This window comes from Sciurus carolinensis, chromosome 5 (genome assembly GCF_902686445.1).
Source record: "Sciurus carolinensis chromosome 5, mSciCar1.2, whole genome shotgun sequence".
Lineage (NCBI taxonomy): Eukaryota > Metazoa > Chordata > Mammalia > Rodentia > Sciuridae > Sciurus > Sciurus carolinensis.
Genome location: NC_062217.1, coordinates 113,764,871 through 113,836,959, shown reverse-complemented (window position 1 = coordinate 113,836,959; position 72,089 = coordinate 113,764,871). Strand labels below are relative to the sequence as shown.

The following is a 72,089-nucleotide window of genomic DNA, read 5'->3' as shown; positions in this document are numbered from 1 at the left end:
ATCCTTGGCAATTTCCCGTCTCCCTTCAGTCCTTGTCTTATCTAAACCCACACCCTTCCTTCTTCCCTGCAATCTCAGAGGACGCAATTCCTTTCTCTCTTCCTCTTCCTCTACATGTGGCTAACTCCCCACTCATCATTTGAGGCATCTCAAGCAGTTGATATTTCAAGAAGAGTTTCTTAAGACCTGTCCCATAGTTGGATTGGGTGATTCTCTTTGTAGAGATCTCTATCCCAGCATAAGATCTCTATCCCTGTGCTATGACATTCTCCATGAAGATGACTAGGTGTTTGCTTCCTACACCAGGATACAAGGTCCTCAGGTAAGGGAAGAGATCCCACTTTCCTGTAAATCACCAGTGTCTACTGCAGATCTATCACATACAAAAGACACAGTTTTACTAATTTGTTTTCGTTGTCAAGTTTTCTTTTTCAAATGAGCCTAAATGTATTTCCTTAATACTCTAGACTGAAAACAAAAATAAAACCAGACTAGCTGTGGGGGCATTGCTTGGTGGTAGATTGATTACCTTGCATGTATGGACCTCTGAGTTCAATCCCCAATACTACAAGACAATACCACCACCAAAACAGAAAACACACAAAAAAGCTAGATTACAGATCCACAAAAGAAAGTGTCTCAAGCTTTTGCATCTTAATTCTACTAAAAATATGTGTGTATATTCATATAGACATGTACACACATGCCTATTCATATCTTTTCTAGTACTGGACAATAAAAAGTATCTTTTGCTCTTCATTCTTAAAGCTACAAAAGTCAAACAGACCATGCACACATACCACTTGCCTTTCCTGGGCCTCAGTTTGGAGAGTCAGATGGTTAGATTAAATAAATTCTCAGCCCTGCATCACCAAAACAACCTTTTTTTTTCAATGACATTAAGAATAAAATGTATTACTTGCATGAAAGACAGCAGAAATACAATTGACTCTGTCATTCTCAAACTATTCTTAACATATCACGTGATAATTCCTTTATCTGACATTTCTAAAGTCATTTTTTTAAATTTGTAAGCTGCTACCAAATAAAAATGAAATAACCAAATACAATATTTTATGGTTGCCTCTTCACGTCCATGCATTCCTCATCTTTGGATTTAACTAACTGTAGATCAAACATGTTTGGAACAAAATTTCCAGAAAGTTCCACAAAGCAAAAGGAATTTTCCAATTACCAAGCAGTGCACTGTATCCATATAAATGAAGTGGTGTATAGGCATAGGCTGATATGGCTTCCCAACATTTCACAGATCCTGTTTCCCTCCAGCATTTGTCAGTCAGACTTACTCACATCTCATTCCCGTACTATATAATTAGACTTAGGATAGTTGCTTCTGCACTGAACATGCTCAGACTTTTTATTCTTGACATCCCCTTAACAATACAGTATATAACCATTTACATAGCCTTTACATTGTATTAGGTATTATAAACAATCTAGAGATGATTTAAAAGTGTTTGTGGGGATATGTGATTAAGTTATACACAAATACTATAGTAGTTTTTTGAAGGAACTTGAGCATCCATGAATATTACTATCCTGGTCATGGAACCAATCTCTATGGATACCAAGGGACTGTGGTTTTTATATATCAATTTATGTTTCAAAATATAATTTAAAATTTCATAATAGTTTTAGATTTATATAAACTTTGTAACATAATACAGAGTTCCTATATACCCCTCCCTCATTTTCCCTTTTACTAACATCTTACATTATCATGCTACAATTGTCACAATGTGGAGCAAACATTGGATTATTATTGTTAATGTACCAATCAAACTCCAGGCCATATTCGGATTTCACTTGTGTCTCCACTAATGTCCTTTTGTGTTCTAGGATTCCATCCTAATGACCACATTACACTCGCTCACCATGTCTCCTAGATTTCCACCGGTCCTTGAGACTTTCTCAATCTTTGATTGGTTTTTATAACCTTGACAGTTATGAGAAGTACGAGCAGGTTATCTTGATAAATATCCCTCAATTTGAGTTTGATGTTTTTCTCTTGGTTAGACTGTTACAGATTGGATCTGGAATGTTGTCCCAAAGGGAAAGTGATTTGATCATGAAGGTTTTGACCTCATCAATGGATTAATTCAAAATTGGTTGCATTACTGGGAAGTGGTGGAACCTGTAAGAGATGGGGTGTAGTTGGAGGAACTATGTCACTGAGAGTCTGTCCTGTAAAAGTGTGTCTTATTCTTGCCCCTTTCCTCTCTCTCTCTCTCTCTCTCTCTCTCTCTCTCTCTCTCTCTCTCTCTCTGTCTCTCTCTCTCTCTCTCTCTCTCTCTCTCTCTCTCTCTCTCTCTCTCTCTCTGTCTTTCTCTGATTTCTGGCTGCCACAAGATCAGTAACTATATCCCACCATACCCTTTTACCATAGTATTCTTTCTCACTATAGTCTCAGAAATGATAGAGTCAGCTGAATGAGAATTGAGGACTGAAATAAATCTTTCCTCCTGTAAGTTTATTTTCTCAGATGTTTTGTCACAGCACTGAAAAACTAACCAAAACACTGAGGTTGTATGTTTGAGGGAGGAAGTTCACATAGTTAGAGTGCCAGTCTCATTGTATCATATCATAGGTATATATTATCAGTATGATTTATCACTGGTGATATTAATCTTGACTTCAATGTACAAAACAATTTCATATTTATTACTTCATGTGATTCTTGTAATGGTCATGAAATGAATAAGGCTGGTATCCTCAGCTCTGTTTTACAACAGAGGACTTTGAAGTTGGGACTGGAGCTAAGGTGCTGTGACTGTCACCTGCAGACTTCTTCATAGCATCTCCTGACCACCTCCTCTAAATTAGACATATAAGAAGTATTTATAAGAAGCAGCAACTTACATTGCTTTCTAGTGTAAACTCACTTGAGTGCTCCTGTGTTTAGCAATGCTTGTGATTCAATGATTCATATTTCTTCATACTATAGCTAGAACCACAGGTATTTTTAAACAAATGCAGATCAAAATGGTCGACCAATCAAGTAATAAACAAAAACCTACACTAAGTAAACATCCTGGTTTAATTCATGTTTAAAATAAACTTTTATTTTTTCAGACTAGTTATTTGGGGTTAGATAGTCATATTTATTTTCTTAAAGATTCAAGTCTTTGTACCTGACCCCAAAAGTCATTTAATAGCTTATATTCTCAACTGTAAAACAAATACGTGACTATGAAAAGACACATTTTGGGCATGTAACAAAGTTGCTCATTTTTCAATCAGATAGGGAGAGGGCCTGATAACCATCTGGAGACAATTATAACAAGAACAATTATTGTAGCTGTTACAGACATATTATATATATAATTATATATTGTTACAATAAAATCAGTATTTTAGTAATAATAGTAGCTAACATATTTAGCCTGTAATATAAGGCAGACTTTGTGCTAAATGATGATCACACTTCATCCTCAAAAATCTGGGGATTAGGGGCTGGGGAGATAGCTCAGTTGGTAGAGTGCAAGCACAAGGCCCTGGGTTTAATCTACAGCATCACACACACACAAAAATCTGTAGGTTAAATCGTACTAATGTCTTCATTCTTTAAATGAGGAAACTGAGACTCAGAGAGAGAAACTCACCCAAGTCTATGCAGATCATACATTTGGAGCTATATTAGTTTCCTAGGGGTGCAATAATAAAATACATAGACTGTGAGACTTAGGCAAGAGAAACTCACTTTCCTACATTCAGAAGGCTAAAGGCCCAAGATCAAATTATTACAGGTTTGGTTTTTTCTGAACCTTTCTCCATGGCTTGCAGATACTTGCCTTCTCTCTGTGTCTTCTATGGTCTTTCCTTTGAACATGGACATCCCTGGCATCTCTTTGGATGTTCAAATTTCCTCTTCCTATAAGGATGCCAGTCAGATTGAATGAGGCCTATCCTAAGGACCTGCTATGGTTTGAATGTGTTCCTTCCAAAATTCAGATCTTGCCACTATGCTAGTATTAAGGAGTGGGAACTTTAAGAGGTTTTTAAGCCACAAGATTCCTTGAGGCAGTTCATTCATCCGTTTTGCCTTCTGCTTTCTGTCAATTAAGGACTGAGTGTCCTCCTCTGGGGGAAAGGCAGTATTCGTCAGACAACTAATTCTATGTGTACCTCCATCTTGGATTTCTCCAACCTCTAGAAGTATGAAAAATACATTTCTGGGTTTTTACCCAGTCTTTGTTTGTTTGTTTTTGTAGTAGCACAGGGTCTCATTTTAACTTAGTCACCTTTTAAAAGACCTTACCTCCACATACAGTCTGAGATGCTGGGGGTTAGGGCTTCAACAGATGAATGGGAGGGGCACAATCATCCTGTAACAGAACCCCTGATTCAAACCCTGCCATATGACTCTAAAGCCAAAATTTTATCTACCCAGCTATCCTGATAGAGGAGCCTGACACTATTTATAGTAGTAAATACATCAGCATTTTCAGACTTCCTTATCATCCCAGAAGAAGAGGCTGAGTCTTCACTGATCAAAGATCTTCTTCATATAATTGAGCTCATACTAATGAAATTTACAGCTTTATTCTTTACTCCATCATTTACAAGTAGCTGGATTTGGAAGAAGACTCAGTGATGGAACCAGCTGAGAAATAACACATTTCTGTTTGGGGTGTTGTTTATTCAACCCTCACTTATATCTTTAGTTTTTTATTCAGCAAATGTTTACTGGAGTGCTTGCTAAGTTTCAGGCATTTTCTAAGCATCTTTGAAATATCAATCACTGCATTCTCACAATAGACAGGAAGGTACTATCATCATTTTTTTTAATAGATGAGAAACCAAAACTTGAAGAAATTAAGTACCTTGTTCACTGTCACATCACTTAAGAGGTAGAAGCAATATTTGAAGAAGGTGACTTACAGAAAGCAGCCTGCTCCAGATCCTCTACCTGCTCTTCAGATGTCTCCTCCTTTCTAGCTTGCAAAATGCTTAATGTTGATAGTTACCACTGAACTTCACCACTTTTTTGAGAGTAAGTTTTACAGTTACAGTTAACTTAATTAGCTCTGTTGGTCTCCATATGTAAGAGAATGCAAAATAGTTATTGGTATAGTTTCAATTTAATCCACACATTCCAGAACAAAGGATTTGTGAGTTTTCTGTTTCAAATTTGTGAACTAAGAGCTAAATCTCCCTTTGAAATGGCAGGAAGGATTTTTAAAACCCTAAAAGGTACAATAAAAGCAGGGCTAGAAAATGTAAGAGGGTGGAATGGGAATTTTGAGGAATTTCAGAACAGAATACAGATAGAATTAGGTCAATGGAGAAGCCAGAGCAGAAGAAAACAGGCTAAGGTATCAGAGGTGAGCATAATTTTTTCTTTTAGAGTCTCCAGGAAGCCCAAGTCATAATTGGCAAGTACAAAGAACAGTAATGCTCAGTATATTGAGAAGAGTAGAAATGATTGGAGATCAACTCTGCTTCCTATTAGATTTGGTACTAATGATGATTTTCTTTTTCTTTCTTTTCCTTATCTTTCTTTCTTTTTTCTTTTAATTTTTGAATTTTTCTTGTTTAGTACTAGGAATTGAACCCCGGGGCACTTAACCACTGAAACACATCCCCCAGCTGTTTTTAAATTTTTTTTTTTTTTATTTTGAGAGAGGGTCTCACTAAGTTGCTAAGGTTGAATTTGAACTTCAAATCCTCCTGCCTCATCTTCCTGTGCCACTGCACCTGGCCCTGGGATATTTTCCTTCAAACTAAAATCTGAGAGCTGTTCTTTAAAAGAAGGGTTAGTGAATGAGTCTCCTATTAAGAGTGTAGACAAGCTGCACACAGTGCTGCACACCTGTAATCCCAGCAGCTCAGGAGGCTGAGGTAGGAGGATTGCAAGTTCAAAGCCAGCCTCAGCAAAAGTGAGGTGCTAAGCAATTCGATGAGACTTTGTCTCTAAATAAAATACAAAATAGGGTAGGGGATGTGGCTCAGTGGTTGAGTGTCCCTGAGTTCAATCCCTGGTCCTCTCCTCCTCTCCAAAAAAATAAAGTGTAGACAAAATCAGAGTGTCCTGTGGATAGATAAAGATCTTCATGGCAGCCAGAAGCTGTGGAATAGGGTAGAGGAGAAAAGTTCAAGCAGTTCTTCCAAGGATTCAATGAGATGCACTAAGCACCTAATCTCTAAGGAACTGTCCTGATCTCTACCTGCTTCTCCTCATTGCATTCCACGGGGAAGCAAACCTGACAAGTGTTCCCTGACCTGTACCCAGGACCACACCATATTCAGCAGGCAAACAGCAACTGAGAACACCTGCTTCAAATATACCCTGTACTCAGCCTAGTGCCTGGTTTGCAAATATGAATGGACAACAAAGAATCATCAAATTATCTGAATATCACTAGATTATAAAATCCTAAGAGTGAAGGTTGGATTTGAGCACAGCAAGCAACTGACAAAATAAAGACAAATAGTTCGGGAAGATGGAATAATTAAAAACTGTGTATTTCCTCAAGATATTTGAAAAGTTAGTGATATCTATCAATCAAGAATAAGCTGCCATGGAAAATGAGGTATCAGTTAATAATTAAGGCTTATTTAAAAATTAAGGTGACAAAAATTCACTAATGGAACTCAACCATAAAACGATCTGAAGACCAAGTTAGACGTCCAGAAGATATGTTTAAGAAAAACTACCAGAATATAGATGAAAAAGGCAAAAATGAAAAACATAAGGCATCCCAGAAAGAGAAAACAAGCAATAGAGAAGAAATAATCAGTTAACAAAAGATCTGATTCAAATTAAGACACAGACTCCTGCACTAGGGAGGGTATATAAAAGAAAGTCCAATATCTAGGCAGAGTCAAATGAGAAGCAACTGAGAAAAAAAAAATCCTGAAAAATACTAGACATTAAAAAATAATTATCTACAAAAAGAAAATGTACATCAGACTTTTTAGTTATATTGGATTCTAGAAAATAATGGAGAAGTGTCTTAAAAGTTCAGGGGGCAAATACATTACACATAAATAACATATTGAGAACTAATTATATATTTTAAATAGCTTTTTTTTTTTTTTTTTTTTTTGTTCCAGGGATTGAACTCAACTACTCAACTACTCAACTACTGAACCACATCTCCAGTCCTATTTTGTATTTTATTTAGAAACAGGGCCTCACTAAATTGCTTAGCACCTCACTTTTGCTGAGGCTGGCTTTGAACTTGCAATCCTCCTGCCTCGGTCTCTTGAGCCACTGGGATTACAGGTGTGTGCCACTTAAATAACTATTTGATTTTCAATTTTTAGGGTCAATTAGCCATAGATTATAATCATAGCTAGAGAATAAAATGTTAATAATATAGAGAGCACGATTGACAATATTTGAAAAATGGCCAGTGAGGGAGAAGATGTGTGGATTCTCCCCAATTTCAAACTGAGAAGTCAAGAGTTCTGTAAGTTGGTAAATAAATGAACAAATGGAGGAGTGTATATATATATATATATATATATATATATATATTTTTTTTTTTTTTTTTTTAATTTTTGGTCCCAGGGATTGAACCCAGGGGTGCTTAACCACTGAGTCACATTCTCTGCCCTTTTTTAAAATTTTATTTTATTTAGGGATAGGGTCGCACTAAGTTGCTGAGGTTAACTTTGAACTTGCCATCCTGCCTCAGCCTCCTGAGCTGTTGGAATTATAGGCATGCACCACCACAGCAGGCTATTTTAAAAGTATAACTGTAATCATCAGAAAAAATAAAAATGGAAAGTATTGGTGATGAAAAATTCCTCTGGGGTATAGCCTTGTACTTTCCTATAGTGATTGATTTTTTTCCATGCATGGTATCTCACACACACACACACACACACACACACACACACACACACAATTTACATGTAAGTGTGATGTCTGAATAGGATAAAAAAGGAACTAAGAGAGGAATGAGGACCACCAGGAGACTGTGGCTTCTAAGATCAACCTGTAGTTTGGAAAGCCACTAGATGAATGTTACTGAACTGCATCCTATTTGAAAGTCATAGGTGGGTGCACAATTGCATGCCCAAGTTTAGGTAGAATTAGTCAGAGACATCTTTGGCATTGTAGGTGTAGGATATGTGCATGTCAGCCCATAGCTGGATGGTATTAGACATGTCGGTCAGCATGCCTGCCATGCCCCATTTCTCTCCTGATCAAACTGCTCTGCCCCAAATCTAGCAAGAATTAGGAAAGCAACACTAAACCTCTCTTTTCATAGGAATGACCTTTGAAAACACTGAAGTCAACTGATTGCCTCTGCAGTGATTTATGGTGGGACTTGGTATCTAAAATTAAAGGAAGTCAGTTGAAGTTCTTTTCTCAGGAATGTGAACTCAGCATGGAGAAATTGGCTGGAAGCCAACAGTGTCAGAGAGCTGCTATGCAAAGATTCACAAACTGTACCCATGTGGTCCCTGGTGCTACTTGAGTCTAAAGCTGGCCTCCAACTCCAGCTGGCCAAGTTCCTGTTATTATACTTCCTGTTCTTAATTCTAAGGGAGTCTAGCTCCATTTTTAGATCATGTGTTCCCTTCCAATAACTACTACTTTTGCTTGAGCTAACTTGGAAAAATATCTTTCTTGCAACCCAAATTACCCTAATTTGAAAGGAATCCTGACAATGAATGATGTCCACTTTGTATTGGGAAGGGAAGAAAGGTCTGGTGTGTTTCCCCATTAGTCAGTGGCATGAGCAAGTTCTGCTTTAGTGTAACCTCAAGAACTGGGTGCGTGCTATTGAGATGGCTTTCTCAAGAAGAGTAGACTTTTTTTAAATAACAATTAAAAATTTTTTCACTCTTTTAAAAATATTATTGGGCTATTAGTTTGAAGGTCTCAAGATATTTTGCAAATCCCCCAGTTCTTGTAAGTGGGCTTAGGAGAAAATTAGAAAAAAATAAGTTTTATATTCTCTCTCATGACAGTTTTGTTTTTCAGATCCAGAGACAACAGAAGCTATCCTGAATCTAAACCTTCAAAACAGAGAATTGCAAAGATGTTTGGAAGATGTCAAATTGACCTCCCTTTTTCTTTTTTGCACTTCTCCTAAGGAACCCATTCTGGCAGGCATGCAAAAGAGAAAACATCTCCTGACAGCAGGCAATTGCTCTGGCACCATCAGTCTGGCTTTGGTATCATCCTCTTGAACTTAAAATTTTCACAGAACTTCAGGCAAGGTCAACAGTGTGAGTGTCATGCATAAAGACACAAACAGGACTGCTTCATAGTTATGACTGAACACAGTCAAAACATGAACGTTGTACAAGCCACAGAAGTGACTAAGCATTCCCCTATCTAAATTAAATTTATCAAGACCCCAAATCATAAAATTATGTGGACTTTATGAAAGCATTCAATCTATAGTTCCATTATCTTAAGCCCTAACATTGCCTAAGTCAAGGCCGATACTTCTTAGTAAGTCATTTTTTAAAGTTTTCAATTTTTAAAATTTGTTCTAATTAGTTATACATGACAGTAGAATGCACTTTGACACATCATACATAAATGGAGTGTAATTTCTTATTCTTCTGGTTTCTAGAAAGTCATGTCTAAAACTTTTTTACCTTCCTAAAACCTTCCTGTTGAGAGACACTCATGGGTCCCTCTGAGTGTGCTTCCCTTCCTAAAGCAGTAGTAAAGACAACCTGTTCATTTCTGGATGTGCTGCTCCTAGTGGACTTCAGCAGAAAGGTTTTGACATGCCTTGGGAATGACACATTTCTCTGCTCCATTCCTATTTGTCTTTTTCTCAGATCATCAAATATTGGGCTAAATTTTCTTGGTCCTGGCAATAATCTCCAATTTCTAACAAATAATACCTATCGGACACTTTAGATGAATTAATGCATCTGATCCCCCACTGATCCTCTGAGTAGATAGGCCTAGTACTAGATTTGCAGAAGAGGAACCTGGGTGTTATGGTTTGGCTCTGAAATGGTCCCCAAAGGCTTATTTATGTGTTGAAGGCCTAGTTCCCAATGCAGTGATATTCAGAGGTGAGGCTTTTGGAAGTTCTTGGATCATAAGAGCTCTAAATTCATCAGTGAATTAATCAATTGATAAATTTATAAATAAATGGATTATTGGGAAGTGGTAGTAACTATGGGAGGTAGGGGCTAGTTGAAGGAGGTCCTTGGGGCGGTACCCTTGGGGTCTATTTCTCATCTTTGCTCTGGCTCACTGCCTGGCAGCTTTGCTATTTACACCCTTTCTGCCATGAAATTCTGACTTCTCACAAACCCAGGATCAAAGTAACCAAGTGACCATGAAGTAGAATCTCTGGAACCATCAGCCAAAGTAAATCTTTCATCCTTTTTTTCTTTTAAGGTACCAGGGTTTGAACCCAGGGTGCTTAACCACTGAACCACATCCCCAGCCCTTTTTATTTTATTTATTTATTTATTTATTTAATTATTTTGAAATGGAATCTCACTAAGTTTCTTAGGGCCTTGCTAAATTGCCAAGACTGGCTTTGAACCTGTGATCCTCCTGCCTTAGCCTCCAGAACCGCAGGATTACAGGCATGTGCCACCACACCCAGCTCTTTTACCTTTTAAGTTGATTTTCTCAGGTACTTTCTTATAGCAACAGAAATCTGATTAACACACAGGAATAAAAGCTACAACACTCCTAAATGACTGAGTCACCAGTCTCAGATGCTACTTGGTGGGCACTAGATCTTTGATCTCTACCCTATGTTGCTGCCTCTGCTACATTTGTCTACCATGCTCTGCTCTTCCTTTTCCTTGAATGTTCTCACTGCCATCAGTCTATATTGAGAAGCACTACAATTAACAGCCCCAGGAAATCATTGCAGGGTTTCCTGTAAGATGTTGAGATACAATGCAGACCCTACAAAAAGTAAATAAATTCTTCCAGATCTTAGTATCGAAAATAACTTCTACTTTTTTCTCTAAGCAGTTGGATTTCTTTTTCACCTAATACAGATATTCATATAACTCATTGATTTTAAGAAAGGTATGCCACAGTTTAAATTGAAAAATATAACCAGAAAAGATATTACCTTTGTGTTTTTATTTCAGTGTTACTAATGATGGACAAGAGAGCATTCCTGCTTGGTAGTAATCTATCATTTTTAAAAATCTCTATTCATAACAAAGAAAGGAAATCTGAGGCCCAGAGCTTTGGAGACAATAATACCTAATGAGATATTTAACATTTTAGTTCATTTTAACTTAATTGTTTTTTGCAGTTACCTTCCATCTATAGTCAACTATACTGGGTTTCCATTTACAGATGATATAAAGTTTCTTCTTAAAACAAATAGATTTCAGTAAAAATTTGAATTTATGTAAAGAAAAATGTTAAGTAAATAGTATTACAGGAGTAGTATACCAAACAAGGAAATAGAAACCATGAAAGTGGTTTAGGCAACTCTAAATTAAGCTTCTTCATTACCTTGGATGCTGGGAAGTTCAGAGTTTAACTCAAGGGTCACTGATCTTAGAAGCTCAGGTCACCCATCCAGGAAATTCACCTCTTAATCTCATTTTTACTCTTATCTTCTCTCTCCTCCCTCATTTTTGCCTCTGCCCTCTTATCTTGCTGCACTCTCTCCTTTCAGAGGAAAAAAAAAATAGTGGTAGGATTGCGATAAGGTGGGGGATGGCATAATAAAAATTAGCTCTGTTTTAATAATAGCATTGGAAGAGTAAGTGACCAGGGTCACCCTTGCGCTGAAGGAAATGTAAGAAGCTCCAGGAAAGTCCAGAGCTGCTGACTTTGTCTGGTCCTGGAAAGTTTTAATTTTTTAAAGTGGGCAGGCATTGCGTTTCTAAAATTGCTTGGACAGCAGATTCTTTGGTTCTCCTGAGTCTTAGCTTCGAATCACCCTGAGAGCATGTTCCTGTGAAACGTGGGAGTAAATTAAAGAGTATTTTGGTGGAAAAGTAAGGAGGAGGTGCCAGAGGAGCGCCCCCTCTCTCCTCCCGCCACCCCCCTCCCGCTGCCTATCTCGCTGTGCAGCACCTTGACCTTCCCTGCTCTTTACAGCTCCTTGGAGTGGGGAAATTCTCGAGGACCCCACGGAGGCCTGGGGGTGGAGATAGAGCCCGGGGATTGGGAGGGGGATGAGCGGAGCTGGAAAATAACGCCCAGGAGCCTGGGCGGCGCAGCCCCACACTCCGAAAAACCAGCAGTCTGAAAAAGCTGGGTTTGGATTCTCCCCTCTTTGAAGAGTTCTCAGGAAGTTTGGGGGAGGGGCGAGCCACGCTCCTCTGTCCTACCGGCATCGGTCGCCGGAGGGTGAGGAGGGAAGACAGCAGCATCAGGTCTCATTGCTGTCAGGTCCATACCCTCGAGCGGGCTCTGGGTGCTCCTGGCAGGGTCCTCAGGGCTCAGTCGAGGGGCCTCGGGCTGAGCGCACGAGCAGGCATGGAGGGACTGGTCCTCCTCAACGCCCTTGCCACCCGTCTGCTGTTTGTGCTGCACTCGCTGGTCGGGGTTTGGCGAGTGACCGAGGTGAAGAGAGAGCCGCGGTACTGGCTGCTCGCGCTGCTCAACCTCTTGCTCTTCCTGGAGACTGTGCTTACCCTCAAGTTCAAGCGTGGCAGAGGATACAAATGGTGAGAGTGCCCCGGGAAAGGGAGGGCGCACGCGGGCCCTGGGTATTGTTCCCCGAGGCACTTGCAGGCAGCCCTAGTGGCATGTCCCCGCAGTCTCTGTTTCTTTAGTCAAACTGGGACCCCGCTTCCCCTTTGTCCTCTCTGGGAACTTGGAAGGGGCACGAGATGATTGTGCGTCTGTTGGGCATGCTAGGGGTACCGGTGGATTCCAGGGTAACACTGGAACCCATGAGCGTAGTCATGGGTCACCCAGTGCCAGATTTGGAAACTTGCAAGATGAGAAAAAAAGAAGAGAAGGACTTGTCTGCTTAGAACAGAGTGCCATCCAGATAGGGGTACTCAGGGGAAAGGAGATTGCCATGTGCCTTGGTTTCTGAATTTGGGGTGTGTGGGTGAGCGCTGACATTCTGAGCGCGTGCAGGTGTGGGAATTCTTTTCACTGGGCAACCTGGGTCTTTGCAAGAGCCGTGCGGGCCAGGCACCCTCCCAGGGAGAGAAGCTCTTCACTGCACATCTTTGGTTTCAACTGCTTCCCAATTTTCTCAGTCCCCGGTGCGTGCGTCTGTGACTTCAGCGGCTTTCCATCCTTCCAACCCCAAGCGTCCTGGGCTCTCTGGCAAGGAACCAGCTGCAGTTATCTGGGGTTGGTGGTTTCCGAGCTTGGCTAACTGCCAGCCCATCTTTCCAGATACGATATGTGTGATGCTGGGAAAGGGACCAGCAGGTAGTGTTTCAGCCATAACCTCAACGTTCAAGAGCTACAGTCTGGGTGTGGTGCTTAATTCCCTCCCCAAAGTCTTGCATTGCAGTAGGAGAATTGAGAAAAAGATTCTCTTACCATTTACAAAGAGCCTCCCCTACTGCCTCCATCCCTGCCCATTCCCTACACTCCCAGTACATTTTTATCACAAACTTCAAGTTAGTTCTCTTCCTGTATTAATTTTTTAAGACTGTGAGGCAGGATCAATATTTAAAACAACAACAACAACAACAAAACCTAATGCTATGAGAACTGAGAAAATAGTATCAGGTAATTAAAGAATGCCATACAATTTGGTGTTATAGTTAGCCATCATATTCAGGAAGGAAAAGAAAAAGAAAAAAAAAAAAGACACTCCACAGTTTTGCATATGAAACTACAAAAGGCTGTGCATTTCATCACAGGCCATGGAAGAACATGTGTTACTTCTGAAGATGATGTGAATCTTGCTTCAATTTTCCACTGCTGAAAAATTTCTAAAATTATCAATGCTCAAATTATTCAAGAACAGTCTAATATAACTAGATTTGGAATGTTACTACCTCCCTCCTCCTCAAGAGTACTTATTAAGCATGAGACATTTGAGGTACTTTCCAGTGTATCTTTTGGAAATCTCAAAGAAACATGGCATTAGCTTCCCTGAAAAATCTCAGCATTAAAGAAACTAAAGGGAAGAAAAGTGTACACCCAGAAGGTCATGTAACATTGATTTAGTTTTTGGTGAATAGCTTTAATACTCTAGGGTAGAAATATTTCCCATAACAGAAGGATGAAGACTCAGACTGAAAAATGTTTCATGTTCTGCCACCAACCTCAAGCTTCTGGAAGAAATGTCAACCTCAGAAGAGGAGCCAGCTCAGCAGGACCAGGAATAGCCCCTTCCTTTCCAAGAGTGGACCAGATCCATTCCAGTTATGTAGAAGTGCTATAGTCAAAGGAACTTTAGCTTCATGTCTGTATCATTACTGACTGCTGATTCAGACTGACGTGTAACTTACAACCAAGAAAGGAAAAACAATGGTGCGAAAGGGCAAGATGATCAATGTGTCAGGTTTATAGGGAGCAGAGGATATGCTAGTGTTTAGAGTGTGGACCTCAATACCAGACAGATGACTGACTAAAGTATGGACTTTTCAACTTATTTGCTGTGAGACCTAGAACAAGTTGCTTAGTGTCTCTGAATCTCAGTTTTTGAATGCTAATTTCATAGGTTTGTTGAAGATTTATATGAAATAATACATACTGATAGTAAATAAAAAGAAATAGTCTTCTCTAAATCCTAGGATTTTTCCTTGGTTTTCTTCTTATTTAAAATATTCTTGTATAAACTACTCATATTTTATGACTGTACAAATCAAGAGGTAGTCACTATTATTCACAGCAAAAAAGTAGAAAAAAACTTATTTCATAAAAACAGATTCATAATGTATACTGTACATTCTAACATTAATTCAAGAAAAATCTCGTGACTCAATAGTTCTACTAATACTTGAAAATAAGCAAAGAAATTTAATGATTTGGCTTATTACAAAATTTCAGGAACAAGTGGATCTTTGTAAGTAATCTAAATAGAAATGTGATTAATGATGCTTTGTTCTATCAGACATACTGGTAATGCTTTGCTATTGTCAAATACAACTGAGTCTGCAGATGTGGTCATTTGTTCAGTACCTAGACCTCACACAATGTCTTGTCATAAATTTGAAAAAGAAATAATGAAAAGAATAACTGCAAAAAATATAAAATTAATCTTGAAATAACATGACAACAATGAAAAAGGGTTGGATTTGGGTCATATTTCATTTCTAGATTCAAGTTTTCTATGTAAGACAAGGCATAAATTTTTGTTGTTGCTTTTGAGTATTAAGAACCATTTCCCACCAAAAACAGAAAACTTAGCTGATAGAATCAAATAGAGATATCATAGTAGTATCTATACTACCTTTAAATAGGAAAATGTTTATATATATATATATATATATATATATATATATATAGAGAGAGAGAGAGAGAGAGAGAGAGAGAGAGATCTAACTGTAGAGCTATATAAATATAGATAAATAAATAGATCTTTGATCCACAAGCCTTATATTTTGGAATCTAACTTGTAGACTCAAAAGTACCCATATGTAAAATCATGAACAAAAATGATTAACTTCTACCATGTTGGTGGAAAATAAACCTGAAAACAAGCTGATTATTCATCAAGGGAATAACTGGAAAATTAGATTTTCATACTATAGAATATTTTGCTGGCATTATAAATAATTAGCTAGATTTTTAACCATTGGCTTTGAGGGTTGTACATGATATATTGTTAGGAGGCTAAAGTTACAGTTAAGTATCTTATGTTCATTTTTATAAAAAATGGGCTTGGAAGAGAATTGCCCTGTGTATTAATTGGAAATGCTATTTCTATAAGTCAGAAGAGGAAAGAGGAGAAGGACAGGGGGAGAGGGAGCAGGGTGAGGAGTGAGAGAAGAGATAGGTTGGGGAAGGGGAGGAGAGAGGAGGAGCAGCAGGAATGACTGCTCTCCTATATTGAAAAATGAACAGAATAACACCTGAATGGTAATACATATAGGACCATAATATACATAGGACTATAATATACATAGGACTTGTATGTATGTATACATACAAGGCAAAAAAGATCTCTTATCCTTGAACGTCCCATCTGTGAACTTTAGGACTACTCTGAATATTGTTCTTTTTACTGCAATTTACACCTGGACCCAAACAAATCAAATCTATAGAAATCATGGCATAGGATACAGAGCTATACAGGAAAATGTGAACTAAATTTCTTTCTTAAAACAGCAAACATGTTACATGTGTCCCAGGAATGTTTCTTTAGCTATCCTTTGGAAAGGAAAAATGGAACTGGAGTTGCTGAGTTCAGCTGTCTGGGGACAAGCAGCATTACATCAACACTATTAACTTGCCAGTTGGAGAAGTTTAATTTGCTGGAATCCTATAGGATCTAGAGAGTGAGCCAAAAGCACAACCCTTGTTAAATTCAATAAATGTATGCTAGTAAGAGTTTGCACTTTTTTCACTTACTTTTTATTTCACCTACATATTCACTTACGTATCTTTAAGATGGAAATTAGTATCACTTAGCTTAAACTTTTTTTTTCTCGATTTTATTTTAGTTGTCTAGGCAACAATCCAATGGATCTGTGAATTACCATTTAGGTAAAGTCAAATACAAAATAATATTTCAATTGCCTTCCAGCCAATAGTGATAAAATATTCCCTGGGGGATAGAAAAATTACCAAGATTGTGACAAGTTTGAAGCCTGTTCACTTGAAAGCAAGCTGTATTTGAGAATAAGTAGAAATCTAAGTCGAATTCACTGGCAAAAGTACAGAATTTTAAGCACCGAGCATTTTTCACCAGAATATTTTAAATGCAAGGGAAATATAATTTGAATTAATAGGTAATATCTCACCTATTGGGTCATTTTGTTTTGTTTTGTTTTTGTTTTTGTTAACTCTCCTTATCTTTTCTTTTACTAAGTTCGATTGGTCAATTTTTGAATTGCTTAATAAGTAAACATGATGCTACGCTGGACACAAAACAAAAGAAAAAGAAAAAAAAAAAACACATCTGAAACTTTGATATAAAAGGTGGCATTTTGACTAAGGTATGGGAATAAGAATAATTATGACTACTTAACATTTCCTGTGTTCCAGGCTTTTCCAAGTGTCTCACACAGATGATCTCATTTGATCTTGGCAATAGGTGTAATTATTTTCTGTTTCTGTTTCTTCCCATTTTTAGATGAAGAAATCGAGGCACATAGTTGGCAATCGTCAGGGAGGGAGTAGGGAAGATTGCGATCACACTGTCTTATCCATTGCCTGCTAACAGTTTGAAGGAGAAAGGGTATGATGCAAAGTGCTGGGTGGAGCAGAGGGAATTTGCAGCCTTTGGGCTACAGCAGGAAAAAGTCAGTGAGCTCTGATCTGGAGTGCACAGGTCGAGTGGAAAGGGGTGGGCCTGGACAGCCTGAGTAGGTGAGTGCAGGAAGCTTGAGCAGACATCTCTGGAATTTTGGAGGCTTATCATTTTTCATTCAGTTACAGTGTATGAAAACCCTATTGTATATGTTGAGTATTATTCATTTTGTGGCATATAGAAATAAGTAAAAGAGGTACATTCCTGTCCCCCAAAATCTGACATTTTAAAAAGGGGGCTCAGAAAAATAACCCAGGAAGTAAGTAATTAATGAATAAATGATATAATAGGTAAAAGTAAGCAAGTGAACAAATGAGTACTTAGAACGGTGATGACTGTCCAAGTGGTATGGAGTACAGAGTGGAGAAGTATACAGGGAAAGGCTGTACTGGGGGTTGTGACTCTGGCTGGGGAGATGGTCTTGGAGTTAAAGCCTTAGAAATCAGAGGGAGTCAGGGATGTGAAGAGTGCTCCAGGGAGAAGAGAAAAGCCAGAGAGCAGGAGATGATCTTCATGTGTCTTGAATTTTTCTAACATGCCTCCACATGACCAATAAGTATTGACTTTCTTTTCTGCTCTTCCCTGTCTTTTTTCCTTCCTGTGTCCCCTGACTCCACATGAAAGATTCTTACTAATTATTTTTTTCCCAGAACTGGGACTTACTAATCTTTAAAAAATTACCATATCTCATTTTAAACACGGTGTGTTAAAAATGGTCTGCATGGCTCACAACTGAAAATAAGAAAGACGCATTAGGAATCAGAAGGCAGTGTACCCTACATTGATCTCAAGTTCAAAGCAATTTTATAAAAAACTGGAGAAATCTGTTTTGATTATTCAATTAGTTCTGAAAAGTTCAACAGTGAAGTTCAAAACATAGACTTAAGGGTTGGGTGTATAGCTCAGTTGGTAGAGTACTTGGCTTGTAAGCACAAGGTCATGGGTTCAAATCCCTAGCACTGCAAAAACAAAACAAAACAAAACAAAAAAAACCTACACTTGATAGTTACATCTTATTTAACAATTCTGAGCAGTGGAGGAGAATTTTGTATGATGTGATTCTATAGAATGTGATAATACATACTTTCCTCCACCAGAAAATGTTCATTGAAATGCAAGAAAGTTGGAAAATAAGCACATTCCTACCCCCACTGAAATTTTTGGAGCCCAGAGAGGACAAGATAGGAGAATCTGGAAAGAGTCCCTGTGACTTCCATAAGACCAACCTGGAACTGGAAATTATCCCAGAAGATAATTTATGTTTCACCCTGTTCATACTTGCTGTCCAGATTTCTCAAAATCTCTCCTGAGCTTTTTAGTTATTTCAGGAGCATTTCCTGCCGTGCGTTAGATTTTTCTTCCCTGTTTGTAATGTGTATCTGGATTTTCATATTTTCTTCTGGTATGTTTATAGGTATATGTACTTTGTATCCTGAGCCTGGAGCTCAATGCATAAAGATGATTTAAGTTTGCATTCTTTTTGGAAGCACACATTGAATGTTACAGTAAATGACTTTGTTAAGTAATTCAAGTTATATTTGAGGAAAAAAGAGACTCCCCTTAGATTGTTCCTGTGATTTACTCTCAAGAAGTCATTGGGTTTTTTTCCTCGTATTTTACAATGGACTTGAGACCAGTGTAATAGTTATGCTGCATTCAGAATGGACTTTCCAAGAAATGGAAACATTGATTGCTTCCCATACTTTCTCTATGAGTATATCTAACCTGTTTTGTCTTAGTATCCCAGATGTGAAATATCTTTATAAAATTTTAAATATAGCCCAATAGCAATATAGTTGTATTATAAAACAGTAATTCTAACATAATAATATTAATTTAATATTAACTTAATATGTTTAAGCTCTAGATTATTATTTCTAACCTATTTTAATGTACTTGTGTCAATTCTGTTGAACTATTCATAGAACCAAAAGCTTAATGAGTAAAACAAGAACTTTAGAACTAAAAATTAAAGTTACTAATATTTTATAGCTTTTTGTTCTTGATTGAGGAAAAAAAAAACAAAGTATAAATTAGTGTGGGCAGCTCAAATAAACCACTATAAATATATCCCTAGTTTTAAATTTTATGCATTTCTTCTTCTCATGGCAGTAACATTATTATGCATACAGTATCAGGTCAAATGTGAATTGTTTAACTTTATTCCCAGCAGAGGAAAATTCACATTTACATGAAGGTTTATTCTCCCTGTGTGCATGTCTCACACGACTCTGGAAATTCCTATAAAGTACTGGTATCAGCAAAATGAAGCTTCAGGTAGATCAATCATTTTATTAAAAGAAACAAATAAATTAATGTTTCTTTTCTTCAAGAAAAAATAAAAATTTTAGTGTATGTACCTTCAAATGCACTTTTATTTGAAAGTCACTTTGAAATAATATAAATGACACAAGGGTTGTTAATATAAATGCCAGGGTAGACATTTATTTTGTTATTTTTCTCTGAGTATAAAACCTACTTCCTGTAGTTGTTTAAGGAGAGGAGTTATATTTTATCTTCAGTCTGTGTCTTATCTCAAACAGGTAGATACTGTACACAGTACTTAATGTTATACACTTACTATAAAAAAGATTAGTAGTCTTTGGGTGTGGTGGAGCACACCTGTAATCCCAGCCAATCGGGAGGCTGAGGCAAGAGGATCGTGAGTTCAAAGTCAGCCTCAGCAATTTATAGATGCCTTAAGCAACTTAGTGACACCCTGTCTCTAAATAAAATTTTAAAAGTACTTGGGATGTGGCTTAGTGGTTAAGTGATCCTGGGTTCAAAAGGTACCAAAAAAAAAAAAAAAAGTAGATTTTAAGGGAAAAAAAAGGAAATCCTTTAACATTAGTTTGCTGCCAGCCCTGGTTGTGCTCTGTAGTATTCCTTTGCTTTCTTTTTTCCCAAATTGAGCCTCTGTCGCATGCAATGTTTTAGTTCACTCGGAATAGCTTCCCAATAAATCATCTGTGCCATTCTCTGACTTATAATTGCTTGTAATGGTGATGAGGATGGACAGTAAGGTGATGGTAATGGTGATAATGATAATGGAGGAGTTAACAGTTACCAATTATCAAGTCTGCTTTATATCTATTATCTCATGTAATCCTATAGTGGCCCTATGAATTATTTCTCACCTTTATCACTGTTCTAGGATAAGGACACTGATGCACAACAAGGCTAAATCACTTATGAAGGTCACAACTAAAAATAATAAATTGCAAAACCAATTCCAACATCTGGTGTGCACTCACATTTATTAAGCCAGGCATTTGCTTCACAAGCATCATCTCCTTTGATCCTCACAGTAGCTATGGTGGTGTCATTATTACTCCCACTTCAGATGAGGAAGCCAATGCTGAGAAGCTTGGAGAAGGATTCCTCCTCCCAACATGGACACTTTGGGCATCCTGTACTGGGTCTTTAATCTGTCATCCTATTTTTTATGCTTTGATTTCAATAACCAAATTGGGTTTTGCTTGAAGACAATATGACTACGTTGTTTTCAGGATAAATATCTTCCTAGTAAAGGATCAAAGTTTTAGTGTTTTTTCTTCTTTATTTTTTTTCTTCCCCAAAATTGGGTAGGTAAATTCCAGGAGACCTGATAATGGAGGACTTGGATGATTCTGCTTGCAACATAATGTAGAAAAGTTTGTACAAAGCACATGGCTCAGAGACATTCTTACATAAGTAGATGTCCTTATAAAGTTAAAAAAAAAAAAAGTAGGGGTGGGGGATACTAGAGTGTCCTTATTTTGGATTCCGAAGTGAAGAAACAACCTCTTCTACAGAACAGAAATAAATACTATTATCTTTATATAGAATGAAAGCATTACCTAAATAACATTTATGATGCATTTTATATTCTGAGAGAGCATTAAAATTCCTGTAGTCAATGACAACTGAAGTTCATGTACAAGCATTTATTACACTAGATATTGTGATAGTGTTCTGGAAGGAATATAAAATAAATGCAGCTATATAAAAACGTTACAAAACAACATTCTGAGAACCAAATAATTTTCCACAAATTAATCCAAGAGTGCAGAATCGCTGCAGAGTCAAGAATCATTAAGAATCTTATCTGAGGAATGTCATTGCTGTACTGGTCTTTGAAGTAGCTGGTGGGATGCAGGACTGCAGAGAAGATAGGCTTTCAGGCTGAAGGAAGCTTGATGGTGGTACCGAGGGTTACAGTTGGGACCAATTCATTTAGGAAGATGTCATGATTTTCTTTGCCACAGAAATATCTTATGAGAAAAGTAAAATAAAGATTCTAAAATTGATTTATATTTTGTCTCATAAGTAGCTTATTAGTGCAACCCACTGCTGAAGTTCAAATGTGAGCTATTCAATTACAACAAAGCTTGTGCTTTCTTTAGACATACTTCCAGAAAATTTTAGGTTAAGCGAGGTATGTAGAATGGAAATTTTGTTTTCCGTTTATACCATAATTTTGGAATATAACTTTATTTTTAAAATTGGCAACAAGAAATGAAAATTAAAATTAAGAACCCTAATATTCACCTTCAGAAGTTTCTTCCCTTTGGCAGTACAAAGAATGATTCTACTGTTATGGGTATTTCCAACCAATCTGATATTTTTTCATATTTCTTGTGTTCTTTGTCTATTCTCCTATAAGTTCACAGAGAAAACATACCTATCATCTGATCATGGCATCTATCAAAATGAATCCTGTCTATATTGTTCTCCATTTATTTGGGGATTCTCATGAGCCCATCTCCATTTAGTGGTGGCCTCCTTTGCAAGGGTCCTTCATATACCAAGTGCTCCTGGAGGGAAGGTGATAGTGAGGTGCTATTTAAGAAAATAAATGAATGGTGGCTGGGGTTAGGCAAGTAACTTTCCAGAGAATTCAGAGACTGTGTGTTCTGCAAAGCATTGAGTTCATTTTGAAGAATCAGAGAAGATAGGTGAAGTATTGAGGTTATTGTATTGGCCATAGTTTCCCTGCACACTAATGGGATGCTCTTGCTAAATAACCTAAATGGAAATAATGGATGCTAAGATCAATTAGAGAAACCCATCTATGTATAAGGAGAGCACACAATTCTTGAATTTTTAGAAAGGGCTAGGAGATCACAAAATGGCATTTTGACTTAGTTTCTTGATTTGCATGAAACAAACCCATTATTAGAAATTCCAGAAATTTTATCAAAGATAGGTAAGATAGTTTAACAAGAGATTTTTAAACTGGAATCTGGAATCCTTACAACTCCACTCTGTATGTAGAGTAGAAAACACTGAGAAATGAATTATAAATAAAAGCTGGATTCATATTGAAGTCATTTCTGAACATTATTTTTGCTTCAGTTAAATATTGTCCATTATACCTATATCTATATCTATATCTATATCTATATCTATATCTATCCATTATTTATATATCCTTTACACACACACACACACACACACACACACACACACACACACAATTAAAAGCCAGACGGAAAAACTAAACAGGATAGTGGGTGATATTATGGTTATCTTTTCCTCTATATGATTTTTTACAATGTTAAATGTTTCTACAAGTTGTGTGTTACTTTTTCAGTAAGAAAATAACAATAGTTGTCATTTTTAGAAAGAGAAAAGTGGAACCTTAATTCTAGACTAATAGTGAATTGAAGTAATAAGATCCATTGCAGGTCTAAATAGCTAAATGTCACAACGTAATTGTCTTTTGAAAAGCATTATAATTTGTTAGAATGACAACTATGTATGATAGCTGCTATTTTATTTTTGGATGAAATGAAAAAGGCAGTCAGTATAGTTCTTAAAGAGCTCAAAGCGGTGTTCAGCATATAGTGGTGTTTAGTATGTAACACTTATGTGCTTAATGAACAAATAAAACAAAATAAATGAATTTTTTGATAAACAAATAAATATATAAAACAAAGAAAAAGATCCTTTGAGGTATTGTTACTGCTTGTGTACATTGGAGAGAATTGATATGTAGGTTAAGCGTTCTTAAATTTTAAATACCATGAAAAGAAATAAATTTTTTGGAAAATTTTAATTTAGAATAAACAGCTGAGCAAAATAATTTGGCTTTGAAGTTTAATACTGAGCAACTCCAGTATTCTGACAGAATAGTAGTAGTCGAGAATGTGATAAATCTGAGTTTCTCAGGGCAGGTAGTTCACTGGTAATATGGTATTATCAGTTTTGTAAAAATTTTCCACTGGGATGCTTCTTATTTATTTAATCATATATTTATCAGTTTTGATTGGTGTAAGATATTTTATTTTTATAAACAAGTGTCTAGAAATCTTATAAAAGTTATTTCTGAGTTAACGAGATCTATGATTTTGGTCTTCAAACAAGGTACTTGGCATCTAATTATTTCTGATGCCATCAAGACAAATACCAAAGTGAAATTATTTGGTAACTTCAAAGAAAGATGCAATTTGACTAATTACACAGCAAATGGTGACAACAGGCTTGATTTATTAAGTTTCAGAATCCACAAAGTGAATTTCATTGATAATACATGATCAAGAATATTGCAAGCCCTCAAAAAAATAAGCAATGGCTTATATATCACAACCAAATTTTAAAATTTTCTTAGTAGCAGACCAAGCTATGGAACCAACCTAGGTGCTCTACAACAGATAAATGGATAAAGAAAATGTGGTATATATACACAATGGAATATTAGCCATAAAGAAGAATAAAACTATGGCATTTGCCAGTAAATGGAAGGAACTGGAGACTATCATGCTAAGTGAAATAAGCCAGTCCCAAAAAACAAAGGCCAAATGTTTTCCCTGATATGTGGGTGCTAACACACAATAAGGGAAAGTAGGGAGGGGAAGAATAGAAGTTCATTGGATTAGACAAAGGGAAAGGAAGGAAGGGAGAGGGGATGAAACAGGAAAGATAGTAGAACGAATCAGATGTGACTTTCCTTTCCTTATATATGAATACATGACCAGTGAAACTCCACATCATGTATAACCACAAAAATGGGATCCTAAGTAGAATAAGTTAAACTCCATGTATATATAATATTTCAACATATAGTCTACTGTCATGCATATCTAAAAAGAACAAAGAAAAACCTTTCTTAGTAGCAGAACTATATTAAATTAGTTTCCTTCAGTAAAACTCCAAATAAAAATCAATTTATGATGATATTTTAAGAAGATATTCATTGTCAAAAGTAGCATAGAGCAACAAAACTGTAAAAGCGGCAAGTTGACTAGGTCCTCATTGAGTCACTGAATATTTGTGGAGAGCCCAAAAATGTCAGAGACTCTGGAAAGAGCAAAGGTACAATTATGAGCAGACAGACACAGTTCTTGTGCTTGTGTTGTTTAGAATTGCTGGGGCACAACAATGAAATGATACCAAATACACATACACATCCATATATGTAATTATCAATTTTGAAAATCCATGGAGTATAATTGAACGAAAAGCAAAGTTTGACTTGAGGGACATGGAATATTTTCCTGTAGGAGTCTCATGTAGCTGTCATGACTTGTAAAGAGAGAAATGGTAAAACTGGTGGAGAATTTCCAGCGGGACAAATGCTTGTGTGGGAGCCTGAGTTAGGAAGGTACTTAACTTTCTTCTTTCTCAGGAAGAGAAGAACACTGTTGCAGGAGCACAGTAAGAAACAATGGCAAGCAACAGAACCCAAAACACAGGCCTGGCCCTGGATGTGCAGCATCCTGAAGTATGTGATGGGCAAATACCAGGAAGACCAGGACTGTGTCACAGTAGTTGCCTTAACATTGAATGTTAGCCCTAGCTGTGTCCTCAGCAGTGCAAACAGCATCATTTTATACAAACAGTCTTAGAGAGGTACAGTTGTGAGGATCATGGTTTAAAAATGGAATTGACTATAAATTATTTGAAGAAACAGTCTTCTAGACTGGTATTCTGAGTCCTCTTTAAGCATAGGTACCAATATGTAACCCTGAGTAAACTTGCAGAGCTCAGACTAGGGTAGGCAGCAGCTAACTACATTTATTGACCACTTACAATGTTGATTTCATGGCACAACTCATAGCCACCCCCACCCCCATTTTACAAATAGGACATTGAGTCTCAGAGAAGGCAATAAATTTCCAAGGAGAAATGAAAGATAGGTGCAGGAGTCATATTTGGGTCTACTTTAAGTTTGTGAAATTTCTACCAGATCATACCTAAGTGCAATAATTCTTCAAGGGTCACAACTTGAAGAACAAACCAGAACCTCCTGAAATTAAAAAAAAAAAAAAAAAAAGAACTTTACAAATGTTAGCAGCCTTCATTCTTTTCATTTGCTCGGTCTGTTCTTTATTCATAAATTCAGGCATTTAAACATTTGCTTGCTATGCATGGAAATTTAATAAGATACTGTGATGCCATGCAGGGGCAGAGAAGATGAAGTGGGGAGAGGGAAGGTATATGAAGACACATAGGGCTCAGGACCTGCCTTCAAAGACTTACATTAGTCGAGCTGGGTCTTCTGTATGCATGATTATAAGAGTACAACATGTGAAGATTAATATTAATTGCTGCCAGGCCCTGAAAATACATAGGATATTGATGGACAGATAAGTCCATCAGAAGGCCTTCCAAAAAAAAGAGTGTTTATTATTTGGGGAGACATTTGCTCTAAAGCCATTTCTAATCCTCTCTTCTCAGGTTAGCCAAACAGAGAGCACAGAGCATGTGGTTCTGAACAGGGACCAGTGGTTTTTTAAAGAAGCCTTGGATTGAATTGAATCTAATCAATTCCTGGGAACTTGATATGATTTCTTCTCGCTTTCTCCTTTCTTCTTTATGTCCAATAAATCTAACAAGGACAGATTAAAGTAAGGAGAACTTTCCCAGACTACCACTGGACTGCAACTCAGCCTATCCTTTTTTTTCTGTTTCACATACCCAGCACATTGGGTCTAATGAGTTGCTCAGCTTGATAGGATGCAGTAGAGGAAGTGGAGATAAGACCAGATGATAGAGGCCTTAAATATTGAATTGTGGAGTTTAGATTTTTTATACTAGATAATACAGAAAATCTTGAATGGTGAGGGGTGTGTGTGTGTGTGTGTGTGTGTATTTGTGTGTTTGTGTAAACAATTTCCTAATTAGAAGAAATATGTTGAAGTGGAATCGCATTTTTTCCAATTAGAGACATAAATCTTATGCTAGAAGATATTAAAGGTCATTGTTATTTTTATTTTTAACCTTCCTTTGAGAGCTATTATATATTCCATCTATTGTTTCCCCCAGATTATTTTTGCAGTGGTATTCTTAGGGAAATTAATCTCAAAATTAATCTTAACAAGAGTCAACAAATAGTCCAGCTAACATTTGACCTGTCTAAACAAAAATTTACATATTTCAGCTGTCCCTCTGACCAGAATTCACTTCTTCCTCCATTTCACACAGGAAATACTCTCTCCTGGTGTTTCCTTTGATATGTAAGGTCAAAGAGTTAATTGCTCTCTTTTTTTTTTTTTTAAAAAGCATGCTCAACATGGGCTTTTGATATTTCCCTGAAGCTCAGCCATCTTCCAAGTCAGATTTTAATAATATCTTGACCCATAACCTTTTGTTCAAAATTGGTTTTGTCAGGGAATCAAAGGTAGGGGAGTATCTATATTAAATATTGATTTTTTAGAAGACCTCTCTTCATGTTGCCCTTTCTCCCTTCCATTCTTCAGAAGTTGACAGAAGATATAACAAAAGGGTTAAAAACCCTTTTAAAAATTCATCCTAAAATTTCCCCTTTCTTTTATCATTATTTACTTTCTCTGGATTATAATACTACAGTGTAGGTAACATTTCATCTCAGAAAATACAAGTGTGTCCTACAGGTATTTTAATAAAATGTATTGACTTTCAATTTTGACTTTGAGATGTTCTATCAAGCAAGAGTCTAATCTAAAATAAAATGCAATTTGAAGGAGTAAAACATTTGGGATGTTTATTAATTTTATCTTATTTCATAATAATACTAACAAAGTCCACCTGTTATTGAGTGCCCTCCTCTGCCAGGCAGTCTCACAGATGGTGCAGTATACCCCCTGGGAGATCAAGGTGACTGAATGGGCTGCATAGTGTCCCCTCTAGATTCATTATTGAAGTCTTAAGGCCAAATTTAACAGGATTTGGAGATTAATTTGGTAATTAAGGTTAAATGAAGTCATAAACATGAAGTCCTAATCCAATAAAATCAGTGGTCTTAAAGGAATAGCAAAAGGAGAGAGAGCTCTCCCAGCACAAGCACGGAGGAAAGGGTACTGGTGGACATAGAGAAGGCCTGTCTGCTGGCCCGGAAGAGAGCCCGCACCAGAGCCCCACCATGTTCGAGCCCTGATCTTAGGCTCTTTGACTCCAAATTATGAGAAAACTCAGTTTCTGTTGCTTTGGTCATGCAGTCTATAGTATTTTGCACAGCAACCTACATTGACTGATGCAGGTAGGGACTGTTCCCATTTTGTGGATAAGGAAATAAACTAAGATGTCCATGGCAAAACTGACATTTGAACCTGAGTGTGTCTAACAACAAAAGCCTGCTGTTTAGAGTCCCCTCTGAATTTTGAGACAGAGAATGATGAATAGATAATTTAGATAGCTTTTTAAAAATTCCCAAATCTTTCAGCTGTTGTTTATATTTTTATTTTACAGTTTTAACATATACGAAACCAGAGAATTATTCTCATTCTTCATTCTTATCATCTGATTTTTGTGTACTAGCAGGTTGTTATTATTTGAGCTCTCGGAATTCCAGGTTAATGTTGAAAAATGTAGCCAATCTTCCTGAAATTGCAATGTTGAAAAAAATCTGAGATTTACGATTGCTATATTTGCTTTTTGTAGAACATATTAAATGCAAAATATCCCATGTTGTGCCTGAAACTAATTGGCAGTGTCCCATTAAGCCATATTAAAATTAACATCTATTAATTGGATTAGAAATTCAGTGAGAATGACAGCTGCTAGTGCCTTTTACAGTTACTGTGTTTCTCTGTAATCCATATGGCAGAAATCACATAATGCTTTTTTTTACCCCCCATGGAAATAAACACTTAAGATAAAAAGGTTGACATGATGTGATCAGGGTGTGTGCATTTGTTATCCTTTCTTTCTTCTCTCTCTCTCTCTCTCTCTCTCTCTCTCTCTCTCTCTCTTTTTCTTTGTAGAAGCTGAACTATCTTGTTTTTCCATTTCACAGGTTTTCACCAGCCATATTTTTATATCTGATTAACATCGTTCCATCATTATGGCTCCTTGAAATGCATCATGAGACCCAGGTACTTCCTTTTGGAAATTGAAATATCCAGAGGCAAACTGCTTTCACAGTATGATCTGATTTATTTCATCAATGGCGCTTTTTCGAGAGACAAATTATCAAGAATGGAATAAATAAGAGACCATTTATAAAAGGAATGGACTCCATGATCTGTCAAAAAAATTGAAATATTATTTCATTTAAAATTTAGGATTACACAATTAATTAACATTTGTGTCAGTGATTGTGTTCCTCAGACTCCTTCCCTTGCTCCACAACATGCTAGAGTTCATATGGAAATTTGATTTTAACCCTGGAAGTTCCAGGCAGTTGCTGTTATGCTAAGAATATTTAGGTTGCAATAATGTAACATCCTGTAAAATGACATTCTTAGGAATTACAAAACAAAAACAAACCCCCCCCCATTATCTGTAATCTGCTATGTAAATACATTTGAATTTATAGGATCTTTTAAAAATTAAAGGAGATTAAAACATATTATAAGAGATTCCTTTTGGGGGGTTCCCTGGGCCTTCTTGGTGAAAAAGAAAAGCTATTCCAGAGCCCTGACATTCAGGCTAAAGGTGGGAAGTTGTGGGACCCATATTGGGGAAAGGTGAGCTTACATGCATTAGGGTGCATTGACCTATAAAATAATCTGTGGCTTCCAGTAAGAGTCAGTAATCTTTGTATAGAGACTTTTTAATTGAGCTACTTCCTACACGGACAACTCTAGTTAGTAGGCTTACACTGGGTTCAGTCACTTACGTTGATGGAGCTTTTGAGAAACTGAGATGGCCAATTAGCAAAGCCCTTCAGACTCTAACTTGGACTTCACAATTCTAGTTACAGGACTGCTGTTACAAATTAATTATAGATATTATCTAGCATTTTGGTAACTTCATTGATAAAATGGTTTAGTCAGAATCTCTGAGGATTTGTCCCTGTACAGATTTCTTTGTTACAGGTGGTCTTTTTATAGCATACTTAAGTCTCCAATATATAACCTTATCTAGTAAGGCTTGCTCCAAATTGTAGGCACATGAGAGGGGAATTTAGCTCTGTGGACTATCTTTGAAGAAATCTCCAAGCAAATACAAATAATGAAGCCCTAGAACAACCATTTTTCCTCCTTAAATCTTCTGGCTAAAAAAACATTAAAGTTATAAGCCATCTCTAGGTCTGTATCAAAAGTTATTTTTTTAAACCATATATTCATCGGTTCAAGTCATCATGGCTTTTTTGAAAAGTACCATAAGGAGTTAGGGGAATTTTTCAATCTCCTTACTACTTACTATTTCAAGGGGTATGGAAATAAGCTCTGGTGATTTAAATCAATTTTTTCCCTACATATCCAATTCTATGACATGGCTATCATACACAATAACAATTCATTTTACCAAATGCTTTTATAATATAAATGCATTGCACAGTTAATTGATATACAGGTCAAATCCCATTACAACAAATAGCATGCAACCAAAAGCTCTCTTTTTAATAAAAAAAAAAGGAGTTTTGAGCCCCAGGCAGTACCTCTCTAATTTTCATATTACAAAAGAAATTGAACCGTTAGTAGTAATGGATTTGACACTGAGAATTAAAATGAATGCTCAGAGATTGAAATGGGCAGGGTGAGCTGGGATGGAGGTGGTAAAAGTGAGAGAGACAAAAATTATATATATATATGCATATATAAATATACATATACATACATATACACATATATACAGAGAATATATGTCTATATATAATTTAAATAGAATTCATATACATATGAATTCCATTTAAAGAAATAAGAAATGGCAGAATAAAGTAAGGTATAGCAAATCCCTTAGCTTACTCATTTAGGAAATTAGGAAATTCTGGTTATGATAATCACTTTTCTTTTTATCGCATCCTGTATTTCAGAGTGCTGTCAGATATATTTTCTCATTTATAGACTTAACAACTTCATTAGTTAGGTATGGTGCATACATTTTTATTTTATATGAGGATCTTGAGGATCAGAAAGTTTAAGAATTTCCTGAGGACACACAGTTTACCAACAGCAGTGATGGGGTTTACAGCCTAATGGACACCCAGTCCATTAAACCCCACTGCCTTATATATATTCTATATTTTAAAGGAGTTTGCATCAAAATCATCTGAAGTTTACATGATGCAAAAGAGTAATTTAATTTCCTTTCATATTTTACCTTTTATTCTACACCCTAAATGTTCTAACCTATGATTTGGCATTTACGAAACATCTACCCTGTTTCATAAAGACATTTTCCCCTAGATGATCAATTTGGAACCTGGTGGAATGCATGGGAACAAAAAGGTTATGATGATTATGACCTTAACCATTAGTGAGTTTTGTTTATAAATTGGCATAATTAAAGTAATAGAAATGTTCTGGTCTTGACAGTGTCACAGTCTGGTTTGATGTAAACAAATGCTTTTGAAATTATTAAGAATTTTAAAGATATAGCTTATGAAAAAGTAGCACCCAGTCATCTTCATAAAGTCACTTGTGCTGTGATTAATGTAAATAATGTCATCACAAAAGCAATATAAGTCAGTTTAGGCTTAAGGAGTCAAATCACTTGTTCATTGCTGTCTTTATGTAGTTATACTTAAAGAAAAGTCTCATCAATCTTTAACAGGGTAATGCAAGTGGAGAAGAACTCAGATAAGTCTGAACACCATAATATGGACTGCAAAGCTATTTGTTTCCAAGTTAGTTTATAGTATACTAAAGGATGACTTTTTCTTTAACTAGCACATTTATGGATTTTTAGTGATAAGGATGTCAAAAACATATTAAGTTTACCACTTTTAACATATAATCTGCTTTCATGCCTGCAAACAAAGTGGTCAAAATTTGTGTCCCACTCATCAGTAAGTTCTTAGCTAGAGTCACAAAACTACTCTGTAATGAGGATTTGGGACTAAACTCAAAGATTTAATTTTTAAATTGCCACTAATTTTTTCTTGGAACTTTAACTTCACACACACATACACAGAAAGTGTGCAAACGGCTGTATTTTTGCTCCTAGAGATATGGCCCATGGCCATTTTTAAAAATTATTCTTTTTATTTCACCCATAGCAGTACTTACTTGAATGAAGTGCAGAAAAAAACAACTTCTTGGCAAGTCTTTTCTACTTTTTCAGGAAGAGTGTAGAAGAATCAATGAATATCCAGGATAATTAAGAAAGAAAGCATTTATAGCTTTTTTAAAATCCTTTTTAATAATTTCTCCATAAAAACAAATGTGTGATCATGGCCATGCAGTGGTGATAGTGGTAGTGGTATGTGTGTGCAGGTGGTTCAAAAATATGTTAGAACTGCAGATGTTTAAAAAGTTCTTCAGCCTTTTTTAAAGCCCGTTTATAAAATATGCATGGGCCACAGCTATGTTTTCAAGTGCTCTTTCCTCTCTTATACACTTTTTCCATATCTTAATCTAAGATTTCCAGCTTCTGCTGGATAAAAATCATGTGCATTTCACTTGCAGAAATTCACATGCAAAATGAAGGAGGAAAGAAAAATTCTATCACCAAATTTTCCATAAACCCAAACTTAGAATGTATGTAACACCAAACATACTTTTTTTTTTCTTTTTTTTGCTTATTAGAGCATTTGACAGGAAAGATGCAAAGTATTTGGGTTATGTATTTAAGCAGAATTGTATTTTAGCTAATGAGGTTTCTAGGTAAGAAACAAACTCAGAAAGTAAATGTTCTGACCAGGATTACACATGTTCTATTTTCATGGCTGTTGGTTTGTATTATGCTTGTTACAGGGTTCAATAAAGAAATCCCAGGTATCAGTTCATAAGTTCAACCATTCTTCATGGTAACTCAGAGAGTCTGCATCCTCAAGGGCCTCAAGACATGCAATCACCTTCTTCTCACATTAACTGAAAAGGTGTTTCTATCTCAAGTCTGTATTCAGATCTTAGTAAATGCTTATGTGTTCTGTATAAACTTCACATATCTGCTTATGATATCTTGGATGGATTGAAGTCATTTTAAACTCTACCTTATTACATTTGTTTTTTTGCATATTGACACCACCATGAACATTTTTAGCATTGCGATCTTCAATCTGAAGAACTGTCACAGAATATCACCAGAAGAAAAGACGCTGATCACACCCTGATGTCTAAGGAGCAAATCAATGGAGTAGATGATATCATTCAGACGGTGAGAGCTTTCTCCACCATTTATGAAAGGATCTATCAAACACTTGGACTTCAAGGGTATCATAGGCTGGCTGTCCACTTCTCAGTTTATTCTTCCCTAAATATATTTGCCAACTTAATTGTTTGGTTCAGAAAATTCACAAAATAATTGTCTGTTTTATATTTTCAAACGTTTTACATGCATCATATGTGTATATTCATAAATATATATAACCTACAGCATTAAGAGACAATTCAGATACTATATACATTGAAATATACAATATTCAGATATTTTAATTATATCATTCATCAATGTGTATTCTAATTCTACATTCAAAAATTTGTATTCTAATTTTACACATATAATTTTATTAAAAAAATTATTCAGGACATTTAGGTTCACAATTAAATCAAGAGGAAGGTACAGAGATTTCACATTTGTCCCTTGTCCTCACATGTGCACAGCCTCCCCTACCATCCACATCATGCACCAGAGTAGTATATTGGTTAAAAAATTGATAAACCTACATGGGCACCTCGTTATCACTAAAAGTCCATTGTTTACACCACGTTTCATTCTTGGAATTGTACATTCTGTGGTTTCAGACAAATGAATAATGACAGGTGTTCATCATTACAGTATTATATAGAGTATTTTGAATGTCCAAGAAGTCTTGTGCTCATTTATTCATCCTTCCCCTTTCCCCCAATTCCTGGCAACTAATAGTCGTTTTACTGTCTATTTAGTTTTACTTTTTCCATAATATTAGGTAGGTGATATCATCAATTATATAGGGTTTTCAGACTTGATAGCTCTTTTCTTTATAGTGCTGAATAATATTCCATTGTCCACAGTTTACTTATCCATTTGCTTACTGAACGATATCTTGGATCAGCATTTTGCAATTTCTTCATGTATTAATGTGTGCATGTGTGTGTGTGTCCTCTAAATATTTTGTTAGATTTATATCAAAATATTTCATTTTGAGGAGGCTAATGCAAATGGTATTTCCTTTTTATTACAAATTCTAATTCTTTATTAGTATATAGGAAAAAGATTGATTTTCCTATATCAACCTATATTTTTCAAGCTTGCTTATTAATTAGAGGAAATTTTTGGTCAATTCCTTGGGATTTTTTTTACCTAGATAATTTTTTTTCTGTGAACACAAATAGTTTTATTTGTTCCTTACCTATCAGTATACCTTTTATTTCTTTTTCTTGTCTTATCGAACTAGCTAGAACTTCCAGTCTATATATTTGCTTAGGTATTCGTTAATAAAATAGAAAAGAGTTTTAGCCAAAATGGAATTACTTTCTTTTTCTTCAAATGTTTGATATTTGGCAAAGCCAGCATGACATATTTCAAAGCAGTGTAAAACAGAGAATCAAGGAAAGGTCCTTATCACTGAAAATAAGATAAGATATTGCTTTTGTCAGGAAGAATAGAATGAATTTGGGGTTTTAATTCTAATTCTAATTACAACTTATCTGTTACTTTGGATAAGTCACTTACTCTCTCTTTTTCAGTTTTTCATCTGACAATTAAAAAACTAATATCTCTCCTGCTAATGTGATTCATTTGTGAATTAAATAAGATGAATGTGAAATTTCACAGAAAAATATATAAAAGTGTGCAAATGACCTTGCATGGTTTCAATCAGGTCAGAATCCGACTCTTGTTTTATCCTCCCTGTACTTGTTCATTTCATATCGGCAAGTGATCAAGAGGGATAAGTGACTGCTGGGTGTGGTGGCACATGCCTGTAATCATAGCAGCCCAGGAGACTGGAGGCAGGAGTATTGTAAGTTCAAAGCCAGCCTCAGCAAAAGTAAGGTGCTAAGCAACTCAGTAAGACCTGTCTCTAAATAAAATACAAAATAGGGCTGCGGATGTGGCTCAGTGGTCAAGTATCCCTGAGTTCAATCACTGATATCCCCCAAAAAAGAGGGATAAATGACCACGAGGGGTAGATTTTGCACAAAAATAGTTAAGTCACTTGCATAAATAAGTTTAAATTATTATCATGTCTTCATGAGACCTAAGACCTAGTAGCTTTAAAAACTTGTAACATATAAGGTTACAAATATACTTTAAATTTTCTTTAGAAGGTAAAATGGGCAAGAGAGTACATAGAGAAGGTATTAGTGGGGTATAAATTTTTCTAGGTCTAAGAATAAGAGCAGACTAAAATTTGCTTGTTAGTTTAAGAATTATTGAATAATGCATTAAATACTCAGAATAAAAATAATAATAGCTAGTCCCTTTCTTTAGATAAAATGATAAACATTATTATCTTTTTTTTCTGTCTTGATATAATAGAGTTTAAGGCAATAATAAATGAAAGGGAAGACTGTACCATGCTAAAAATATCCCCAGGTTAGTTCAGATTTTAATTCTATAAAATAAAACTATAGAACTCTTTTGCTGATTTTAATACGGAATTTAAAAAATTTTGCTATGTATTATACTTTGTTATAGAGTATAATAAAATGAGCAATGATCTTTTAAACATTGTAAAATTGACTCTAAATATCATATGGTGCAATCTTACTCAGAAGTATAAGGTTTAAATTACTTCTAGTTGTAGCCTCACCTTAAGACCCACGTTAGACATATGTATATATATATATATATATATATATATATATATATATATATTTAGTATTTAGTAGAAAGGAGTGTTACTTTGATCAGTAAGAGAAGGGAAACTCCTGAACACATCTACAGAAGCAAACTTAATTGAAAGCTGTAATGAAGACAGCATCTCTCTGCAAGATGGCAACTCATAATCCTTCTGTCTGACATTTCTGTTAAACAGGCCAAAGTTTTTGTAAATAACTTATCTACAGTATGTGAGACGGTTTGGACTTTGGGACTCCATCAGACATTCCTGTTAATGCTAATAATTGGAAGATGGCTTCTACCTATTGGAGGTACCATTACTCGCGACCAACTTTCAGAACTTCTTCTTATGTTTGTGGGAACAGCTGCTGACATACTGGAATTTACAAGTGAGACTCTGGGATTAAATAGTGTGAGGTAAGTCCTGCAGTGCTTCTTTTCAAGTTTGGGACCATGCACCTCTTTTTTCTGCTATTTGTACTTCATATGAATAAGGATTTTAGTATTTCATATGTTCAATGTTAGGATAATAGAATTTGTAGCTATTTAGATACATACTAGGAACCGATATGATGTTTATAGTATTAATACTACTACTCCTACTACATAAAGGAGACTTCTACTAGAAAGAGGGATGCACAATGTGCCTGTGGATGAGAACAGAAAAGCTGTGCATGCTTGTATGACTGTAGGTCAGGTGGGGACATTTTGTGGCAAAACCTTCTGGAGTAGGAAAATCATCCCTTGTTCCTCTTTTACATTACCAAGTATCAGGAGCTGATTGTAAAATCCTCTTCTGGAGCACAGTGTAGCTGTAATTCCAAAGACGTAGAGAAATCTCTCTCTTCTTCAGTTGAAGAATTTACATTCCCTGGTGTGGATGTAGAACGAGGCAGATGAAGTTTTATTTTACAAAATTTTATTTTTAGTCAGTTTTGTTCAAAGCGCCCAAAGGCTTTCTGGTGTAGATGCCTATAAATTAAAACTTATTGAGTTGGTACTTTTATTTTTGCCACAAGCAAATAAACTCAGAATCCATGATCACATCTGTTTATGGAACTACTTTCTTCCCATTAGGGATTTAAGTCTCAGTGCCTGAATGTACTTTAAGCTTGGGTTGTTTTGCACTGCGCTATAAAAATAAATTGGAATGAGGCTGGCTTTTAATGCTACAGTTTACTTTATGCTGTGTTTTTCAAACAACGAAACATAAAGCTGAGCAAAATATACTCACTTATTGAATAAACTTAATATCTCAATTATAGTACAAATTATATTTATAACCATAGGTTATCTTTAAAGATCATTTCTTCTTTCATTTATACTAATTTTTCTTTTAGCTTATTAAGTTGACATATTCTTTTTAAAAGAATCAAATCTAAATTGATCCATTGTCTCACAGTGTTTAATTTTGTAGTTTTAATGCCTTATAATTGGTCTGTGATTTACACTGTATAAATTATTTTCAAATAGTTTAATGATAATTATAATACAATGTGATTCTAAGAGTAATGTGAGGATATCATGACAAATCACATAAAAATAATAAATATCTATAGTGACAGGGACATGACAATACAAGAAAAACAAACTATACCTCTCTAGAAATAAATATATACATGCTAAACATCTAGGGAGATGGGGTGATATGTTTTATGGGCCACTCATAAAAATGTGAGAAATACCAAACTGAGTTATCTTAATAGACTCTTTATTAGTTCCATCCAGAAATGACATCAATGAGCAATTTATAGATCTGTGGTTGCCAATAAATGTTGACTATTAAATACATTTATTTAATTGCCCAGCCCCCCAAAACCCAAAACCAAAAAACATCTTTTGAAAAATCACAAGACCTTTTCTCACCCACAATGGATTTGTTGTGTAACATGTGCCAGGCAAGGTGCTAGGCAGAGAATGGGGAGCACACGGTGACCTTGAGGTAAGTGCTGCATAAAGGGCACTCGGTTCCACTAAAACAAGGCTATTTCAACTCAGTGAGGATTTAGGTAGCACGTGATATTTCAGGACACTTTAAATCCCCCCGTTTCTTTCGCTGCCTATGTAGCAATCTGAATACTTCACGAATATGTATTTTTAAAATTTTAAATGTATCATTTTCCAAGAAAATTATATCTGCAGGTTCTCCAATGGCAGATAGAAATTATTTTAAAATGCATATGTAGTGTGAACATATACAGGTTTTTTGTCTGATCATATTTTCCCCTAAACAATACAGTGCAGCAACTATTTACACAGCATTTACATTGTATTAGGTATTATAAGTACTCTAGAGATGATTTAAAGTATAGGGGCGAGTATGCATGTATTGTCTGCAAATATTATATCATTTTATGTAAGTTTTTGAGTATTTGAGCATCTGTGAATTTTAGTGTCGGTGGGGAGTTCTGGAACCAATTCCCTGTAGATACTGAGGGGTGAGTTTATGTCCTGGCTTGTATGGTCTGTTTTAAAAATTTGTTTCTAGTTTTTATTTTCTCAATTTAAGTCACTTATTTTTACTATAACTGCATTGTGTTAATGGCGTTTTGTAATCTCTGTTCCACTACTATGTACATCCATTACTCAAATGTCCCCTGCACGCAAATGCAATCCTAAAATGTATCTAGAATTTTTTCCTGTCTCCTAAAAGCCAGCTTCCAAGGTCTGATTTACTGTCTCAGGTCTTACCCTTACTGTAAGAATTGACTCTGCAAAATGTTTGTCTTTTCAAAGGAAATCTTTAATCCTTTCCCACTGGGACATAGCCTTCTCTCTTTGTGTTCCACATTATAATCATGAAGAATAAACTTAATATTTAAATAAAAGATATTTATAATAAATTGGTTACTTCATGTGATCTGTTCAGTGTTGCCTATTATTACAACATTTTATTTTCTTTTTTCTTTTATTCTATATTTGGGCTGACATATTTAGGAGAAAACCTACAATACAATGATGTCTACATCACAAAATTCTCTAATTTTTTATTTTTTATTTTTTTTGAAAAAGGGTCTTACTGTTTGGCTGAGGTGGTCCTGGAACTCACAAGTAGTTGGGATCATAGGAATGCAGCACCATGCCCCACCTAAATCTCTTTCCTATATTCTAGATAATACATCAAATACTATTTTTGAAGATTAAAATCAATTTACTCATTTGGCACAACTGAAGTCATATGCCTAATTTTATGAATTTACCTTGGTGTCTAAATCCTAGGATTCTACATTTTTTCCTAACAGCTTTATGGAATCAGAGTTTAAATACCAAAAAGCTCCATTATTGTAATTCTAAAGTCCAATGATGTTTATCAAATTATAAATTTGTGACACCATAACTATAATCCAGATTGAGAATATTCTCTTTACTCCAAAAAATATTGCAGCTATTTGTCATCAATTTTCACTTCTGCCACCCACCATAAGTAACTACTAACCTACTTTCTGACTGGATAGATCTTTCTGTTTTAGACATTGCATGTAAATGGAATTATAAAATAAGTATTCTTTTGCGTCTGTTTTTTTTTTCATATAGCATAATGTTTTGGGGTTCATCCATGTTAATGTGTCTAGCTCCTTTTTTAATTGTTGAATAGTATTCCATTGAATGCATGTGCCACATTTGTTTGTATATGTAGTATATACATATGTGCATTGCTTATAGTTTTATGCTATTAAAAGTGGTGTTGCTGTGAGCATTCACTTATGACTTTTCCATATGTTTTCTTTTCTCTCTGGTAATTAGCTGGAAGTAAAAGGGCTAATTTTATTTTAAATACATATTTAACTTTTTAAGAAAATGCCAGAGTATTTCTAAAGTAACTTTACCATCTTGTATTCCCAACCAGCAATGTACAAGAGTTCCATTTTCTCCATATTCTTGCTCAGACTTGCCTTTTCTAGTAGCCATTGTGTGGGTATAGAGTGAGAGCTCATTGCAACTTTAATTTGTATTTAACAATGAACTTTGTTCAGCATCTTTGCATATGCTTATTAGCTATTCATGTATCTTTGGTGAAGTGCCTATTCAAACTTCTGCCCACTTAATTTGGTGGCAGGGTGTGTGCTGGGAATCAAACCAGGAGTGTTTAGCCACTAAGCAACATTCCTAGACCTTTTTATTTTTTATTTTGAGACAGGATCTCACTATGTTGCTGAGGCTGGTTTTGAAGTTGCCATCCTTCTGCCTTAGCCTCCCCATCGCTGGGATTACAAATGTGTGCCACCATGCCTGGCAAATGTTTGTCCACTTAAATTGGATTATTTTATTATTGGGTTGTAAGAGTTCTTAAATATATTCTAGATAGAACTCCTTTATCAGTTATATAAATGCAATACCCATTACTTGTTTTTATAATGTTATCTTGTGAAGAACACAGTTTTAAATTTTTGATGAAATCGAAAACTATCAATGTTTTCTCTTCTGTATGATGCTTCTTGGTGTCATATCTAAGAAATGACATTAGAAATTAAAAATCCCAAATTAGAAATATCTTTTCTTCAGTTTTTTTTAATGAAAATTTTTAGTTCTTACATTTACTTCTACTGTCCATTTTGACTTTATTTTTGCTTATAACGTAAGGTAAGGTTCCAACTTCTTTTTAAATTTTTTTGGCTTTGTCCCAGCCTTGTTTGTTGCCCCAGCTGAGACTAATTGTTCAAACAATATATTCTTTTAAAATATTCTTTTCCTATCAAGTTGCCTTGGCATCTTGGTCAAAAATCAATTGACCACAGATGTTTAGTGATTTTGTCTGGACTTTGTATTGTGTCCAATTGAACTATGTGTTTGTCATTATACCAAACCAGTATTATCATGGTTACTGTATCTTTATTGTCACTTTTGAAATAAGATACTGTAACTCCTCCAACATTACTTTTTATAAAAAATTCTATTTAGCTATTATAGGTCCTTTGCATTTCTTTAAAATTGTCATGATTACCATATTAAGTTCTACCAAAAATAAACAAAATAGAAAGAAAACTTTGTTGTCTTCCTAGGAACTAACTAAATATGAAGATAAGTTTGGGAATAGTTGGTATCTTATAAATATTAAGTATTGCAATTGAAACAACTCATTTTTGCGTAAAGATGTTCCCTAATTTGTCTTAGGAACATCTTGCTGTTTTCAATGCACAAGTCTCACACTGCTTTTCCAAAATGATTTTTCCTAAATATTTTTATTTTTTAATGCTTTTACTAACATAATCACTTTTAATTTCATTTTCATATTTTCATTGCTATATAGAAACACTATTTATTTTGTATGATGGCTTTGTACCCAGTAACTCTGCTAAACTTGCTTATTTGTCTATTCCTTAATGTGTCCTACATATAAGATCAATTCTGAATAAGGAAAGTTTTTATTTTTTTCTAATCTATATTCCTTTAATTTCTTTTTCTTGGAGTAGCACACTGCTAGAACATTTTTTCCATGTTTAAAGAAGTAATAAGAGTGAACATTTCAATCTCAAGAGATTAATGGTTTGTCTATTAAGGATAATGTGAGTTTTAAGTTGTACATAGATGCCCTTTATCAACTTGAGTAAATTCCCTTTTATATTTGTATTATTGGAAGTATTTTTCCCTTATGGTGTTGAATTTTGTTAAATCCCTTTTCTGCTTTTTTTTTTTTTGAGATGATTATATATTAGTTGTCCTTTATTCTATAAAATTATATAACATTAATTGATTTTTAGATGTTAAAGCAATCTTGGTGTATTGGTATAAATTCTACTAAGTTATATTGTATACTCTTTTTTATATGTTCCTAGAGGATTCAGTTTGCTAACATTTTCTTAATTAAATTGATATAATTAAATTGATATAATTTCTTATATCTGCTCATGAGAAATATTGATCTGTACTATTTTTTTTCTAACATCTTTTTCTATCTTTGGTATCAGGGTTATACTGACTATAAATACCCAAGGAAGCATCTCCTCCTTCTTTATTTTCTGAAAAATTTTGTGCATCATTGTTGCTATTTCTTCTTTAAGTATTCACCTAGGAAGCCATAAGGACCAAGGTTCTTCTTTATGGGCAAAAAATTTTTTTTAATTGCCAAGTCAATAATTCTTATAGGTATACTTATATAATCTACTTCTTCAGTTAGTTTTGGTTTTATATTTTTCTTTCTAGATTTTCAATTTCATTTTTTTTCTAATTTTTGGCATAAAATTATCCATAATATTCACTTACATTTTAAAGTCTATGGAGTCAATTGTGATACCCTCTTTTTCATTCCTAGGTTTGGCAATTTGTCATTCTCTGCCGTTTTCCTAACAGGGAGTTGTTTACTTGTTTGTTTGTTTGGTTTCATTGTATTTATTGATTTTGTCAACCTTTGAAAACAACCAGTTTTGGGTTTTATTGATTTTCTCTATTTTTCTATTTTTCATTTCAATCATTTCTGCTCTGTTGTTTAATTTTGTCCTACCTATGCTTGTTTTAGATTTAATTTGTTCTTCTTTATTCTAGTTTCTAAATATGGAATCTTTGACTATTGATCTGAGACCCTCCTTCTTTCCTCATAAGCATCCAAAACAATGAATTACCCTCTGAGCACTGCTTTCCCAGTATATTATAAATTTTGACATGTTATTCTTTTATTTAATATAATTCAAAATACCTTACAATTTCTCCTTTTATTTCTTCTTGGACTCATGGGTATTTATTTATAAGAGAGACATTTAATTTCAAATATATGAATAGTTTCCAAATTTCTTGTTTAAAAATTTTATTTTTATCATAGTCTGTGAATATAATTTAAAATGACTCACTATCATTTTTAAATTTACTGAGACTTCTTTTTTGATCTAGGATACAGCCTACCCCTGAGAATGTTCTGCACGTGCTTGAGAAGAATGTGTATTTTCTTGTTTAAACTTTATCATAGGTTAGTACTAACTTCAGTTCCAGGAAAGCACACCAGTATTTATCCATAGCTTCATTTGTTTACTTACCCATAGCTCCATTTCATCTCCCTTCTTTTTGCTATTATGGTTGTACATATGTTTTTGTATGTTGTAAACCAAACAATATAGTTCTTCATTATTATTCTTTACCATCTTTTGTGTTTTTTAAATGAAATTAAGAGAATAAATGATTTATATCATTGTATAATATTTCATATGTCTTTGTTTACTCCTAGATTTTCCATTTTGATACTCTTCAGTCCTCAGGTGAACTTAAATTACTGTCTAATGTAATTCCTTTCATCCTGATGGACTTTATTTAGCATTTCTTCTGAGGCAAATCCACTAACAACACACTCTCCTGTCTTTCTTTACATGGAAATGCATTTTTTTGTCTTGATGCTTGAAGAATAAATACTTTTGTTGTAGATGAAATTCTTGGTTTATCGTTTTACTTTTCTTCCAGGATTTATATACATTATCCCATTGTCTTCTAATCTTCATTATTTCCTATTAGATATTAATCATTAGTTATTTTGTGGGTATTCTGCACATGATGAATAAAGTTTCTCTTCACTATTTTCAAGGTTCCTCTCTCTGTTTTTAAGTAGTTTGATTGGACTGTGTCCAGGTATATATCTCTTTGTTTTTTATCTTTACAAGACTTTGTTGAAGTTAGATCTGTGAATTATTTTCTTTCTCATAAATTTTAGCCATTATATCACTAAATAAATAACTTCCTTGCTCTTTCTCCTGGGAATCCTATTAAAAATGTGCATGCTTGACTATGTTCCATAGATTGATTTTTCTTCAATCTGTTTTACTTGCTGAACTTCAGATTTGATAATTTCCATTGATTTATCTCCCAGATCACTGGTTGTTTCTTTTTCCATCTCTAATCTAGATATAGAGTAAAAATATCAGAGTCTGTCTAGCAAATTTTTCACTTCAATTTATATATTTTCAACTTTAAAGCTTGTCTTTTAATAATTTTATATAGTTTCTATTTCATGATTTAGATTAAGTCATTGCCATCAGATATTTCTTTGATTTATAAAACATAATTTTCTTTCATTCTTTCAAATATCCATATTGTCTGTTTTGATTTCTTTTTCTGCTGAGTTTAATATCTAAGCCCTGTTAGGGTCAGTTTCTACTGACTGTCCCTCCTCCGCACGGAGTAACAGTAGGCCCCACATTTCTGCTTTATGCATTTCATGTACTTTCTTTGTTGAACATCTTTCAAACTTCCCCATCATCACCTCAGGTTTCTTCTTTTGTTGCTTTAGCTTACCTAATTCTAGGAATCTAACTCTCCTTAGATTACAACCACTAATGTCTCAGGTTTTTAAAATTCTTAGTACTATTTTTGGCTTAGCATCCCAGTGGCCACACTTATTACCATATAGGTTGCGTTTAGTTGGTAATTTGGGCAGAGACTGTCATCAAATACTGATCCCTTATGATTTCTACCCTCTGATCTGTGTATTGATTGAGTAGCAATTTAAGGTTCAGGAAGTTTTCAGGTTTACTTCATCTTTTAATTTAAACTAGATCCTGTTGGGGCTTCTTTGCACATACCTGCAATTTCTTAGTCAGTTGACATCCAGGAAGGAGAACTTATCTAGCCTTTCTCTAGTTCTCTCACTTTTAGGATCTCTCCTTTACTTTTAAAGTTAGTTCATCACTCAGCTGTTACATAGAGAGATCCACCCATGGAGCAGAAGGGACCACAGGGGTTCATAACAAGTTCTTTGTAACCCTGCAGGATGGATTTCAAACCCTGCACATAGTAGCAGGAAGGAGTTTATTAGCAGGGAAAGGAAAAATGAAAAAGAGGCACTGTCAAGGGAGAAAGAGTGGGTCCTCTCAGAGAGGAGAGGGTCAATTTGACCCCTCATCATCCAGTTTTATTTTGGGTTCTCAGGGAAATTTCCAGAGTCTTACCCAGGTCCACTTCCTGTCGTTTCACTCACAGCAGGATTGCATCAGACTTCCAAGTCCCCACTGTGCATGGTCTAACACCCCGTGCAGGAGAAATTTTACTATTATAATGACATGCTAAAGATCTAAAGGCAACCCAGGGTTACTTTGGTTTGGGCTGACTGGTTCTAATTGGAACTTGTTCTTATGGATTTTCTGGTTGGTGGGCTTTGCTTCTGATTATTCTGTCTTCCTGAGTTCTGAAATCTGGTCTGCATAAAGGTCACAGAAGTCCCCGCTTCATGGTAACTTGTATTTATTTTTATTGGCAGGGAGGAACATGTGAGCCTGCATTTCTTCTAAAAGATAAAAGGTTATTTGCTGAGAAATGCACCATATCCTATTGATTTAGGCAAGGGCAGGGCCAGATTGGCCTTAGGTAAATTGACTTTTTAAAAAAAAAAAGCATGTGGGCTTCAGCACAGTAGACCCAGTCTATAGAATTTCCTCCTAACCTCATGTTCCCACTGCTCACATCTGTCTGCTACCTGTCAATCCCAACTAGGATTGCAACCTCAAGATAGAAGCTTTGGGTTTTCCTTCTATCTCCAACCACGTTTGTTACTTATATTGACCACACCTCTGAGTGTGAGATTTCATACTTCTTTCCAAACCTCAGGCCACAGGGGGCCTTTGGATTTCATCACCAAGACCTTTCTGGTAAAACTACCATTCCTACTGATCAAGACGGTCTTAACATGTTCACAACTTGAATAAACTTTGTGAGCTTTTATTGCCTCTAGGCCAGGGCTTCCTTTTTCCTAGAGCTTTTATTTAAAAAAAAAAAGAAAGAAAGAAAGAAAGAAAAGAAAAGAAATTGTAAATCCATTCTCCATCCCTTTAAGAGGTAAATCTTCTCCCAGAATCTTGCCAGTTGAAAAGCCAAGAATGTTTTTTTCAAGGATTTAGGAGCCAGGTCTTTAAAATGCAATAATACACATAGTAAATGTGAAGAATATCATGAAGACAGATTCTAGTCTATGCACAACTTTAATAAATGCCAATTAGCAAACAGAATGATCTGATCTCATTGACCAACCTCCACCCTGAGGTCCTTTAACTTTTCCTCTAGCTCACCCCAGTGCCTTAAAAACTCCTACCTTTTGTTTCAGCAGAGTTGTGTTTGGTTTCAACAGAGTTGTGTTCAGTTTATCTCCCTCTTTTCAAGAGTATTGAATTAATTCTTCCTATTAAATTCTGTCCAGTGCAATTCTTTTTAACACAGTCAAGCTGAAGATATGACAATGTCTATGAGCAAGAATGCTGCAGATTCTCCCTGCTCTTTACCTGAAGCTGGACAGATTTTCATGAATAAATGTTAATCAATTTGTTGTTTGGCTCTGGTTGGTTTCCAGAGCCTGGAATGGTTATTTCTGACAATTTGTCTGATGTTATACTTACTTGTTGGGGGAAGGATTTACTGACCTTTTGATTTTGCTGTAGCCACCTTCCAACATTGTCACAAATTTGAATTCCAACCTCATTGCCAGAAAGCATTTTGTTGGTCTTTCATACACCTGGAAATCATTGTGCAATTTTTTGCTGAATACGAATCATTTATTAAAAAAAGAAAAATGTATTCCCATAACATTACTCGTATTTCATTGTATTTTACTACACAAAGGAGAATCTTACTATAGCTTTACTGTATTTTCTCTTAATTTCTCTTTATTTTGTTTGATGAAAAATTTCTTCCAAGCTAGTTTACACTTTTCTTTCTTTCTCCTTTTCCCATGTATTAATTTTTTACACTCTTAATATATTTGTCAAATGACTTTTAAAAAGTTTAGCTGAATTTTCTTCACTGATTATTATTGTTTACCAGAACATTTATATTTCCAGAAAGAGTTAAGCTCGTTGGCAAAATATGACTTTATTTTTAATTTTCAGCCCAGGTTGAGGTGCTGATCCACCAAATGCCAGTCTTTTATCCTCCCAAGTAGGAAAATGGTACATGAATAATTACACTTCTCAAGATCTTTTGTCTCTTTATGAATTAAGTCCATTGCCTGCCATGCTCCTCGGTTGACATGCATGAAGGTGAATTATACACAAGGAACGGTGGTGGATAAATCCACCCCCAAATTCCTCTGTAAATCTTGACTTTTCCCACTTAAGCTCAGTGATTTATTTTCATTCCAACATTTAACCTTCCTGAGTATTTTACTGTTTGATCCAATAATTCATACGTATCTGCTTTAAAATTTTTCTGACCTACTTTTAGAATGTTATTTTTGATAATTTTACCAATATCTTTCCCAATACTTACATTCTTCCATATTTTATGTGTGGATAGACACACATATATATATATATATAAATAAACATTCATTATTGTAAAGCTATGGCAAGGATAGGCTATAATTTGTCCCTATTTCCTAAAAGGAGAAAATTGAGACATGAAGAATTTAAGAAGCATGTTAATATCATCATCATCATCACCATCAGTAATAATAATAATAATAATAATAATAACAAGGTAATATCTATTTGTCACTTGCTGTATGCCAAGAAGTGTTTTAAGGGTGTTACTTTAATGAGTTTTTAGCATTTAAGGTAGCACTGTGAAGCCGAGACTTCAATTATCACCATTTTGTAAGCAAAAAGAATGTTAGAAAGTCTCAAGATTACCTGTAATAACATAAAACTGATTTGTACGGTTCTCCCACGCTTAACCTGTGTCGGGTATTGTTTCAAGATCTTTATATTTTTAACATATTAAAATAATACAGTTAAAATTATCAAATAAAATCCAATAGCTATTGTTATGGTCATCCTCATAGTGCAGATGGCTAAAATAAAGCATGCAGATGCTAAACTACTTTTTTATATTCATATAGCTGATAAGTGATCAGTCTGGGATTAGAGCCCCTCGCCCTATTTCTCTAGAGAGAGTGGAAGCTGGTATTTAAATTCTGGTCACTTTGAATCAGAGTCTTTGCATTACCACCACATTCAACTGCCTTGCAGACAAACTGCACATGCGTTTTTATTAGAATTATTGAGTTTGGGATTATAAAAGAATTCAGAAGTGACCATCTTAGGAAAAATCTATTTTGCATCTATTGAAAAATCCTCTCCAAAATATTAACAAGTTTTTCTGTAGGCTTTATTTGAAAAATTCTAATACAAGATATACTAACTCAAGTAGAAAGTTATTCTGGTTTGAGTTAATATTATTGGAAAGTACTTTCCTCTGTCGTGATGAAATTTGGACTCCTATAGATGCAACCATAATCCTTTGAGCCTGAATTGTCCCTCTGAAGTCACAGATATGTTTACTTTCTTTTCCCCATTATAGCCCTTTAGACGTATTAAATAAAGCTTTTTTAAAAAAAAATCTTCTATGGTTTCCAGTTTCTTGAGAGACCTACATCTAGCACAGTTCCGAGTTTCCTTCCCATATTACTTTCTCCCCTTGGGAACAAATAAATTTACAAATGGTCTGCCTGCACCATGAAGCATAATACACACATTTCAGGTGTGTTCTGAGTATTATAGGAGAGAGCAGGGCTAAAACTTTCCATTTCATTCCTGGAAATAGCATAAGTAATAGTAGAAATTTTCTGTTCTTAATTATTATAACCATGTTACTTTAGACAATTTACCTTGATTCTCTATGCCTCAGTTTCCTCCTTAGTCAAATAAGAATGATAATTATGCCTACTTTGTTGAGTTGATATGAGAATCATGTATGATCGTGGAGTTAAACATTTAGAAAACTGCCTAGTACATAAGTTTAAGACTGGAAACTGAAGGGAACATTACTTTAAAATTCAGGCACTTATTTTGTACAGCCTTGACATTATAAAGAGAGAAATATGATGTCCACATTTCAAAGGCACTTTCGTTTAAAATTCTAGGTTTTATATTTCTTGTGAACTGACCAATTGCATTTGATTTTGGAAAATCTTACATCATTTCACACTGCGGATTTATAATTAAATAATGTAAGAAAAAATCCTTGAGCCTTTTTCAAAGCTGGTTCTGAAATTTCTTCTATCCCTTTCTTTCCTAATTTAGGTTTATCCAGTTCAATATTTTGGAACCCTGACTGTGTCTTCCAGGTTCCTGATTTTCTGCCCAAGATCCATGTCACATGTGCCTGTGAGAAGCCTTCCTCCCATCAGTGTTGTCAACCAGGCCATTGATGGAATGTGAAGTAGAATAGAATCAGAGAAAGAGCCTGCAGCCACTCGTCAGAGGACTCCTGTGGAGTCATTTACATAGTTAGGAATCCAGCTAGCAGTACTCACACCCAGAACATTTCTTAATTTTGTTCATAAGGACAGTTTGGGAGACTTTTTGCAAGAGGCTTGTTTAATTCCAAATGCCTATCATCAATTTATGTAGCATCACCGGCTTATTCTATTTTTAAGAAGGAAACAGATGAAATAAGCTTAGTGGAGTGCAATTGTTCTCAGAGAACCTGTGCTGATTCTGAGTAATTACAGTCTTCTTCTATAAGGGCTCTCAGAAATCTTTTGAAGAATCACTTATATAATCTAACTAGGCATTAATAGTAACAGGCCTTTTGTATTTTAAGATACATTTCTGTTTCTTTTTTGGAAGTTGAGACTTTTTTTCCTGTCACCAACCTTGTCTCCACCATTAACTGCCAAGACAGATAATGATGGCTTGGAAAATCTGATTTACAAATTCATAGTTTTGAGATTCAATTTTTCAGGGTCTCAATACTCGAAGCATTTACAGATATCCCTCACTATCACCCCATTTAGTTTGGTTTCAATTACTCTTCCCTGATGCTTTTCTAGCCCTCGCCAGTTGAAAGTCCCTCTTGACAAAAAATGGAAACAAAATCTGCTGTTCATCACTGACCTCAAGTTGGTAACTTCCTTTGCATTCTTGCTAAAAATAAATGTGAGTTTGGTACTTCTCTAATAGTCTTTTCATTTCTCATATACCTATTCTTTCTGACTTTAGTCTTCCATACCATTCTCTTAGGTCTAATGTATCTGTATATTGGCCCAAGTACTGACATTTGTGTACATTTAATGATTTCTTCAATAAATATACGTTGAGTCCTGAGCTGGGGAGCAGCTCAGCAGTAGAGTGCTTGCTTAGCGACATGAAGCCTTGGGTGTGATTGTGTGTGTGCGTACCTATATCTATATATCTATCTCTATAGCCTGTTACTTTCCAGGCACTATTGTAGACACTGAGGATACATTGGTGCATGAAATGGACATATTCCTTGTCTTAGAGTTCCATATCTGGTATAAATCTTTATTTACCAAATTTATCTCCTCATTTTTTTTCCACCTAAGGACACTTTTCTTTAACATGCTCAGTTTTTTAATATTAAGCATCATCTTATCCTTTCGGGAGACATTTTTCAATTAGAGTGTTGGACTCTTGAAAGAATCATCAGTGTCTCCCCCTAAAATTTCTTGAAGTCAGACCTCTCAACATCCATATCAATATCACACATTTTCCCCTCACATTTCTCTCCCACAGTGTTTCCATTCTTTTGTAAAGCTGAAGAGCAATGTAGAAACAAGTGGTTTTGTCATAATTCATGCTTATGCTGAGTGTAAGTTTTAGATTTTTTATGTCTCATTTCTTTTTCATTATTCCTTTATGCATGGATTTTTTTCATGGATTTATTATATCACCTAGATATTTTGCCAAGTCATAAGAGGTTTATTAAGAATAGATTCAAATGTGGGTTAAGAAGCTTTCTCTCTTCTGCATGTGATCATACTTTTATTACTAATTTAAAATTTTGTTGCATTCTAGGAATAACCCTGCACTAGTCTGTGTCATTCTTGTTATATGGACATGGAGTATGTTGCAGTTTCCACTTGACCTGGCAGGTAAATGTCTTGAAAATTGTGCAAAGAAATAGCAAATTAAAGCTCTTGATTACAATCTATGCTAATGCTAACGAGGTAATTGAGAGAATTATCATTTTGACATCCCAGAGTTAGTTCCAGTTCAGCTTAGGAGGAAAGTAGATGGGTAGATGAAAATTCAGGAAAGCTATGAGTGGATCCACTTTTGTGTAGAATGAGCTAAAGATAGTTCATTGGATAATCACAACTTAATATTCACTAAAATAATGGTTTCACCATTTATGATCTGTAAAACTTGCTGAAAATTTGTTAGCATGTCTGTGCCTCAGTTTCTTCAACCATGAAATAGAATAATAATCATGGTAGGTGGGGTTGATGGATCTTATGATGAAGATAAAGTTTGTAAGATGTTTAGCAAATTGCTAGCATAAAAGTAGTATCTCTTTGATATTTGTAAGGATTATTTTTGTTCCTTTGTCAGAGCCATGTGTTAGGAGAATAATAGAAGTTTCAGGGCCACAAACGGAAAATTAAAATTTTTCTCCATAGTAGCCCTTGTAATGCCATTTAATTTGACTTTAATAAAGATATAGACCTTAAAGATGTGGTAAGAAGTAAACTCTTTCCTGGGAAGTTCATAGTAGTGAACCCAATATGGTACCCACTTGCCACATGTGGCAAATTTAAATTAAATTTAAGTAAAACTATAGGTTCATTCCTAAATCACACTAGCAACATCTCAAGTGCTCAAATGCCACATGTGGTTACCATATTGGATAGCAAAGATGTGAGAATTTTTACCATCATAGAAAGTTCAACTGGACAGTGTTGACATGAAGCCACACCATAATTTCTGGGCAAACTGGAGTTTTGATTTTGAAGTTCTCTTGGATACCTCTTTACTTTGGAGAAATTCTGGAATTTAATCATTACATTTTTCTTAGTCTGGATTTGTTTTTTTTTTTTTTTTTTTTTTTTTTTTTTTTGTTTTTTGACACTCTACCTGCTGGCCTCAGGGTTAGAATGAATCCTTAGGACAGGGATATTTACCTTTTTTCTGTATCTTTTTTGGTTCACTTTGATAAGCTCAGATAATTGAGAGCATTTTAGATCTTAGTTTCCACTTTCTAAAAAATCTTGTCATCAGAATAGATGAAAAGAGTTGCTGGGGCTTTTTCAAAATACCAAAAGCCTAATTACTGATTAATAATGACAAATATAAGGGCTGAGAATATAGCTCAGTTTGTACAGTGCTTGCCTGTCAAGCACAAGGCCCTGGGTTCAATCCCCAGCACCACAAAAATAATAATAATAATAATAATAATAATAATAATAACAACAACAACATATATGCTAACACACACACACACACACACACACACACACAGACTTTGTTAGTATGCCTTAGAAGGTACACAATCCTCATTAATCAGCTGATAGAATATTGGCTGGTCAGCTGATCCACTGATAGAATATTCAGGACTCTCACTTTAAGTATCTAGTAATACCTTAAGGCCTTCTGGGAGCCACTTCCTGACCCTTACTTCTTAGGAAAGACTGTTATTGATCTTATGTTGGTTTTTCTTTTGTCATTCACTAGGCTTATCCTCACCCTCTCATATCTTGTGGTTTATAGCCTTGCTAAGAAACTTTTTATTTAAGAAAGAAATTTTGTAAACTTTCAGGGGTGATAATGTTATGCAGCTGTTAGAAAAACAAAGACCAAATGTTACTTCTGACTAAATCACTATTGTATTTTCCAACAAACAGTACATTATGTTCACCCATATCAAAGCAGCTTCATAATATTTGCAGGCTCTAGTAGACGAAGGCATTCTTTGTTGAAAACTCCAAATGGAAGGCTTCATTATTATAAAAGGATTATTTTCTGCCCTTGACCCTGAATTAAATTTACATTTTAGAAATTAAAACAAAAAGCTTCATCGGTTGATTGGACCTCCTTTTGTACAACTGGAAAATCGGTAATTATATCCAGTCTTTCTAGTAAACTGTGAAACAAAAGCATAAGAAATTAGGACAAAATAAAATAACAATGGCATTTATTTGGACTCTCCCCTATTAGAAAAATGTGTTTGACATGAATTAAATTTGAATTTGATTATAAGCACTTGGGTTTTCACAGCACAGTCTACACATATGACTGAGTGAGAAAGCAAATAGGTAGATACTAATGAGACACTCCAGAATGATCTGACTCAGGTACGCTTTGTCAGATTTAACAGTCACGTCAGCCACTCGTTATTCCAAAAGAAAGACTGAAAGAGTAAAGAGAAGCGGGGGTACCATTCTAATTAAAACAAAATGAACCAATGAGTAGAGATAGATCCCTGTCCTCACACAAATTGTTATCCCAGTTTTCAAATGAAGAAACTGAGGCAGCCCCAAGAAATAATTTGGTCAGCATCTTGCAGCCAGGTCCACAGAATGAGGCCTCAAGTCCACTTCTGAACTGCCTTCCTACAGTGTAGGCCTCAAAGACATGCACGGTAGTCTCCTTTATTCTGTATTCTCTATTTAACATTCTATTTAACTGAAGCTTCCTTAGAGTGAGAACTAGAGGATGATTTGAAAATGTTTTAAGTTAATGAAAACCATGTGCGGGAGTGTGAGGGAGCTTTCACCTGTCCCACCCATAATTAAGTTAGAGTCATTTCCCACCAATTACTAGTGGAGGACCCATTGTTATTGACTTGTCTGATTTCATCTCTCTTACATTTCCACATTTAAGAGAGGTTCGCTAATGGGTCTGTCTCATGTTTTCAGTACAGCACGTCGTGTGCCCCTTGTCTGTGACAGCGCGGGGATTTGTCAGCCTGTTCTTCTGCCAGTACAGTGCCGATTTGTGGAACATCGGAATCAGCATCTTCATACAAGATGGGCCGTTCCTCATTGTGCGACTCATACTGATGACCTATTTCAAAGTGATAAATCAAATGCTGGTGTTCTTTGCCGTGAAGAATTTCCTCGTGGTGGTGTTGCACCTCTATCGCCTGGTGGTGTTGGCATTGGGAGTCCGTGCTTCCTTGAGGCATCAGTCAGAGGGCCCCAAGCCACAGCACAGTTACCAGGCTCCACCCTCTGAGAGTGGGCTCAGGGACTGGGATTGTGGGTCAAAGGAGGGCCTGGCTATTCCTCTGCAGGCCTCCCCGGTCACCTCCGACGACTCCCATCTGACACCATAGTTATTTATTCCCAGAAGCATACAGCTACAAGTTTTGACTCTTGGATTCTCTTTACAGACATGTTCTCCCTCTTCTTTTCTCCCCATCTTGGCATATAATAATTTTCAAAGAAACAACATGAAAATGTGATCTTAAGTCAAAGCAGAAGAATTTTCTTTTTTCGACAGAATGGAAGGAGCTTTGATTAGGGGCTATGGCTACAACTTCCATGTGATGGTATCAGATGTTATAGTTGTTCAATGGCTAAGTGATTTGTTTGTGTTGAACTGTTTGAAAAGCTATGGACAGGGTTGCCGTGACATGCCCTGGAAAGATTTAGTGCAGACAAACTGTCGCGGCTGTTACCTGAAAATATAGAAGCTTTGAACTTTGGCTCCATTGTCAGACTATCTCGTCTAATCTTTTCCGCAATGTCCCTCTGACATCAAAAAATGTACATTCAGTGAATGCAGAACAAATGAGGGAAAAGTGCCTTTAAAATTACCTCATTGTGGGCTGGAAGCAGTGAAAAATCTCTGCCCAGCTTCCATATCATAGAGAGCCGTATTCATCGCTGCACAGGCCTTCCCAGGAAAATCATTTTTCTAGGCTGATGTGGTATTCTGTCATGGCGCATATGCTCTTACAGAAATTTTATTGCTTTTGGCTTGGGTACTACAAAATTCACAGCAAGCCGTTTCGGTTACGTATCTACTGGTTGCAAGGCAGGAAATACTGGTAAAATGCTAGCACAGTCACAATTTCCACTCCGAATACGATTTGCAGTATTCATCAATGTTTTTCTGAACCCACTTCACCGTTTTCTATATTGCCAAGTCGCATCATGTGAGCTGAAGCAGGGAAGCTCGGGAGCCGTGAATAAAGGTGTTTCGGACCCTTAAGTGTTACCATGGTTTCTGGTGTCTGCCAGCAGCCGCAAACATAACTGCAGCTCCTTCGAACTACCACCACTGAAAATGACTGGCTTTGGTCTCCCGAGTGGGGATGGAAGGTTGCATCATCCCCACCCACTGGCCTTGATGAACACTGGCGGCAGTCGCAACTTGCCCCTGCATCGTGGGAATCAGGAAATGCAGTCCTTTTGCCCACATTGGGACTTCGTTTTTCCACTATTAAAATAGCCATTCTTTCCCTTTATATATCTCTGTATTCTAGATGAACCTTTTAAAGTGATTGTTGCATTTAAAGATATAGTGTAAAATTTTACTTGGTCGTATAGCAATAATTATTTGAAGCAAACAATTCCAAAACCGTTCTTTGAGGGTTCAAAGCATAATTCTTCCTATGCTAGTATGCTCAGGAATTCAAAGGGACACTTAAGGCAGAGTGTGCACTTAATTGGTTGTTATATGTTGACAACTGACAATTTTATGTACAAATCTCTGTGTGACATGATATCCATTTAAATAATTTGATAAAAGGTTTTATAGACACTTTCTGGTTTTATGCTGACCAATGTATATTTTCCAATAAATTCTATTTCTTTTCTTCCTTGTGCTTCTATTTTTAACCACATGATTGTAAAATTATACATGAACAGAATACACATTTATAATTTTGCACAATAATTTTATACAAGTTAAGATCAGGAAATTATATTTATATGAAATACAGAACTTGACAACTTTTAAGGGCATGTTATTTAAATTGCTTAGCAATGGAAAGCAAAATAATAACTGCTATTTATAAAAATGCCTCAGCAGAATCTGTTTCTATGTTGACTATTTTATGTTGAATACTTTCTTCCACAACATGTATGTGCTGCTTATTATTGCAGATTTGCCCATGGCATACTTTTCATGTTTTAATTTTTTTCTTCCAGCAAAACAAACATTGAGCCTCTAAAAATAGATAAAGTATAAAGTAGTACGGCTGTTGCGAAGATATTTTTAAGTGCTTTCAAATCCGAGACTTGGCTGGGTTTCTGAATGAGTTTCTAGTGTTTAAATAAAGTATTTTGTAATTAGCACTCCTCCAAAGGCCTGGGAAAGAAAAAGCCTGTCCAAAAATCTGGTTTTATTTAGAGTGCCAGGAAGTCAAAGAGCACCAGGACCATCTAGGCAATTAATGGTGGCAAAAATAGATACACGCTTTGCAAGTTTTCCCAGGAAAATCTGCTAAGGCCGGCCTTTGTTAACCTAATTGCCAATACGCCCACTCCTGTAGACTGGCTGCTTTTGCAGTAGGGAAAATAAATCTATATTTGTTTAGTTAATTTAAAAAGAGCCCTAAGTCCAGGTTTTATCACTGATGAAAAGTTAAAAATTTATTCATTTAACGGTATATTTTTATTGTAAACTGCTAAACATTGTAATGTTTGAAAACTTCCAAGTGTTTGCTGTACAGTAGCTAGACGTCACTTATTTCCCATATGTTGACATCCTGGAACTTGTTTCCAGTTTATTTCTAATAAGATAACCCTCTCACATCATCTATATAGTGTGACACAAGTTGTGTTGTCTCCCAACCCCAGACATACAGCACATTCCAATTCCCAACCACTGAAGAAAGGGGTTTATTTGTTGTTGCAGCTGTGGTTGACATTGTTGTTATTTAATGGTTTGACTAAAGTTCAATCAAATGTCCTTCCTACAAACACCATTTGTAAGAAAACCACAGCTTATCTGTTTTAATGATACTGTGCAGAAACACACCTCATTACATCTTCTGTGTTTTCTTTGCCCTTTTTTTGGATGAATCTCAGATGACACGATGGCATAGTAAGATTAGTAAACTGTTTTTATTTTTTTCTTTAATTATTCTGTTAAATCTTATTTAAGCTGTTAAGTGAAAACAAAATAAAAACTTGAATTGATCAAAAACGTCCTTTCTAATTTTTCAGTGAAGAGTCTTAGACAAATTCACCAGTTGGCTCTGTTGTTCCACTAAACCTTATATAGCCATAAAGATACAGCCAAGAAATAACAGAATTCACTATTGTTACATTAGGTGTTAACTTGTTATTCAGTAGAAACTTTCCAGAGCTCTGGGTTGGCAAGAATTGGAGATGCACACTCTAGATAATTTCTACCAGGTTTCAGAGTTGAACATTGATGCTTATCATCTTTGACATTTAATATTGATAACTCTTAACCAGTTCTCCTGTTAAAAGAGAGAAAAAAAATTGCAAGATCCAGGCTTCCATCTTCATTCCATCTACTCCAAGCAAGGCTAGTTAAAACATTCTGCAGAGCCTCAGAGATGAAAAAGAAAAACCTGTCTTGAATTACAACAAAAAAAAGAAATTTATTTTTAATTCCACACTACTTTTTACTTAAGGGACATTCTGATTTGCTCTCAGAAATATCTGATTAGGTGTTAAACCAGGCAGCTGGAAGAGTTGTACAGTTTGGAAGCTTCAAATAACTTTCTGTATGATGAGAATAACTAAACAATGTTTGAAAAATTAACTGTTGCACCTTATATTTTATAGGCTTTCATCCTCAGAATCTTTCTTACTGGAATACTGTATATTTTCTCTGAGTATTTATATTTATACTATTTTGCTATGATTGAGCTTTGTACTTTGTTATATACATTAAAAGAGTGTGTACAATTTATCTCAATGTCTATTTTTTGCCTACTTTTCAATGTCTTTGTTCTCTACTGTAATTCATTTCCTTTATGGTTTTTAAGCTCTGGCTTAAAAAATAACTGATCTATTTAGAATATGATTAAAGTGGCATTTCAAACCAGTGAGGAAAGAATGACCAATTTTATAAATGATGTTGAGAAATTTTGTAATCCATCTGGAAAAAATAAAGTTAGATTTTTATCTCATGCAGTATATAGAGATAAATTCCAGATGGATTAAAGATCTTGATGCAAAATGAAAACTATAAATATTAGAAGAAAATATGGAATGTGTCTTTAGTGTTCGGGGAATGGCAAAGGTCTTCTGAAGCAAGCCTTAACATTCATAAGCTACAAAAGAATAGACTGGCAAATTTTCCTACATAATTGTTTAAAATTTATGAGTAGCAAAAGTATTTATATCACTACTATTTTCTTTTCTGGAGAAAAATGTCAGTGCAATCAGATGAGAAGTGAGAAAGACAGAAATTGGAAATAAGGATCCAAATGTATAATTTATTTATATAAGGTTGAACATAAAAAGGTACATAAAACCTAAGTAATTATTTAATCGCTAACCTGACATCACTCAAAAATCAATAGTTTTTCTAGATACAAACATAACATAGAATATATATTTGGAGAAGAGATTTCCTTTACTAAGGTGAAATAAAACTATAAAATACATACAAATAAACTTAATCAATATGTAAGATCTATATAAAAAAACTTTAAAATTGTTCTGGGAGTCATGAATAATTTAACAAATACGTACATTCTATTGGAGAGTAGTAAGAAGCCATGACATTTTAAGAAGCATCAGTTTCTACCTAGTTGATCTATAAATTTAACATGATCTTCATAAGTTGATCAATAAGATTTTAATTTTCTGATTCTAAAAGCTTCATGATAAAATAAGTGTGAAAGCATAGCTGGAAAATAGTAGTAGAAAAAAAAAGACAGAGCTTTCAATATATTTAAATATATTATAGAGTTACAGTAACCAAGAGAATTGGGTTCTAGCACATGAATAGGTGGGCGAAAAAACAAAGTCATCATAATAAAGTTCATAAGCTAAATTACATAAAGGATTCCCAACATGACAGGGGTTGACTACTATAAATTATTTAAATGATTTAGGTATTGGAAATATCAAATTATACCTTGACCTCAATCTTCATGTCCAAAATATTTCCATATGGATAAAATAATTAAACACTCAAAATTTTTTTTAAAAATCTTTGTTTTATAATTGCAATGATCAGAATGCTTTTTAAATCAGTTATGAATCAGTAAAGTATAGAAGACTTAACAATCTCTGCTCACTGAAAAATTTAGCTTAATAACAATACCATAAATGAACTCAAAAGCTGAACAACAAACTGGGTAAATATATTTGTACAAAATATTTCTAAGCATTAGTTTTCTTAATGAACCAATAGTTTTTACAAATAAGAAAAGTAAAAACCTATTGAAAAATTAACCAAAAAAGTATATGATTTACTACAAAAGGAATAAAGAAATGCAAATCAAACCACAGTGAAATACCATTTTTCAAATGTGACTCGAATACAAGGTAACCGTTTTTCATTTATTGTATTGTTAAAGATTTGCAAGTGTTTTCATACTGCTGTATCAGAGGGGACTCAAGGGAAGCAGGCATTCTTAGACACAGTTGGTCAGGGTTTACATCCTCACTGACTGTGGGTTGGTATACCCTCACAAAAGTAGGTTGGTATAACTCCTTTGGAAGACAATTTGGCAATACAATCCAAAGGTAAAAAATACATTTATCATCTGACCTAGCAACGCAACAGAATATACGTGTGCAAGTATGTTTGCACAGAGCTATTCAGTATTTTCCATAGTAGCAGTATATGGGATCCATCAATGGGTCATAGTTATATAATGGAATCTCTGTACTATGAAGTACATTCATAAGTGCTGATAGAGAACAATTGCTTAAACAGTTTTTTAGATAAAGCTAAGGACAGAAAACAAGTCAGTGTGTTGCTCTTTTTGTAAATGTTATTTATACCTTTATAAGTGGTTAATAAAAATATGAAATGATGCTTAAATTTCTAGTGATTGTGCCTTTTTTTCTTTTTTTCACTTTTATGCTTTTTATAGCTTGTTTTATAATTTTTCTAACTTTAAAAGCAATTAAGTAAAAAGATACCTCAACAACTTATAAACTTTCCGTGAACCTATTGCCATATATATAGACTCTTTGAAATCATTTTGCAAATAAAGTAAAAACATCATTAATTATTTTACCAGGAAGATAGAGACTTTGCCATTGTAACTAAGGACGGTCATCTGGAATGTTGGATACCTCAAGGGTTTAGGTCATGTCCAATTTTGCTTGCCTTAAAAAGCATCAAGTATTAGGAAAAGGGAATCATGACTAGATTTGTAAGAACACAGAAAAATCAAATTGACCAAAAAGAGTTGTTGAGTCCTTCCTGATGAGTACCATGGAGACAATTGGCAACTGTCACTCTGACCCTTCCTCATTCACTGACATTTATGGAGCCAAGAAAACAAACCATAGAGGAATTTAACTTTGAATTACATAGTCTAACTCATTTCCCCAGGAGAGACTGAGGACCAAATGTAGCCCTGAAAGAAAAAAAGACTTCAGAAAGAATCTATGCATCCATTTCCAAATCCATATTCAAAATCCATCTAAGTTATGTATGTAAATATTTTAATTGTGTCAAATATTTTCTAAATGTACAATTGATTGTTTAAGTGATCAAATGGGTCATATGCAAATCCGATCAAATTACTGAAGAAAACAAAAAATTTCTAAACCAACCATATGTCAGATACCACATAGTCTTTGTATCCAAACTAAGAATTTTGGCCAAGGAAAATTGGATCTACAAGACAAAATATGTTTTCTCTGTGGATGCTGGTGTTCAGCTTCTGCCAAATGCATAGCTGGAAAATTCAGATGGTTGTGATTCTGGAATCTTGGGGATTGTTTCTACCTTCTGGCAAAAAATGTTCTCCTCCATTATTCAAGGTTCCCATATGACCTAAGTGACAGCTAACAGCTGGGTCAAAGCTATAATTATTTCATCAGCTGTCACCATTTCAACTAATTCTTATAACTAGTGGTTTTTATTGATATCTCTAAACCCCCCACCCGCTGCCTCTTTTTTGGACTTCAAACCTAAAGTTCCAAGATAATCATGTACAACCTTTTGTAAGCTGACTTTAACCTCATTCTCCAATATTATTTTCCATTACTGCAATCCCAGTCCCCCCATCAATACACACACACACACACACACACACACACACGACAACCTCTCTAAGAAACGACTCATGTTCTCCTAAATCTGCCATTATCCTTTACATCACCACGTGTCCACAAGCATGTTTTTTGCATCAATAGACCTGTTGCCACCATTCCACTACTGATTCCTTGTCTGCTCACCTCTACTTTCTCACCGGTGGCCCATTTCCCCCCTTCTATATTCGGTGACTAGGGGAGAAAGAATAATCCCCGTGGCCAAAATTGTTCTGTCCCCCCCAGGGGAACTCCAAGAGAGTGAAGGTAGGCATTCTTTAGTCTTGAGAGCAGAGATATCCTTCCATCCTGAGTTCCTGATTTCCAGTGTTTCCTTGGAAGTAACAATGCTAAGGAAGGCAATGTGGATGTAGAGTTATGGAATTTGCTACTCTAGACAGCAATTAGAATCTTCAGGAGAAGCAACAGGTCAATGGTCCCAGAAAATTAGCTCTTTGTCTCAAGTCTGGATAGACTATGCAGTTTCCCCTGTGTTTACTGATCTAATACCTTCTATTCATATTGCTTTGATAATGTCTTTCCCTGCTCCTTAAAAGATTCATCCTTCTCATAGGATCTTCCACTTAGTGCTCACCATGTTTTCGGGGAAAAAAAACAAAAACACCCTTTCACAAAAGCTTTAGAAGTTTCACCTAAAATATCACATCCTCTTGCTTGAAGAACTGAGTGCGTCTCCCATTTTACTGCGTATTCAGAGTACTCTGTATTAGTCTCTATCTCAGTGCTTATTATAATGTATTGTAATGGTTTATTTATATGTCTGTCTCTGTCATCACACTGTGAGCTGTCTGAGAGCATAAGCCATATCATATACTCTGTTAGAGTACCAAAAATTTACAGACACACTGATAATTGTCTGTTTCCAGAATTCGCCAAGCTTTTTCTATCTCAGCGACTTTGTACTTGCTGTTGCTTCTTCTTGGGATTCCTTTATTCAGCCACACACTACCCCTAAGCTAGCTCTTTCTCATTTGGATTTCAGTTGGAAGACAAAGTTCACAGAGAAGTTGTCATTTTTATTCCTTCCCCAATAATCACCATCACATTGATTTTAAGTTTTTTCCTAGCAGTTTAAGTAGTCAAAATTATTCTAACTTGATATGTTTATTTATTTGCTGACTATCTTGCCTACAATGGAAACTTAAAGGTCAAGGATATCATCTCTGTATCTAGTGGTTAGCACACACTTGCTACTCAAAAATCACTACTGAGTATCTTGTTTTCTGCACTTATTTACACCAATAATTCTCTCATAAAACTAAAATCATATTTCATGTTAATCTGTATGCCTTGCTATGTTAATGTATTATCATTGCTTGAGAATTTACTTAACTATTCATTGAGCATAGGTTGACCTCCTCCTGCATGTGAACACAGAAAAAAGAACCTAATGACCGTAAACCATAGACTTTCCTATGCTCTGCCTTCTCTTTGTGGACAACTTACTCCTTTGGTGATGTGAGAACTGTCACCTACTGGTTCTCATATTTTCTTATTATCGGCTCCTTCTACATCCATGGGTCTCTTTACTGCTTTTCTCTCTAAGTGTACAAGTCCTGTCTTGCCTGTCCAGACTAATCTCTCCCTTTGTGACTTCACTTTTATCAATAAACCATTTGTCTATAGAACCAACTTTATGCCAAACTTCTCTTCCACCTTTCTATGCAGAAGGCCTTCCAGCACTTCCAACTCAACACGTCCACAGTTGGATTGGAAACTTCTCTTCTTGCAAATTTGTCCCTTTTCTTGACCCCTCCATTTCTGTTAACAAAACCATTACCCTTTCAGTCATTTCAAAGGAGTCATCTTTGATCAATTCTTCTCTTTCACACATTTGCTGAATCTTATATCTCATTTTACATAATGAATATAGTTTTGTTGCTTTGGCTGATTATCTAAGTTCATGTGAGTTCAAAGTAATGACTTTAATCATACAGGAAATCTATAAGGAAGAGGATGAAATCACATGAAATCCCACCTTATTACAAGCTGCTCATCAACAATTTAAAGGTAATTCTTTTGTGAATCTTTTATTGCTGATAGGAATGATAGATGAATGATAGAAAGAATTGGAATAACATACTTTCCTATTTTACAAGATAGAGCATCGAAAGAATTGCAAAAATTGTGGCTTAATTGAAATTTGTATTCTGAACAACTTTAGTTCTCAATCTTGTCAGTAATACTTCTATGAAGACAAATATAATCTCAGTGGGAAAAAAATGAAAAATGTTTTAGTCCTTTTGTAAATTTGAAAGCTGAACAAAATGGTGTCCCCTGTGGTAAACTCTGGAATTGGGACCTCATTTTATTCATGCTTCTGTGCCCTATGGAGACTCTCATAGTACATGCAGAATAATATTTTTGCTCTCTGAATGATCAATGGCATCAACAAAGACCTTTTAATACCAACCATATACACACCACTGTTAGCTATGTGAAGGATATACAAATGAATGAGATATTGTCCTTGTTTTTGCAGAAATTTACATCAATGGCTTTTAAAAAATGCTACTATAACCTCTATAAACTTACTCCCTACCACCTATCTTCTCACTGGTTAAGTGTTCATTTTGGTTCTCTGTGGGTTTTGTGTGGAACCTGAAGTCCTTATTCTTGCTCCCAACATGTACTTTGAAATATGAGAGGGAATGCGAAAAGGAAAGATCTTAGAGGACCAGTTTAGAAAAAATGAAAGTTGTTTGTTTTTTGAAAACACATTTTTATAGGTTGATGGCACTTGATCCCTGTCGGATAGACACTGTAGGATCCCCCAAACATTGCAAGGGCTCATCTTGGACCGATAATGATTTGGGCTGAAATTGACTGTCTTCAAAGGATGCAGCTCTTCTGGAGAGGCTTCTGTCTGAACTCAGTCATATTTCTATGGTCAAAGTGGTGAGTTGCCATTCATGTGGAAGGCACATGGAAGACTTGAAAGCATTGTACAGACTTTCAGAACAATCTAAAGTATATTCCTGGTAGATGTCCAGGGAAGAAGATGCTCATTTGTCCCATGCGAGGACACAGTGAGATTTATTTTTACAAAATAAAGGGAAGAATACTGAAAGGAGGAATACTTGGACCATTAAATTCTAACAATCTCAACTACAGCAAAACAATCTTACTTGAAGGTTATTATTGCTTTTATTAACTCTCTCCAACTATTTCTCAAAAAGTTTAAAATTATATTTAAGTGATACATGGCATGAAAGTCTTGAAGAAAATGCTAGTTTGGGGAACATGTCAGTCATTTTTAAGAGCAGATGTCCACCATTTCTCTCTTTTGGGAAGCAGCCTATTAAGCTGCATGCTGCTGAATTGAATATGATAAAAAATTATTCAGTCCTGTTTATTTTGGCTTGGGAGTCAATAGCAGAAGAGGCAATTGCTGATATTTCTGGATCTGCCTGCTTGTACTTGAGAGACTATTGAATCAGACTTGATTGAACTCACACTCTCTACTCTGTTGCACACATGTGTCTCTTTGCAGCCTGAGCATTGGTGATCCACAGCATCTTGATAATTTGTGTTTTAAAATTGTATTCCTACCTGCATATGTGAAATCAGCACAAACCCAAATAAGCTCACCCTAGAATTTTTGTGTTCTGTGCTCTTCCATAGAAGACTAAACATCCAGGCGCTGATCCATTTATTATACTGAATGTGGCATCTCTGGGGGTGACAGCCACATTCATCAAAACTCTAGTCCCTCGAAAGGGATGATGTTCAGGAAATATTTGAGTAGCTATCAGAGAATTCATTCTTGCCTTATGCCTTTTCTAAAACTTAATAAAACTCCTCCTTTCAATCAGAATCTTCCAAAGAATACATATTTCATTTCTCCAGCTTCTTAGAGAAGCCAAAGCAAATAGCAACTATTATAACTTCAGTTTTTCAGTTTCAAATCCCTCAAAAATGCTGTTTCAATTAGTGTCATTCTGTTGATTTCCTTTCAGAGGCTGCCTGCATAAGGATTTTACTCATTATGAACTCTGCTCTGTCTTCTGAGTTACATACTTCTAGAGTGTTTGAGCTTAAAGGGTTGTTGGGTCTCTTTACCTCTTTAAAAGCAAAGAAATAAAACCAAAAGGTTATCATAAATGTGCTCTAGTGAATGGCAAATTCAAAATTAAAATGACCCACACACAAAGGTAAACTTTAGAAAAAATATCCAACAAAACAAAAAACTAAGTATCTTTATTTTTCTACTAATAATACATAATACCTATAATATCCTTGAAATAATCTTTATCACCATTTTAGAGTTTACACAACACTTTCACATCTTTATTTGAATCCTCACAACACTTTGGAGGCAAATTTATGCGAGAGAGAGAGAGAGAGAGAGAGAGAGAGACAGAGAGAATGAGGATTTAGAAAGGTCTAGAGGCTTATATAGGGTCATGTCATTAAATCTGAGGGGCCCATATTCAAAGGGTTAGTTCCCCAGGTAAGAATGCATTATGAAATGCTTGGGTTTCATTAGTGAGCACTGGGGAGCACAATCCAACTAGAAATCTAAACAGACTTGCCTTTCCTCTTGATCTGAAATTTTTCAAACTTAACTTTGACCAGAAAAGTTGTCCTGTTGTCCTTGGAATTGGGTCCAAAACCACTTCCATAAAAATGACAACTACATCTGTCTACAAACTCAGAATGGGATTAAATTACATTATATCCGTAGGTCTTGAACTGGTTTGCTCCCAACAGCTTTCCTCCTGTGGAATATTCTAATACTCACCAAATATGAGAAAATTAATTTGGCTGCCTCTTCCCAAAGAGAGATTTGTATTGTGCCCATTTGTTCAAAGAAAACTATTGCTGTTGTTTCTGTGGTACTGGGATTAATTATGTCAGAACGTTTTCTTTTGATTGTCTCCTTTTCTATATTTAATGGAACTGGAAAAAAAAAAAAAAAAAACCTCTTTTTCCTCCTTCCCACACTGAAACCCTTAGCACATTTTCTAAGAGAACTTAAGAAAGACGCAGTGGCAGGGAATCTGCAGGGTCCTATTACAGATGATCTCTCCAGAGTTTCCATGACAGAGACTTCTCCCTGTCCTTCCCTCATGGTTCTTCCTGTTTGCATACAAACATATTAAGTCACAGGGGCACATGAGACTGCAGCAGGTGAAAGTGAAAATAAAACAGCAAGTCTTCCTTTCTCTTCTTTCTGGGACTTCTTTATTTGCATAAATTAAAACCTATTCCAAACTGGCTTTGTCTGTCTGTCTTTGCTTTGGCATGAAGTTATTCAATGTTCATTAAATGACCAGTTCTGGTGGTCTCATCTCCTCCTGTCTTCTGCTTCCTTAACTTTTAGTCCCTCAACTCCTCCCAGATATCTCTTGTCAAACTGGCATAATTCTTTCTGTAAAACCTCAGTTGGTAACCTTGGAAAATCTGAATCACATCCAAAAGGAATTCATTACTGCATGGGGGTGACTTTGGCTTTCATGAAAATGAATGCTCTGAAACCATCAGCTTTGGAAAATAATTCATTACACATTTTTTTTTTTTTTTTTTTTTGGTGGGGAAGGGGATAAAATGTCTCACATAAAAGCATCTCTTGTATGGGTATCCTGCATGACCTATCTCTTATGAAAGAAAATGTTAGGACAGTCAGCTATTTGGAAACATTATACATGTAAGCTTTTATGCTGACTTTCAGCAGGAACAAGATGAATCATGAATACTTAAATTTTTTTTCCCCATGGTTCTGCTTAAATCCTAGTTTAATTGTTTCAGAGTATGCACCTGGGAGACTCTGCATGCAATATGGATATGGGAATCGGGACTTCCAAGAATTGTCCAGCTTAGTGGCCAGTGGGAATGCAACTCCCTGGAGTTTTTATCTCAGTCCTCCCTTCTCTCATTATTTGGGCACTTACTTTCATGTTCCTCTTTCTTTCGTGGTAAAAGAATACTTATGACTAGCCCTAGTATTTGAAGGTTAACAAAATACCTTCAAAGATTTTTCCTTAATTTTAAAAATTTTGCAGGAAAGTAATTTTTTTAAAGTGTGAGATTCATGTGTCTAATATCCAAGTTGAAAAACTTCAATATTTTGTCACTTGCTTCGGATTTTCTTTTTATATGAATACATAGTTAAAATAGAGATTAGGTAAAAAAATCTTTGTACTGCTTCTTAAATATATTCCTCTTTCTCCTCTGCATTCAAAAATTGGTTACATATTCTCCCAGTCCACGTTTTTATATCTTGATTACCTCTCTTTAAATAATATGTAGTATTTGAGGCAGACAATTCTAATTCTTCACAGACTACTTATCATTTCCTCTTTCATTCTATCAGAATCCTGGTCTTGTTCAGGAAGCAATGGTCCAGCAAATTCCATTCACTCCCCCTCCCCAACTTTGTGGCTGCCAGCTAAAGACTGGGATGAAGGGTATGGAAGGACATAGTTTCGGTCAGGGAGTGCTAATGGTGGAACTTCTAGAAAAAAAAAAATCATTGTTTTCTTGGTACCAGGGGATAGATTTAGATTCAGACTCATCTTTTACCCTCTTCCTCTTTGAATCTAAGCAAGGATGCATATCTGACATGGGAGTTATCATCTTATGATCTTGAGGATGAAAAGATGGCATAGAAGATGGAACAAGTGATGAATCTTGTAGAAGGGACCCTGGTTGTATATTTGAGACTTTATGAAAATAAATTTTCAAATCTCTTCCTTGTTTTGGGAGACCTGATTGACAGCAACTGGGAGCCACCTTTATCTGGACCCCCTTCAACTGAACAAAATGATAAAACCACCAATTGGTTAAGCCACTGTCATTAATTTTTGTTTCAAATGTAGCCAAACACAATCCTAACTGGTAATGTACTATTTTGTTTTGGAGATTTTTATAAAAATGGTGTTATCCTAACAAATTGTTCTATAACTTGTTTTTTAATGTTTAATCTCTACCTTCATACATATCTAGTGGGTTTACTTTTAAGTTCAATTTTACTATCCATTTCTTTTCAATGGATATTTAGATGGCATCTAACTTTCCACTGTTACCAATGATATTGCTCTGCAGAAACTTGTGCATTCACATGCATCAGAGCTTCTGTAGGATGCACGCTGAATGTGGACTCTGATGGATCTTTCTGCGATTCTAACTTGGTTTCAAGTGGCTTTATTTTATTGGCAGAAAATAATGGTGCATCTTTATGGAGAAGAGTGCAATGTTTCCAGTACATTTATACATTATGCAGTAATCAACTCAGGATATTTAGGTCATCCTTTATCCCAAACATTTATCACTTCTTTGTGATGAGGACATTCATAATCCTCTCTTTTAGCCATGTTGACTTATGCAATACAATATTGTTGATGGTAATCACCCATTAACCAGTTTCTCCTCATTTTCTCTTTACCTAGATGAATTTTATTTTAATTTATTTTTATTTTTTTAATTTTTTTCATACATATATATATAGGGTAATAATGTCCATCTCAATCCACCATCCTTCCTATCCCTACTCTCTCCACCCATCCCCTCACTCTCCTCTGTACAATCCAAAGTTCCTTTATTCTTCCCTACCCACCCCCCACTACAGCTCAGCATTCCCTTATTAGAGAAAACATTGGCCTATGGTGTTTTTTGGTATTGGCTAATTTCACTTAGCATGATATTAGCATGATATCCAGTTCCATCCATTTATCTGCAAATGCCATAATTTCATTCTTCTTTAAGGCTGAGGAATATTCACATTTTCTTTATCCATTCATCTGTTGAAGGGCACTAGATGAATTTTTAAAACAGAATTATTTGTGAATTTGGTGGAGTAGGTGGCTAATGGTACTCTCTGGAACTCTATACTCTCGTATTTCTTTGTTTTTCTTACCGTATTTGTTAAGCCTCTAACAAAGTGGAAACAAAATTCTGAAGAAAAAGAAATTCCAGAAACAGTAGTACCTGAGTAAGAAAAATTTTGATTTTTATCCAGCTTTATGATGTTCCCTTCTCTTATACCCCTTCCGCTCCTGAAACACCACATTAGGATTTTTCAAACTTGGCACTATTGACATTTTGAGTCAGATCATTCTTTGTCATGGGGGCTGCTCTGTGCACTGTAGGAGGTTTAGTAACCAGTCTGGCCCCTATGTATCAGATATCAGTAACACACACATCATTTGCTGTAACAACCAAAAGTAACTTCCTACATTGTGTGGGAAGGTGTGGAGGCAAATCTCTCCTGTTTGAGGATAATTCCTCTAGATCTTACAGTATTTATGACCAGTATGAACAGAGAATATCATGGAGCCAATACAATACCATGTGGTGTTTATTTTAAAAAGTTATATTAAGCCCATTTAAGGTTACTATGTAGTGTTTGGCTTGAGGAACTTATACTTTTAAACTTTAAGTTGGAGGAGTCAATTTAGGACCATTAAAAACCTTTGTAAAATAAAAATAAAAGAAGTAATAATAACTGTATTTAGTCTGAGAATTTTCCTTCATGTGCTACATATATCCACTAGTTTAGTTCTCAGAACTAAAGCTATCGTTTTATACCCATTTTACAGGTGAGAATACTGAGGTTCAAAAAGGTTGAAACTTGATTTTTATAGTGATTCTCTTTAATCCTCACAACAAGCCTTCAAGGTGTGTGCTATTATCACTGTATATATGAAATAAAATGAAACAAATTAAGAATTCTAACAAAAATCCCATAGCATTAAGCTGTAAGATAGTAATCAATGTAGGTTAATATAGATCTGTCCAAAAACACGACACAAATTAAAACTGGTATCTATTCATCAATGCTATTTTGCATTAGGGATATAGATCCACTAAATGGAATTTAAAAGCCTTTTTATACATACAGAAGAATTCAATTTTATAATTTGTCATAGAAGATAATGTTTATCTCTTATTTTATGAATTCCAATTTTCTTCCTCTTTCTTTCCCAACCTCCACATTCTTTCCAGTAAGGATTTAAGTAAGGCAGCTAAGCAGATGTATGAAACTAACAAAGCATAATAAAACATGGCGTAGAAACATAAAATGGATTTAGAAATGATGAGAAAAACACTGTAAGAGTCATACTCTACTATGAGAAGGCTATAAGAGAATTTTGCTCTCCAACAGTTAGTAGGAAAAAGGAAACGTGATCAATTACACAGTTCCCAGGGTCCATACTCAGAAGCAGAGCCACTGTTCTTAATGCTAAGATCACACAGGAATTCTCCCATTTTTCCTGACAAAGTCATACTGCACACAGTGTATCGAACAGCATCCTCAACAGTATTCATACAATGAACCCAGTGATGCATTTCATAAGACTGAGGGAGGCTGTAGATAAAATTCAGGAAAAGCATGAGTATTAGTTATGAATTGCCTTTTTTCATACTGATTCTAATTTGAATCTAATTTCAGCTTCTCTCATGAATCTCATTATCAAGATGTCAAATTATTGAAAACTGTATACATTATACTAATATTTTAAATAATATTTAGAATCTTCATTTGGCACTCATAAATTATTTGACAAATTTACTTTATTTTGGACAATACTTTTCTAGGCTTTTAAAAATTCCTTAATATGCCAAGACTCCCAAAGTTCTGATATGGAGCCATCATTGGGTCAACCTGCTTTGTGCTAACTTAATACTGATTTATGTAACTTTATTTCCCCAGTCTGCTCAGTTTCTTATATTCTGTAAGGCTCAGGGCACTTCATAAATTAATAATTTTTAAAAAGCCTACAATAATAGTTGCGAAACTAGCAAAAACCACAGTGGGCAGATTTCACTTTCTGTTCCAAATTGCTAGCACAGGTCTATTAGTAAGCTGAACAATGGTGAGGATTATTGTGGCTTTGTGTGTGTGTGTGTGTGTGTGTGTGTGTGTGTGTGTGTGTTACATCCTTAAAAGAAGTTTCAGCAGAGCAGATCCAGGTGAAAATAGTTAAAATTTCTAGTTCCTGTTGTAATTCAGAAAGCACTGATATTTATCATTATCATTTATTATTATTATTATCATTATCATTACAAATAGTGAAAGTATGGATGCATAAATAAAGTCTGCCCTGGGGGCAGCCTGAAGCTATATTCCAGCAAGTTACTGTGCTACAGTATTATGAGAATTTTTATCCATCATCAATAAAAAATGAGCATAGCAGTTATTATGGCAGTTTCCACAGTCAAGACTGTTTCTGCTATTACATCTCTTAGTAAAAGGGTGATGCACTTTCCATTATATGATGTCAACTCATCCACCTTTTTGACATTAAAGTATAATGTACAATCTTTACATGGATTCTTCCCCAGTGAAGTCACATTTCAATGAACTTGGGGCAAGGACACAATGGGGCTAAATTAACTGTGGGCAGAAAGTAAAGCAAATTATATTTTTTATAAACCAATAGCAACACTGAGAAATGCCTCCATTTCTTTTCCAGAAAGGAATGGAGTTGAAATAAATTTGATAAAATAAATATTTTAGAGAGTGGGCCTGTGCTCCCTAGTGGTGGAATTATGCCAGAATAATGCTCTGGGTGCTGCACTGGGCACACTCTCTGGAACTACAGAAGAAGCAAATACTTCTCTGTGCCCCAGGCTTTCCAGGTCCAGGGCTGCAAAAGAGAAGTTGGAACAGACTGCTGCAGCCATCTTCAGCTACATGGAAGATGAGGCTGGATTCTCAGAATATTGAAGTCCAGTCCTTACATCCTGCCTTTCTTTTCCTTCCCCTAAACTCTTTAAATTTCATTTTGTTCTATTATTTATTTATTTTAACCTAACCATTCCTTCTTATAGTCATCAAAGGGACAGTATTTAGAGAATACTAAAGAGTAAGTATGGGGAAGTTCAAGAAGTCTGAAATTTGGAACAGAAGACCCTAATTTGAGAATTGTGCTTGCTTTTGTTAGATGGGTTGCTTTGGGCAGCTTTCTTACCATCTTTGTGGTAGATAGCATTGAGGGTATTTGATCATGCCAAAATTACTTCCATGTCTTTGGGAAATAATGGCTGTATTATTTAGTTACTCCTTACTCATAGCTAATTGGACCTTACAATTAGGGTTTGCTCCCCCAGTGGAGTTAATAAAAGGTAAATTGTAAAACCCTTAATTCTTCCATGTGAAAAGAGAAACAGAAAAAGCTAATCTATGGGGAGAAAAGAATGTGGTAGAAAGGAAGAAAAAGCAAATGTAAGAAAAGGAAACTAAGACTTACTGAATTCGTAAGCTCATGGAGAGGAAGGTAATCATCTTAGTCCTGTTTTAGTCAACTTTTTCACTGTTGTGACCAAAAGACATGACAAGAAAAATTTTAAAGAAGAAAAAAAATTCATTTGGGTCTCATGATTTCAGAGGTCTCCATCAGCAGATGGACCACTCCATTGTTCTATAACCAAGGTGTGCCAGAAGAATGTGTGGAGAAATGTGGCTCAGGACATAGCCACCAGGAGGCAGAGAACCTTCTCCTCTCACCAAAGACAAAATAAATAGCCAAAAGACATGCCCAATGACCTCCTCCAGCCATACCCTATCTGCCTACAGTTACCTCCCAGTTGATCCCTGGGTAGGAGGTTAATGCACTGATTAGGTTTAAACTCTCATAACCGAATTATTTCACCTCTCATCTTTCTTGCATTGTCTCACACATGAACTTTTGGGGAACTCCTAATATAGAAACTATAACAGCCCCCACTTAGATCTTAACAAAGATGGAGCTGCTCACCTACTCTCTGGAGCCTGGGAGATAGCCACTTTCTTGGTGCTAGAATTCTTCCCATTTCTTTTCTGGGTTTTGCGGGTTTTATTACCTGAAATCATGAAAATTCTATGACAGTCTTTGATGTATTGATTTTCTAAAAATGAACAATTCCTAAACCACTCTCTTGTCATGGGCATGTTGTGATGGGAA

The 72,089-nt window shown here is 35.4% G+C and overlaps 1 protein-coding gene across 1 annotated transcript; it reads left to right on the top strand.

Moving 5' to 3' along the window:
- The first annotated feature begins 12,187 nt into the window (after positions 1–12,187).
- Positions 12,188–56,849, top strand: Tmem26 (transmembrane protein 26). Its single transcript, XM_047553203.1, has 6 exons — positions 12,188–12,609; positions 28,531–28,609; positions 32,667–32,780; positions 35,584–35,804; positions 50,048–50,124; positions 52,888–56,849. The coding sequence occupies exons 1-6, from the start codon at positions 12,419–12,421 to the stop codon at positions 53,304–53,306; spliced, it is 1,101 nt and encodes a 366-aa protein (XP_047409159.1). The 5' UTR covers positions 12,188–12,418; the 3' UTR covers positions 53,307–56,849.
- Positions 56,850–72,089: the final 15,240 nt, after the last annotated feature.

Bases quoted from the DNA above. Each gene is read 5' to 3' on its own strand.
- Tmem26 (XM_047553203.1), top strand. From the start codon at position 12,419: ATGGAGGGACTGGTCCTCCTCAACGCCCTTGCCACCCGTCTGCTGTTT. The intron at 12,610-28,530 runs GTGAGAGTGCCC...TCCATTTCACAG, and splicing joins CGTGGCAGAGGATACAAATG to GTTTTCACCAGCCATATTTT. The intron at 28,610-32,666 runs GTACTTCCTTTT...GAACATTTTTAG, and splicing joins AAATGCATCATGAGACCCAG to CATTGCGATCTTCAATCTGA.